A 72,089-nucleotide genomic window follows, 5' to 3' on the forward strand; every position below is an offset into this window, starting at 1 on the left:
GAATACCCTTTAAAGTTATTTTAGTCCCAAGGCATCATATGGTAATTTTTAGACAAAGCATCAGAGTCTCCCTGTGAGAGAGCTGATAGCTCCACCCTGTCTAGCTGCCAAGTCTTTCCACACTAGAGGCAGAGAATCCAGTGGCTTTTTACTGAATATGGACTTTTGATCCCCAATATGAATTAAGCATTTTGCAATTTAAACAAGTCCCTACATAGCTAAAGATGACAATGGCTCTCTTTTTTCTCAAGCCTGATTTAAAAAAGTAACTTTTTACATTTTAATTTCTTTATAATCTTGCCTTTTAACCAAATTCTTCCCCATTATGGCCTTGCTTGAAAAAGACGTTCTCATCCTCTTTGGATCCTGACTTCCAAAGCTAGTTTGAGCTTTATAGACAGTGAATTTCCCCACCGAATTTTCCAATGAACCCTACCTATTTACTGGTGATCCCCACCTTTACTGGTCGTCCTCTTCCTTTGCACAGGTGAATAATCTCCAGATGTCCAGATGTCCCTGTTTGGGCGACATAAATGCCACAGTTTTTTTGCAGCAAGGATTCAGGAATCTGGAGATGGGGTGTGTGCATAAATGGATAGAGACTAGACAAGAAATATAAATTTGAAAGGCATGGGGAACCAGGTGGAAACCAGTTCTCTAGTGAAGTGGCTCCCTGAGTCTCCGGACCCACATTCTTTTTATTTAATGGAAAACACATTGGCCCTTTAGGAATGGAAAAAGGTACAGTTTGATAAACAGGAAAAGATGATTAGATTAGGAGAAATGCCTACAGCTGTTCAGCAGCAGGTAATAATATGCAGATTTTCAACCCGGCTGAAGCCCCAAGGTCCATCAGCCTTCTGATGAACTTCTTGCATAATTATGACCTGTTGAAATTTGCCTCCAGCACATATGCTTATTCAGTTTTTGAAATATCTTAAATTATATTCATTTGGGGTCAGTCTGGTTTTTAGAGTTACTAGAAAGCACAGATCAGCTCCCAGTTTCCTAGTTTGTGTTAAATGCATTACTATTCCCTTAGGGATCTAGACTGGAAAACTTTTTGTCATCTTTGACTTATTCCTGTCCTCCACTTCTCATATTCAGTAAATAATTTGCTTATAAGGCCAGTCATACCCATCATGTACTCTTCATTTTTATTGCAACAAACCAAGTGAATATAATGCTTAGTTATCTGTTTGTCTGTCCATCCATTTATCAATCCATGCACCCATCCATCCATCCACCATCCATCCCTTGTGACTCTGCTTTAAAAAAAAATAATTGAGCTGAAACCGGTTTGGCTCAGTGGATAGAGCATCAGCCTGCGGACTGAAGGGTCCCAGGTTCGATTCCGGTCAAGGGCATGTACCTGGGTTGCGGGCACATCCCCAGTAGGAGATGTGCAGGAGGCAGCTGGTCAATCTTTCTCTCTCATCGATGTTTCTAACTCTATCTCTCTCTCCCTTCCTCTCTGCAAAAAAATCAATAAAATATATTTAAAAAAAATAATTGAAAGACAATAAAGTGAAACACGGTAAATCTGGATTAAAAGGAAACAGAGTAGGCCTAAATCATTTGTTCTCACCTTTAGATGCATTAGAATAAATGGAGAACTTTTGAAAAATATTGATACTCAGAACAACTCACAGAAATTTGGATTCCTATGGTCTAGAGCTCCCTCGGTTATTCTAATGTGCAGCCAGGTTGGGAACTGTGGAATTGAAAATGAGGGAGTAGATATTATCAGCCACTTGATATGAGGTGATTACAACCTTTCAAACATGTGTATGGCTGCAAAGGCAAAAAGGGATATATGCTCTGTTAAAGACACCTCATTGTCTAACAAAATATTTTTCCCCAGAGTTAAAACTAAAAGTAACATAGTTCTGTTCCAGTAATGCAACAATATCTACACTTTGCTGAATGGTTGCCATGAGCTAGCATTATGCCAGTTAAAGGAATTACCTCTTTTAAGTCTCACCAGACACCTATGATGTGAACATATTAATAAACTAATATTTCAGATGAGGAAACTAGGATGTTGATACCTTAAGAATATTTCCAGCTTTTTGATTCAGGCTGTCTAATTGCAGAACCCTGGTTCTTAACCATTTTACTGCACTGCCGCTTATGTGAATATTGGGCAATACCTCTAGTTAAATTTTGCAAGACACAGAACGTGGTGGCCAAATGCAGATTCTTGTAAAATAAAGTCTGAAGGTAAATAATTTAACAAGAGCAATTTTTGTAATGTATTTAGATAATATTTTGCTGATCATCTACCTTACAGGTAGACACTGGGACTCCTGGAAGAGTGTGTTGAGTAACACTCCCTCCACGTTCTGCATGGAGTAGGGTTCGGTATCTGAAAGAGGAGCCGCACACAAGTGAAAGAAAAAGACACAAGATAATTTTGCAATATTGGGGCACCAGGCGGGCAAGTCCCGAAGGACTTCCACTGATGCTCAGGCCGCTCCAAGCTTTTATTTGATCTTGGGTAGCCCTAGGGTAAGGAGGTTTGTCTGGGGTAGCCTTAGGGTAAGGAGGTTTGAATGACACATGGATTAGCTCATTGGTAGACAATTTCCAGAAATAGGCAGAATATCTGATCAACAATAATCAACAAGGATCTACACAAGTATCTAAGGAATTAAGGGAACTAAGGTGGGGATGCTTCAGCTATTATTACCTAAATTAACTGGGTGGTTCCTAGATTAACTGGGTGGTGCAGTTCTGACCTTTGCTAGGACTTCAAAGGTTACTAGCTTTTGGGGGTCTCTGTCTAAACTCAGCTAGTGAAGACAATGAATGGACTCCGGCAGAGTGGGTTGTTCTCTGTGTAATGTTTGTTCCCCCTGTGTCCCACGTGGTTCAGGGTTCAGGATCTGGAAGAGGAGCCGCATACAAATGAAAGAGAAGAGACAAGAGATAATTTGGAAATACTGGGGGGCCAGGCGGGCAAGTCCAACTCAAGGGGAAGGACTTCCACTGGTACTCAGGCCTCACCAACCTTTTATTGGTTTGGGATACACCCATAGCCCTTAGGCAGACAATTTCCAGTAACAGGCAGACTAGCCCATCAGCAAGGATTTGCATAAAAATAAATGGGGAAGTTGCTTCAGCTACCATTGCCTGGACTAACAGTGGGTGCACAGCTCTGAACTTTGCCAGGGCTTCAAGGATCACCAGCCTTCTGGGATCCTTGTCTACACCTCTCTGCTAGTGAAGACAATGGATAACTTTCCGCAGTTCTCATATCTACTGGATTCTTTTAAGTGTTCTTTTTTAAAAGATATTTTTATTGATTTCAGAGAGGAAGGGAGAGAGAGATATAGAAGCATTAATGATGAGAGAGAATCATCGATTGGCTGCCTCCTGCATGGGGATCAACCCAGGCATGTGCCCTTGAACGGAATCAAACCAGGGACCCTTCAGTCCACAGGCCAATGCTCTATCCACTGAGCCAAACCAGGCAGTGCTCTTTTAAGTGTTCTTATAGGAGCTTTGGGGTAGTCTGGCTTCTCCCACAGAGCACAGGCAGGGATCTGGCGGGGGGGAGGTGGGGTAAAGCAGGAGTGCAGGACAGATTGGGATGAGGCTTAGCAAGAAATGGAAAAAGGGGTAGAAAACTGGTAAAGGCATCCTGCTTGAGGCATTTGGCCTGAGCAATGTGAGGAAAGTGGGTTGGGCTGAGTAAGAGGAAATTTCTGTCCTGAGGAGAAGTATAAATGGAGGAACTGTGTGGTTTCAGAGCCAAGGTCAGAAACATGGGTGTGCCTTTGGCTTGGGAGTAGAAGGAGGGTACACATATTTTAAGTGTGAAAGGTAGGTTTTGGATCACAGGAAACTCATGATTATTTTACCTAACAAAGGTCTAAAGTAGAAATACCTCATGTTGTTGAGTGAGACCCATAGGTTTTATATACCAGCCCAAGTGGTCATCCTTCTGTGAAAGTACCTGAACTATGCCATGAGTCGAGTCTCATTTCATTCTAATCAATGCCTTCCAGAATCTTCAGAACAAAGTGTTTTATAAACTCTTTCAGCAGGTATGAGCTCAAGAACTGTCAGAGGCTCTCTACTGCCTACTTCAAATCCAAAACACCAGTTGGGCTTAATTTTATCTTTCCACGTCTTCCATATCTTCCTATCCCATCCATCAGGTCTGCTTACTGCTCCACAAATGATGATGGCATGGGTTAAATGTCTGTTCCACATGCTTTAGTCCTAACTTCTCAATATGATTGTAAATTCTTTCAGGAGTTATGTCTTTTAACACTTGTTTCTCTTCTTTTCAGTACCTAGTGCTAAACAAACAGTAAGTAGCTAATGCCAGTGCTTGACTCCATCATAGTTTACCCTGAACAGTACTCAGAACAGCATCAGACACAATAAGATATTCAATAACGGTTTTTGTATTGAGATGATGAACATCTCAGTTTCGAAAATGTTTTTTTGGGAGAAACCAAGATGGCGGCATAGGTAAACACGAGAGTTTGCTGCCTCGAACAACCACTTCAAAAATACAACTAAAAGACGGAACGGACATCATCCAGAACCACAGGAAAGCTGGCTGAGTGGATGTTCTACAACTAGGAGGAAAGAGAAAAGCATACCGAGGCTCAGAGGAGGCGCAGTGCTGAAGTAAAATACTAAGGTTCGGAGTGCATGTGGAGCGGGCTGGAGGCTGAGGGCGCGGTTGTTTTCAATCGGGAGGGAGTCTCAGGCTCTGAGCTCCAGTTCCGGGCGAGTCTCTAAGGACCCAGACTCATACGGGAGAAGCGGGACTGTCTGGCATCGCTCAAAACCCTAGGGCAGCTTTCTCTCCGTGGGGCTTGCAGCGACTACTGGGACACTGAGAAGCAGAGCCTCTGAGGGCAAGACTGAGAGCAGCCATAATTGCTAACCCCACCCTGTTGATCCCGTGGGACCCGCCCCGCCCAAGCCCTGCAGGGAGGCTTTTGCTGGATAGCCTCAGGCAAAGGCTAGATTAGCACCTCCCTAGAGATCCAGGAGCCAGGAAGCCCAGAGGTCAGAGTGGGACCATCCAGCTTTAAGCTCCGTGGAACCATAAAAGACACACTCAGGAGGCAGACTCAGTGAGCACCAAAGCCCCATCGAAGCAAGTCTAGCCCCAGAGGGGTGTCTCCAGCACAGAAGTGCTCCCACCGCAGACACAGCTGATTCTCACAGCCAATTGACCTGGAGGTCAATTCCTCACAGTGATAACTACAACAATCAAGGCTTAACCACAACAAGACTGTGCACAAAGCCCACAAGGGGGTGCACCAAGAGTGTCTACCTTAGGTAATTGGGACACTTAGCACAGAAAGGCACTCTATCGACACAGCGAAGCATAAAAAAATGCCGAGACAAAGAAACAGGACACAAACGACAGAATTGGAGGAAAGCAAACTGTTGGATATAGAGTTCAAAACCACACTTTTAAGGTCTTTAAAGAACTGTTTAGAAGCCCTCGAAAAGACTGGTAAGACCGCCGATAAATGTAGTGAGATCCTCAAGAAATCTAATGAGACCCTCGATGTTGTGATAAAGGACCAACTAGAAATTAAGCATACACTGACTGAAATAAAGAATATTATACAGACTCCCAACAGCAGACCAGAGGGTCGCAAGGATCAAGTCAAAGATTTGAAATACGAAGAAGTAAAAAACACCCAACCGGAAAAGCAAAATGAAAAAAGAATCCGAAAATATGAAGATAGTGTAAGGAGCCTCTGGGACAGCTTCAAGCGTACCAACATCCGAATTATAGGGGTGCCAGAAGATGAGAGAGAGCAAGATATTGAAAACCTATTTGAAGAAATAATGACAGAAAACTTCCCCTACCTGGTGAAAGGAATAGACTTCCAAGTCCAGGAAGCGCAGAGAACCCCAAACAAAAGGAATCCAAAGAGGACCACACCAAGACACATCATAATTAAAATGCCAAGAGCAAAAGACAAAGAGAGAATCCTAAAAGCAGCAAGAGAAAGAAAATCAGTTACCTACAAGGGAGTACCCATACGACTGTCAGCTGATTTCTCAACAGAAACTTTGCAGGCCAGAAGGGAATGGCAAGAAATATTCAAAGTGATGAATACCAAGAACCTACAACCAAGACTACTTTATCCAGCAAAGCTATCATTCAGAAGTGAAGGCCAGATAAAGAGCTTCACAGATAAGAAAAAGCTAAAGGAGTTCATCATCACCAAACCAGTATTATATGAAATGCTGAAAGGTATCCTGTAAGAAGAGGAAGAAGAAGAAAAAGGTAAAGACACAAATTATGAACAACAAATACACATCTATCAACAAGTGAATCTAAAAATCAAGTGAATAAATAATCTGATGAACTGGTGATTGTAATAGAATCAGGGACATAGAAAGGGAATGGACTGACTATTCTTGGGGGGGGGGGGGAGAAAGGAGTGTGGGGGTGAGTGAAGAGATTAGACAATAATCGTGCACCTATGGATGAGGACAGTGGGTGGGGAGTGAGGGCAGAGGGTGGGGTTGGAACTGGGTGGAGGGGAGTTATGGTGGGAAAAAAGAGTAACTAATGTAATAATCTGAACAATAAAGATTTAATTAAAAAAAATAAATTAATAAAAAAAAAATTAAAAAAAAAAAAAAGAAAATGTTTTTTTTTTTTTTTATTTCTGGCATTGGTAATAATACCTCATGGTAACTTGGTGTAATGAAGTTTAAAAGGTCTGAGTATGAATGCCAGCCCTGTCGTGTAGTAATTGTGTGACCCTGAGCAGGGCACTGGGAGCTAGTTTCCTCATTGTAAATGCAAGGTGGTCCTAGGGACCTCAGAGTTGTTGTGAGGACAGAGTCACACACCAAACAGAAAGTGCCTAGCATGGTATATGGCTCCAATAGGCACTCAGTAAATAACTATCATAGAAGATTAAATATCTCTTATCACTTTTGATTCTATTAGATTTCTACTTTTTACCATTATTTGAACCAGAAAGATAATTTTAAATTTTCTTTAAACTTTTTTGAGGTTTGATATTCTTTGTTAGTGAAAAGTTGGTAAGCATCCTCTTAACAAAGAATATTTTTTGTTTTCTTTTTTGGTAATTATCCAGATCTTAAAAAAAGGAAAAAGCAAAACAAATCACTCTTAACTTTGAGCTGGAAATCAGGAGAGAGAGAGGAAACAAAAAAAAGAAGAGAGAGGAAGGTAGAGAGATTCCTTAGATTTCTGATGGAAACATCACCCACAAACCCTTGATTTAGGGCCATGATGAGGTCCTGGTGGTAGGGAAGGCCCACTTAAGGGATCCTCACCTTTTCCAGAGTTGCACTATGAGACTCCATGGTAGAGTGTGCTCTCTGATCAACTGGACATTGCTGCAGGATGGGTGTGGCTGAAAGCAGACTACTGTGAATGAACCAGGAGTGAGAACATTAAGATTAAACTTTATTTCACCCAGAAACAGAATGATAAAATGGCATTCTTCTCCATTGACATTCTATCCCATCTTCTTGTCCTTCCATTCAGGGCTGCTGACAGGTTGCTGGGGCTATTGTGCCAGGCATGGAGATTTTGCCCACTGGTCAAGAGGCCACACTCTCAGATGTTGGCTGTGCCCCTGCCTCCCGAGGTGGGCCCTTGTACACACAGGGCCTTAGTTGCTTCTGTAAGTATAGTACAATTTTGTTAATATGGTGTTATCATTCAACAAGAGAAGAGTGAAGCAACCAGTTGTCAAGAGGAGACTTTTTCCTGACATCATTGGTTCTTTATTGAAAAGTACAGATAATATTTGAAATGGAATAAAAACTCAGAGGCACAAATGCATCTGATAACTTGGAGTAGCAGTGGCACATGCCTCCACAAGCAACTGTAGGTGTTTAAAGCCCTATCTTGTTTACTTAGGCAGAACACAGCAAGGATTATGAAGTGGGTGCTTCCTTCATATTAGAAGCAATTAAAGACAATCATATTGTCTTTTTTTTTGGGTAAAAATCAGTGCTCTTTAATGTCATAGCCAGGTATTAAATGCTATGTTAATATTGAAGAAAGGATGAGAATGAATATCTTTTTCTCTTTTGATTGATTTTATAATGTGTGGCTATTTTTTAATAATACTCCTCTAAACTAGAGAGGTTTTCCTTCATCTGGAAAAATTGGGAGGTTGAACTTCATAATAAAGTGGCACATTATTTATTAATTGATACTAATTCTATTAGCACAATTGCAGTTTTCATACCAAAAGACCAGAAATGGCTTTTTGGGCTGAATATATATGCAGCATATGCCCACAATTACTTTGTTGGGCTGAAACATATTAGGTCATGTTCACAAGCTTGAAACACAGCCTTTATATAATGTCTGTGTTAGACCACATATATACCTATACAGGGCACCTGCCTCAGAGAGTTGTCAAGAGAAAAGTATGTGTGAAGCCCTCAGTACAGGGCCTGGGACAGAGGAAGCACGTGATCATCTTATTATCCATTCCAGGATCTCAGCATCTTTGCAATTTTTAGTGTCTCATCCTTGGCAATGGGAAAAGTCTTACTTACCTCCAAAGGTTCTCTTAAGAATTGGAAAAGATGATAGAAACTAATGCTTCTCACACTTGAATGTGGCTATGAAACCCTGGGGACCATGTTAAAATGCAGATTTGGATTCAGTCGATGTGGAGTGGGGTCTGAGATCTGTATTTCTCCCAAGTCCCTTGGATGGAGGCAGATGCCAGTGAAGCATCTTAGGCACATTTAAAGCTGGAGAGCTAGTATTGGCTCTGCAAGGCAGGGGCTGCCCTTCATTAAGAGAGAGCCTCCTGAAGGATGGGACACTGACAAAGGGTGAGAAGTGATTAGGGAACTGACTGTTGTCTTCCTTTCTAGACATAAAAAAGAGAGGTCAGCACAGAAATGTGAGAGTTCTCTCCATTCTAAAAAGATAGTCCCCCAATTCATTTAAATAGTGGTTCATTTCAAATCCCAAATAGTACTTTGCAGAATGAGTAAATCATACCTTTCCTGGTGATAGACATTTCGTAGTAGATTCAATTATATTCTCCCAAGGTCTCTCATAAACATCAGCAGTGCATCTTAGAATTTCCTATCCGTGTAAACAAAAGCCAAAAGAGAGAACCGTGTTATTCATGAAAAACTTAAACAAGTATAAAATATCAAGTAGATATACAGAGAATAAGTAGAGAGTTGCATGACTACTCACTCCAAGTTTATTGATCTCACAATTTTCAGTCAACTCTTTATTACTTTCCTTGGAACATGTGGTTTCCCTGGCCGTGAAGTCAATAAAATATCTTGATCCAGCCACCACCTGGAAAATTAATTAGCACAAAGTAGAACCTTCATTAATATTATAAAATAAATGATATATTTTGACCTAAGGGATCTTAGGGGAGAATATTAAAGTTCTAATTATACACTGATCAAATGAGAGGTATACAAATAAAAGTACAAATGTTTGACAACTAAACCTTTAGTTTGTATGCATGTGTAAAATATTTGGCTGCGGTTTGGTTTACAATTTTTATATTTATACTTTTCTGAGTTTCATTATTCAACAACATTCAAGTGCTCAAGTTGTAATAGAATCTAAGAAGAGTAGGAAGAAAAACTTAAACATTTTCTTTAAGTATGGTTTATTGTCTTTCCAAGTGTTGAATGAGAGAAATACCAAGTTAGTGTCACTACAGAAATTGTGGGTTAAATTTTATGTGATTAGGAAAATTCTTTGGATTTTGTAGTTTGCCTCTCTTAATTGTTTTATATTAAGAAACCATTTTAATCTCTATCAATAGTTTTTTATATGAATTTTTAAAGAGAGAGGAAGGAAGAGGGAGAGAGAGAAACACCCATCATTTGCCTCCTGCATGCCCCATACTTGGGATCAAGCCCACAACCTGGGCATGTGCCCTTACTAGGAATTGAATCCACAAACTTTTGGCGCTCAGTAGGATGTTCAACCATCTGAGCCACACTGGCCAGTGATCTAAGCAACAGTTTTAATCTTTATACAATACTGTGTCCACAATGAATATTTTGTGGCCCAATTAATTTATTTTTTATATAAAAGAGGCACTCATTATTTATTTAAAAAATTAAACTCATGCTTTTTAAAATATACTGCCTTCAATAAAATTGCACATATGGCTTTTAAAAGTCATTTCAAAATGCCATATCTTACATCTCTTACACTTAAAAAATATACTTGGTAAAAATGACTTTAAATTGTATGTTAAAAAGTTAGTTGATATGGCCCAATTTCTAGTTCAAGTTATTCAGCACTTAATTCTAGGATCTAAGTGTGTGTGTGTGTGTGTGTGTGTGTTTGTAAAAGAACACATGAATATATCAGTTGACCTGGAGAGATGACTATTATTTTTAAAAATGAAGTTCCAGCCCTGGTTGGTATGGCTCAGTTCATTGAGTGTCATCCCATGCACCAAAGGGTCCTGAATTTGATTCTCAGTCAGGGCACATTCCAGAGTTGCAGGTTAAATCCCCAGGTTGGGGGGGGAGGGTCCTTGAGGGGGGTGGGGGGCGGGGGGGGGAGGCATGCAGGAGACAGCGGATTCATGGTTCTCTCTCCTTCTCCCTTCTTCTCTCTCTAAAGTCAATAAAAGCATATTAAAAAATAAAATAAATGAAATTACAGGGTAATAGTAGAATGTCGTTTGAAAAAGCAAACCACAGCTGTCTTCCCTATCTCTGTGTTTTTTAAAAGCATGGAAAACATGTGGTGGGAGGAAGAGAACAGAAGAACAGAGTCATAGGAGGAGCTAAGCTCCCCTCTACTTTTTCTGGCATTGATCTGCTGGGTAAACATGGTTACATTTTTTTAAAAAAAATATACTTTATTGATTTTTTACAGAGAGGAAAGGAGAGAGATAGAGAGTTTGAAACATCGATGAGAGAGAAACATCGATCAGCTGCCTCCTGCACACCCCCTTACTGGGGATGTGCCCGCAACCCAGGTACATGCCCTTGATCAGAATCGAACCCGGGACCTTTCAGTCTGCAGGCCAACGCTCTATCCACTGAGCCAAACCGGTTTCGGCAACATGGTTACATTTTTAAGAAAAATTTGATACCTAACTTTTAAGACTCCAGGTGTAGGTGTAAATGGGGAGCAAGGTTCTAAGAGGGTTATAGGGTCTATATTTTGGTGATCATAAGTTTTCTTGCTCATTTTAGAATATATCTTAATCCAATTTTCTGTAACAATAATGTTGATCAAAGTAATGTTGCCTAAGAAACTGGACAATATGTGACACAACCACAACTGATGGCTCAACTCTATTCAGGGTCAAGAAGAAGGAATTAAATAGATGTAAATCCTCCATTTGAAGACCTCAGGATGGCATCTATGTTGCTGTTATTATCAGGTGTCATTCTTATCAAAAGTCTTCCCTGCTCAAACCCATCCTGCTCAACCTTTGTTATTAAAGTAGAGATAACCATATAGCAAAATAAATTCCAAATGTATTAAAAATGTAAATTAAAGAAATAAACTCAAAATATATAAATATGTATCCATCAGTCTCAAGACATAGAAGGCCTTTTTTAGGTGAAAAGTAGAGGAAGAAAACCTAAATGAAGAAAAAAATGTCTAAATTAGTTCAGACAGAAAGGACAACTGATTCTCAAAATTCACAGCAAGCAAAATAAAAAAATAAAAGCTTGGATAAACATGGTATAAGATTAATATTCTTATGCATGGAAAGCCCAACATGAAAAAATGAACAAAAGACTTGAACAAGTATTTAAGAAAAGAAGTGATGACTATCTTCATTAATAAACAAAAATAAAAAACAACAATGCAACAGCATTGTTAATCTTCCATATGTTGGCAAAGATAAAAAACAGAGGTGATACCTGGTATTGGCTACATGTGGGAAGCATGCAGCCTCAGTCACTGTTGGTAGGAATAGAACTCAAAGCAAGATGATCAAGGTCCTAGAGCCAGGTGGTATGAATGTAAATCGGCATAATTGCAAATAGTTTGGCAATTTGGCAATTTGCATCAGAAGTCTTAGACATACTATACATACGCTTTGACATCTCTAGTACTTTGTTAAAGGAAAACTTCCTGAATGTGCACACACAGATCCTTGAAGTATATTCATCTGAGCAAAGACAGGGAGGAACATGGACAACAGTGGGGACAGTGGCGGCAGAGGCAGGGAAAAATAAACAGTCTGTGACAGAAATCACATCATTCACATGAGCAAATGGGGAATTTAAGAAACATTTGGCACCTGAAACCAGCTTGAAATGGACATGCATCCAAATAGGACTAAATATGCAGAGCCAAGGCAAGACCAAATCTGTAAATTAAATCTTTGGCAAAAATTGCTCATTTGGCAAATTCATCACATGGTAAATGGATTTTGAGTAACTCGGCTGCTTCCAGCAGGGCTTCCTTGAATAATCATGTCAGACCAGCCAAATTGTTCTCTTTAAATGTAAAAACCAGTAAAGATTCATCTTTCATAAGTAAGTTTGAGATTCTCACCATATTTCAAATTGACTTGGTAAGTGAAGGAATGTCAGTTCCCTTCAATTAACAGCATTACCTACTGTTGTTCCCCTAGCATTCTCAGCATAAACAAAACATACCACGCTAGAATATTGATTCATTAATTTACAGAGAACTATAAGTACTATGAAGACTAGATAGTCATGTATAAAATGAGTGGTTCTCTCCTGACAGCAAACCTCTGATATGCAATATATGGTGAAGTAGAGGGTATTCCTGCATCAAGAATAAGGGAGATTCACAAGAAAGCAGAAATATGAATTGAGAAGAAAAGCTGACAAACACAAGAATAGCACTGGGGGGTATGGGTGGGTAAGAGGTCAACCAAAGGACTTGTATGCATGCCTATATGCATAACCCATGGACACAGATACTAGAGAGGTGAGGGCATGTGCTAGGGGTGGGAAGGGCAGGGGAGAGATCAATGGAGAAAAAAGGAGACATATGAAATACTTTAAAAATAAATAATTAAAAAAGGATATATGCACCCCTATGTTCAAAGTAGCACAATTTATAAAAGCTAAGATTTAGAAACAGCCTATGTGCCCATCAGCAGATGAGTGACTTAAAAAATAGTGGTACATCTACACAATGGAATACTATGCTGCTGTAAAAAAGAAGGAACTCTTAACATTTGCAACAGTATGGATGGACCCAGAGAGCATTATGCTAAGCAAAAGAAGCCAGTTGGAGAAAGATAAATATCACATGATCTCACTCATTTGTGGAATATAATGAACAACATAAACTAATGAACAAAAATAGATTCAGAGACACAGATGCATCGAACAGATCATTTAACCTCAGAGGGAAAGCTGGGGACTGGAGGGTAAGAGATCAATCAAAGGACCTGTATGAATGCATATAAGCATAACCAATGGACAAAGATTATAGGGGGGTGAGGGAACGGCCTGGGAGAGGTTAATGGGGGAAAAGGAGTCACATGTAATACTTTAGACAATAAAGAATTTAAATTAAAAAAAAGAATACAATGATTGGTGAACCATGTGAGTATACCACTAACATGGGTCAATTGCCTGTGAAATGAGGGAGAAAGGTTGTGGTGTCAGGGGCAGGAATAAGTGTCTGAGTAGGAAAGAGAGCAAAGTGTCAGTTTTGACTTACTTTAATACCATTTGGTTAGGTTTCCCCTGCAGTAGAGAAACTAATACAGGAAATTAGAAGATGAAAGTAAACAGCCCAATGTGCCATCACCTAAAGCCACCACTGTGAATAGTTGGAGGCATTTGTTTCCTTTCAGTATTGTTTTCTGTACTTTTTATAACACACCTGGCAACAGCATGTATAGTCAATTTTATGGCCTCTTTTTTTCCCACTGCATATTTTAACACAAGGCATTTGCTACATCAAAAACTCCTCACAAAGGTGCTTTAAAATTGCTCCATGATACTCTATTTTAAGGATATGCCAGACATTATTTGATCATTTCTATATTATTGATCAGTTTTGACAGTTTACCATTTTGTCTTTTATAGTTAAATCTGCAATGAGTATCATTGTCTATAAGACTCTATTTTAAATTTCTAGAAATTCAATTACTGAGCCAAAAGTATGAATTGTTATAATTGAAGTACCCTTCCCCCCATCAGATTATGTTGGTTTGCTGAAACAGTTTGGTTCTATTTTGTTCACATTTAGGGAGGCCAGTTTTGAGGTTTATAATAGGAATCTGTCCATGAGTAGATTACTCAGATGCTGTTAGAGTTGGAAGAAATTTGGGCTCTTCTCACCCAGCTCCTCATTTTACAGATGGGGCACAAGACTGAGTGAGTGTGAATGACGGCCCGGGGTTACCCAGGACATGAGGCTGAGGCTCTGGTAGAACTGGGTCTTCTGACCCCCAGACTACGATGTTTCTTATCTATTGACAGGGCATGGAAGGAAAGATGAAGCCATAGCAGTGGTTCTCAACCTTCCTAATGCCACGACCCTTTAATACAGTTCCTCATGTTGTGGTGACTACCAACCATAAAATTATTTTTGTTGCTACTTCATAACTGTAATTTTGCTACTGTTATGAATTGTAATGTAAATATCTGATATGCAGGATGTATTTTCATTGTTACAAATTGAACATAATTAAAGCATAGTGATTAATCACAAAAACAATATGTAATTATATGTGTGTTTTCCGATGGTCTTAGGCAACCCCTGTGAAAGGGTCTTTTGACCCCCAAAGGGGTGGCGACCCACAGCTTGGCGACCCACAGGTTGAGAACCACTGTCCTAGAGGGTGCATTTGTGGGCTGGAAGGACATGTAGGCAAGGGGGAAGTGACATGGAGGTGAGAATGTGAAGAGAGTCTGGGTGATGATAGACTGACATGTGGCTGATCCCAAGGCACTAAGTGATGCTACAACAAGGAACAACTCTAGAAAGGCAGAGAATAAGAGTAGCTTTTCCTTGCCCTACATTTTATTAATTATATAATAGTTGCTAGACTTTATATAACACTAAAGTTTGAGAAGATAAAGTATTTACATATATCTCTTTTTGTGTTCCATTTATTTGTGCATTCACTGGTTGCTTCTTGCATGTGCCCTGACCAGGGATCGAACCTGCAACCTTGGCATATAGGGATAATGTTCTAAACAACTGAGAACCTGGCCAAGGCTTATTTGAGTCTCACCCAGTCCTTTGCAGACAGAAAATGGAATATTCTAAATGACTTGTCCAAGATCACACAGAAAGCATGTAGTGAGGTTGAGACTTGACATTCAATTCCTTTTACCAGGTATACTATTTCCCAACCAAGATCAGTGGCAATATTAGTAAGCAGTTTGCACATACACTATATCACTATCTTTGTAGCTTAATTTACATACCTGTGATGTTGCTCTGTGCACAATTTCAATCTTGAAATAGAAAGTTGCATTATTCTCTGCATTAAGCTTTGTAATGGAATGATTCAGAGCCTTCTTCATATCTGTACTGTCGACAGGTATCTCTGAGGGGCAGCCACGGCAACCTCTGCGAGATGGTGATAGAAAATCCTCCTCTGAAAAAGGAAGCAGGTTTTAAGTCAGTGTGTGTACTGAAAGAGCAGTCTAGCCTAGGACCTCTCCTGCAACAATGGCCAGCACTCATTTATATGGGCCCATGTGCAGCCTAAAGGCCAGTAGTGAATGGGTAGAAGTTGACTGTATGACCTTCACCTTACTGCCTGCCCTCTTTTCCTCTCCTCAGAGTCAAGGGCATTTAGGGAAACCTTCCATCAGAAGGTGTTAGTTAGTTCACCTTCAATATCAATGTGCTGCACTGTTCCTAACTTTTTTGCATTTTTGAAAGAAAGTGTAAAATAGCAACGCTCAATTTAAAGGAATGATTCTCTAGTGGGAAAATTTTAAGTTCTCTGATTCTGGTGAACAGGGAGCTTCAATGATGCTTCTCACCGTGGAATATGCAAATATCTTCCAAGTATGTGAAAAGCCAACTCTTGGTATAAGAAACACTGGCTTGACCATAAACTTGCACTATCTCACTCCTCCCCACCCCATTATAACGTGCAGGAGAAAAAAGTATTTAATTGAAAGAACTTATTCTGAGTGATTAAATGGGAGATACAGCTTTCCCAATTTATAACACCTGAGGTAGTGACATCTTATAGACAAGGAAGACCAGCTGACATTGCATGTGGAGATCAGCTTTGCCCAAAGAGCATAATCCTTTCCTACTGTCACCATATTTCCTCTGGCCACTTGCAGAGCAGTCCCAGCTGCATCATCTATAGCACAGCACAGCAGAAATGGGGTACAGCTGTAAGTGTTGTTGATTGTATCATGGGACCTAAAGCACAATTCCTATAAAAAGACCAAGCCAGTTGTCTGGGATCAACATGTACTACTAGAGCACAAACATGTATTATCGCATACCTGGTAAAATCTGACACTTCTGTGAGAAGGAAGCAATTCTTAGCTGAGGATCCATGTATGCGTGATCGGTACATTCACTGGTATTCTAGTTTTTCAAAAGTAAATAAGTTAAAAAGGTTTTTAAGAACTTTTAAAGTAAACAATTAGTAGCATTAAATATAGGATGTTGATTTTACATAGAAAACAAAAGAAACCTAACCTCATTGCAAAAGAGAGAATAAGAAACAATTAGGTATTAACATCAACAACAATAAATGTATTTACACAAACACATCAAATAAGATGACAAGAATACTTAGCATAGAAATAATAATCATATAGCCAGCCAGCATGGCTCAGTGGTTGAGCATCAACCTATGGACCAGGAGGTTATGGTTTGATTCCTGGTCAGGGCATATGGCCAGATTGCAGGCTTGATCCGTAGTGTGGGGTGTGCAGGAGGCAGCTGATCAATGGTTCTTTCACTCATCAATGTTTCTATCTCTCTTGCTTTTTTCCTTCCTCCTTGAAGTCAATAAAAATATATTTAAGAAATAATATATTTGAATGGGTAACATTTCTTTTAGAAAAACAAAGAATTCAGGACCAGCCCATGTAGTTCAGTGGTTGAGTGTCCACCCAGGAACCAAGAGGTCATGTTTAGATCCCTGGTCAGGGCACATGCCTGGGTTGTGGGCTGAATCCCCAGAGTGGGATGTGCAGAATGCAGCTGATCAATGATATTCCTCTCTCATTGATATTTCTCTCTCTCTCTCACTCTCCCATCCTTTCTTTCTAAAAATCAATAAAAACATTTTTAAAAAGACAAAGGCAAAGACTTCTGTATTAAGTTAAAAACAAAATTAATGTATTACATTTTTCAAGAATAATATCTTGTAATATAAAAGATAAAGGTAGATTAAACATAATGAATGATCAAAACTATATGAAGCAAATATAAACAGAAAAAGGATCTAGAGTATTATTAATATTGGACAAAGTAAACTTCAAGGTAACAAAAAACTCAAGATGGTAGTAAAGAAGATAATTTTATTTTTATAAAGATATAGTCTAGAAGCATGGAGTTAAAATACATAAAGCAGGAATTAGATATATATGTGTAGAAATAGATTAAAATAATGGTGGTGGAGAAATTTTATGTAGTTATAGTTATAAATTTAAGATAGAACAAATGGATAATAAATAAATAAAATAATAAAAATATATTTAGGTGGTATTTTCATTTGATCCATATGACTTAAATGATATTTTTATAAGTATGATATAGATATTTTTAATTGCTTTCACATTACATTACAAGAAAGGGTCAATAAACTTCCAAATTGAATCAATACAGGTCATGTGCTTTGACTTCAGCACCAAAAGAAAAAAATTCCTAAAAATATATTTAAACAAATAAACAAGAAACTAACTACTTCCTTTTCTCACCTCCAAACAACATAGATGTTTTATAGATGAATAATTTTTAAAATTAAAGAAACATTTGGTCCTTGCTATGTAAACTGTTTCTGAACATAGAATATAGTGGCAAACTACCCAAGTCAAAAAAATAGTGGCTAACCACGTAACTAAAAAATAGAAGGCAGCAGGGAAAGTAGAGGAGCAAATATGACATGGACTGACTCTATAAAAGAAGCCAAAGAAATGAGTCTACAGGTGCTCAGCAGAGCTGTTGAGGTCAAGACAGTGTGGCCAACACTCTTTCATAGGGTCACCAGGAGTCAGAGCTGACTCAACTGCATGTAACACATACCCAATTCATTCCAGAAAACTTCTAGAGGCCCAGTGCATGAAAATTTGTGCACTCAGAGGGTTCCCTCAGCCCGGCTTGCATCCTCTAGCAGTTTGGTACCCCTCAGTGGATGTCCACCTGCTGGCTTAGGCCCACTCTCTAAGGGAATGGGCCTAAGCTGGCAGTCAGACATCCTCTGGCAGCCCAGGAACCCTTGGGGCAGCGGTTCTCAACTTGTGGGTCTCGATTCCTGTGGGGGTTGAACGACCCTTTCAAAGGGGTCACCTAAGACCATTCTGCATATCAGGTATTTACATTATGATTCATAACAGTAGCAACATTACAGTTATGAAGTAGAAACGAAAATAATTTTATGGTTGGGTCACAACATGAGGAACTGTATTTAAAGGGCCAGAAGGTTGAGAACCACTGCCTTGAGGGATGTCTGACTAATGGCTTAGGCCTGCTATCCAGTGAGAGCAGGCCTTAGCCATTAGTTGAGCATCCTTAGCACTGCTGCAGAAGTGGGAGAGGCTCCCACCACTGCAGCTACCCTATAGCTGGCTTCTGGATGAGCGGAGCTCCTTCTGTGGAAATGCACTGACCACAAGGGGGCAGCTCCTGTGTTGAGCGTCTGCCCCTTGGTGGACAGTGTGCATCATAGCAACTGGTCGTATTGCTGTTAGTGTCAATTTGCATATTGCCTTTTTATTATGTAGGATAATCTGGATACCAAAACCTGAAAAAATAGAGTGCACACACAACCACACCCAGAAAACTGTCAAACCTCTTTCACTTATAAAGAGGTACACTTCTTGAACTAAAAATAAAATCTAAATGCATATTTAAAGAATGACTAACTCTAGAGTTTATGAATCTAGAGGTTACTATTAGAAAACTTGTCAAAACAAAATAACAGATTAAATTAGAAATACATAACATGATATTTCAAAACATATTTAAAGCATTTGCTAAATTCTAACACAAATTTCTTTTTTTTCTTAAATTAAAAAAAATTGTTGGGGTGACATTGGTTAATTATATAGGTTTCAAGTGTACAATTCTGTAATACATCACCTGTATATTGTATTGAGTGTTTACTACCCAAAGTCAAGTCTCCTTCTGTCATCACTTGTCCCCCATTTATCTTCTTCTACTTTCCCCATCCCCTTTCTCTCTGGTAATCTGTGTCTGTGAGTTTTTGGTGTTTTTTTTTGTTTTTTGTTTAATTCTTTCATCTTTCTCACCTAACCCCACTCTAGTCTCTAGTTTCCCCTCTGACAGCTGTCAGTGTGTTCTCTGTGTCCATGAGTCTGTTAATGCCAATATCTTATTTAAAAACAAAACAAACTTCTTTAAAATCAGGAATGTAAGGATGCTTCTTTAATATGACAAGAATGCCTACCTGGAACCCATAGCAAATATTATAAATAACAAAATTGTAGAGGCTTTCCTAATAAAATCAGGAATGAAACATAAAGATGTGTGGAATATCTCTGGAAGTTTGGTCAATTCATTGAGACATAGAACAAAACATAAGCATCGGAAAATAGGTGATAAAACAATATCTTATTTTAAACCTAGAATAATCAAAAGAATGAGTACAAAGCTGTTAGAGTTAATCAGAGCTCACTCTCTGAATATAAGGTAAATATGTCTAAATTGATCCATTTATATAAAAATAACATTAAAAAGAATAAAGTAAAATGAAAAACAAAATGTAATTTTTCAGAGCAATAACTAAAAGGAAACAAACAAACAAAAAAACACCCCGACAACACCTAGAAATAACTTTAGTGAGCAAAGTTCTGGATATATAAATAAAATCACACAACTTTTAGAAGTTTAAAATAAAACTTGACTAAGTATAGATGTATGCCAAAAAAAATATATATATACATCAATTCTTCTTAAGTTAATTTAAATACATTTTTATTGATTTCAGGGAGGAAGGGAGAGGGAGAGAGATAGAAACACCAATGATGAGAGAGACTCATTGAATTGGCTGCCTCCTGCACACCCCCTACTGGGGATCGAGGCCACAACCTGAGCATGTGCCCTTGACCTGAATCGAATCCCAAACCTGTCAGTCCACAGTCCAATGCTGTATCCACTGAGGCAAACTGGCCAGGGTTCCTTTAATTGATTTAGAAATGTTATGTAATTCCAATCTATATGACAACGTAAGTTTTTCTTACAAACTTATTTTAAGGTTGGTTTTAAAGTTATAAATACTAGAATAATAAATCACAAATTTAAACCTACTGTTAAAACATGGCAATGCAAATATAGAGAACAGGTTTTTCATAAGAAACTATTATGGAATTAAGGTTGTCACAAATTTATGTATAAAGAAAAAATGTTGAGATATCTGGTTATCTTCTTGAAAAAAAGCCTCAATTTAGAAACTTCAAAAGATACATTAAAATTAATTCCAGGTGGGTTCAAATGCTCTATTTACTGACAAACTAGGGAAAAAAGATGACTACTGAGCGAATGGTGGAAGAATTCAAAATGAACATGTTAGTAGATTTGGTCACCAATAAGCAAAATCTATTGGTAAGTCAGAATACCATAATGAAACTAAAAAATGAGCAACTAAGAAAATATGACAAAATCCTGATACCTTTAATATACAAATACTCTTTCAAATCATTAAGGTTTACCCCAAAGAGAAATGGACAAAGGATATGGAAAACAATTCATAAGTTCAATCCATAAATTTCTAACAAATTTCTATTTATGAAAATAAGAATATATACCAAATACAGAAATAGTCTTATTCTCAAGAATTTTTGGTGAGTTATTAATGATAATAAAAATGGAAATAATTCAAATGTCTAACTATAGGAAAGTAATTAAAACAACAAGCTATCATATCTTTAATAGGATATTATACAGCTATTTAAAAGAAAGTTTATCAAGAATTTTAGAATTGTAGGAAAATTCTTAGGTGAAAAAAATGCAGCATGAAAGCCTGGCTGGCATGTCTCAGTGGTTGAGCATTGACCTATGAAACAGGAGGTCACTGTTTGATTCCTGGTCAGGGCACATGCCTGGGTTATGGGCTTGATCTTCAGTGTAGGGTGTGCAATGTTTCTCTCTCTCTCTCCCTCTTCCTTCCTCTCTGAAATCAATAAAAATATTTTTTAAATGCAGCATGTAAAATAATGACAATTATTAACAGAAAAAAAAAAATCAGCAAATTGTCTATATCTCCTTAACCTCCCCAACCCCAAAAAAGATAAGAGGGAAATACACTAAGATATCTTTGGGTATTTGGGTATGTGGTTTAATATTATTATTGTTTTCTATGTTTTTTTATTGCCTTCTGCATGGGACATGTTTATTTCCAATACGGAGATTATATATATATATATATATATATATATATATATATATCCTATCTAATAAAAGAGAAATATGGTAATTAGCCGTACAACCGCTACCCTTCCCATTGGCTAATCACTGAGATATGCAAATTAACTGCCAACCAAGTTGGCGGCCGGCAGCCAGGCAGCTGACGCGAACAGGGAGGCTTGCTTGCTCCAGTGACGGAGGAAGCCAGGTTCCCCGCCTGCCTTGCCGGCCTATCAGCTGCTCCCTAAGAAACATTGTAACAAATATAGAAGCTAAACAAACCCCCAGAAACCTGCTTTCAGTCAGCCAGGATCTCAGAGCTGGAGTCGCAACAAAGTTTCAAATACAGAAGGTAAACAAAGGCCAGAAACCTGCTTTTAGCAGCCAAGGCCTCATAGCTGGAGCCGAGCCTCAGAGCTATAGCTGGCCCAGAATTAAAAAAAAAAAAAGGAAAAAAGGACAGATTGGGAGCTTCAGTCACCCGCCAGCCTGAAAACGGCCCTCAGCCCCTCATCCAGACTGGCCAGGCACCCCAGTGGGTACCCTCACCCTGAAGGGGGTGTGACCAGATGCAAACAGTCATCATCCTCTCATCCAGGCTGGCCAGGCACCCCAGTGGGGACCCCCACCCTGAACCAGGACACCCTTCAGGGCAAACCAGCCGGCCCCCACCCATGCACCAGGCCTCTATCCTATATAGTAAAAGGGTAATATGCCTCCCGGCACCGGGATCAGCGTGACAGGGGGCAGTGCCCAACCCCCTGATCACCCTGTGGCTCTGTGTGTGACAGGGTGTGGCGCCCCAACTCTCCCCCCCTCCACGGGCCCTGTTCTGTGTGTGACGGCATAGACCCATAACCTCCCCATTGGCCCTGCCCTGAGTGTGACAGTGGTGGTGCCCCAACCCCCTGATCTGCCCTGCTCTGTGTGTGACAGGGGGCGGTGCCCCAACTCCCCTATTGGCCCTACTCTGTGAGTGACAGGGGGCAGCACCCCAACCCCCTGATCGGCCCCACTCTGTGGGTGACAGCGGGTGGTGCCACAACCTCCCTATTGACCCTGCGTGACTAGGGGTGGCATTGCAACCTCCCGATCCACCCTGCTCTGTGCATGACAGGGGGTGGTGCCCCATCTCCCCAATTGGCCCTGCTCTGAGCCCAACCAGGGGCTGTACCTAGGGATTGGGCCTGCCCTCTGCCACCCGGGAGCAGGCCTAAGCCAGCAGGTCATTATCTCCCGAGGGGTCCCAGAATGTGAGAGGGCACAGGCCAGGCTGAGGGACCCCCTCTCCTCCCACCCCCCGTGTGCACAAATTTTTGTGCACCGGGCCTCTAGTATATATATAATAAAAAATGTCATAGCTGTTAAAGATACAAGGAATACCACACTTATAATACCTTAATTTTGGATGAGGAGATGGATACTGGAAGTAGCTCTGAGGTTCTCAATTCTATTAGCATATTTGATTCACCGAGAAGCTTTTAGGTCATTCTGACTCTAGAGACCCACCCCAGACCTAATCAGAATGCCTGGGGAATGGCCTAGGAGAGGTTATTTTTAAAGCTGGCAATGTGATTCTAATATGCAGTATGGCCCAAGAACTATTTATGAAACTCTTTAATCAGTGCTTTTCCAACCTTAAAGTGCAAATGACTCACCTGAGAATCTTGTTAACATGCAGATTCAGTAGGTGTGGGTGGAACTCAAGATTTGGCTTTTCTAACAAGCTCCCTGGTGATGCTGATGCTGCTGGTTCAGGGACCAACTTGGAATGGCAAGGCCTTCAGTCTTACCAGTTGTAGGCAAGAGAATTCATGTATATTTTGTGTCCTTTAATTATTGTAACAACGCTGTGAGACAGGTGCTGTTATTCCTCACCATTTTACAGATGAGGAAGTGGAAGCTCAGGAAGTTATACCAGAAATCTGATTGGATTTGTGACTCCAATCAGCCCTGCATCTGTGTGTGTTGCAAAGAGGGAACTAAATTAAGGCCTTACAAACAGATGCAGGGAGATTAAAGCCAGATAACATTGAAGCCTATATAACCTCAAATGGCTAACTAAAGAACATAAGAAACAGAAGGTGTTAATAGATGCTTTAAAGGCCAGATGACTAAAAATAACAAAGTTAAATAGGAGCTAGAGCATACATTTTTGTTGTCTCACTCTCTCTCTCTCTCTCTCTCTCTCTCCCTTTTAACTATTTTTTTAATTATGGTAAAATATATGTAACATAAAGTTTGCCATTTCCACCATTTTTAAGTATATAACTCAGTGATATTAATTTTATTATTTAACTATCACCGCTATTTCCAGTAGTTTTCATCACCCTAAACCCGTGGTTGGCAAACTGCGGCCCCTTGAGTGTGGGCGTGCACGTACAGTGGGATTGAAACTTCGTGGCCACACTCAAGGGGCCAAAGAGCTGCATTTGGCTCAGGAGCCGCAGTTTGCCGACCACTGCCCTTAAACACAAATTCTGTACCCATTAAGCAATCAATACCCACTTTCCCTCCCTCTAGCCCTTAGAAAACTCAAATGTACTTTTGTTTCTATGCATGTGTTAGATATTTCATACAAGTGGAATCATACAATACTTGTCTTTTTATGTCTGGCTTCTTTCACTTAGCATAATGTTTTCAAGGTTCATCTAAGTTGTAGATTGTGGCAGATTTCATTTCTCTCCATGGCTAAAGAACATTCCATTGTTTTATATATACATCACATTTTGTTTTTCCACGCATCTGTTGATGGACACTTGTGTTGTTTACACTTTTTGGCTATTGTGAATAATGTTGCACCGAATCCTGGCATGTAAGTATCTGTTTGACTCCCTGTTTTTTAATTCTTTTGGGTACATACCTAGGAGTGCAATTGCTGTGTCATATGGTAAGTCTATGTGTAACTTCTTGAGGAACTACCAAAGTGTTTTCCACAGTGGCTGCACCATTTTACATTCTCATCAGCAATGGACAAAGGTTTCAATTTTTCCACGTCCTCCCCAATACTAGTTATTTTCTAATTTTTAAAAAATTATAGCCATCTTTTAGGTGTGAAATGGCATCTCATTGTGGCTTGTTTTACACTCCCCCTCCCTCGGTAGCTAATTATATTGAGCATCTTTTCATGTGTCTAATGACTGTTTGCATATCTTCTTTAGAGAAATGTTTATTTTAAAGTCCGTTGCCTATTTGAAAATTAGGTTGATTGTCTTTTTGTTGTTGCATTATAGGAGCTATTTACATATTGCATATTTAATTCTTATCAGATATATGATGCAAATAATTTCTCCCATTTTCTGGGTTGTCTTTTCACTCTCTTAGTAGTATCCTTTTAACTTTTCTCCCAATTATGAAATAAATACATGCTTGATTAGAAACATTGGTAAGTACTAAAGAGTTCCAAAAAGTATAAGGAATCAAAACTGAAAGTTCCAACTGAAAGTTAACTATGTTTTATATTTTTGCATATTTTTTTTCATCACTTAATATTTTTTTATGAGTTTGCTTGAGGCAAACTGACAACATATGACAGGGAGCAAGACCTCAAATGCTCCCCTCCATCACTTTTTTGTTGTTGTTAATCCTCACCTGAAGATATTTTTCCATTGACTTTAGAGAGAGTGGCAGAGAAAGGGAAAGACAGAGAGAAACATCGATATGAGAGGAACACATCATGGATAGAGTATTGGGCTGTGGACTGAAAGGTCGCAGGTTCAATTCTGGTCAAGGGCATGTACCTTGGTTGCAGGTACATCCCCAGTAGGAGGTGTGCAGGAAGCAGCTGATCGATGTTTCTCTCTAATCAATGTTTCTAACTCTCTATCCGTCTCCCTTCCTCTCTATAAAAATCAATAAAATATATTTTAAAAAAAGAATAAAAGCACATCAATAGGTTGCCTCCTGCATGTACTGTGAACCAGGGCCTGGTCTGTGCTGGGAGAAGCTTGCAAAAGAGTAATATGCCCTTGACCATAATAGAACCTGGGTCCCTTTGGTCCTCAGTCCAACGCTCTGTCTGCTGAACCAAACTAGCCAGGGCCCCTCCATCACATTTGATATTTTACATTTACTTTATATATTTAAATGAATATGTATCTATAATTTTATATATATTTTAACTTCCCATATTATAACCATTTTACTAAATCACTAAAAATCTGTAAACATACTTTTAATGGCTGCATATATTCTACTGTGTGGACATACTGTAACTTATTTAAACATTCCCTAATGTTGAAAACATTTCCAACATATTAATAATAATGCTGAAATTAATATCTTACTCTCTGGGTTCCTCATTTTCTTCCCACATAATAGAATTGTAGAAGTAGAATAACAGACTAAAGGGCTTGAAGCAATCCCTTGCTTAAAATAGTTTTCTGCTAAAATGCAAATATCCCTGGGATGGTCATTGTGCCTTAGGCATCTGCACATGCACTAACTACTGCCACCTTGTGATCCTCTCTTGTAACATAATTTTGGTTCTGATAAAGTGATGGAGGCTCAGGATATCTTATTAAAAATAAAGAAAGGGGAGGGGATGGGAGAAAATAAGCAAAGGCAAGTTTGAAGTTAAGGAGTGTCCTGCGCAGGGCTCAGGAGCACCGGGAAGGACCTTAAGCAGGTGGGAAGAAAGGGAGACAGGAAAGTGTGAAGACATGAACAGACAAACTTGACATGGCATCCTTTTATCTCAAGCCCCAGTTATACCTGTGAATGTTTATTGCCAGATGTACAGATCTTTGACCAGGTAGGTAAGGCAGCTTGACTAGTGACATGGAGAATGTGGCTGTGAGTTCATGCATGTCATCTAAAATATAAGTGGCCAAGTCTTCCTATGTGGCTGAGTATTCCCACACCTGTAAATACAGGACACCAAATGCTAATAACAATATAATTCGAGTTTTGCCTACTTACACCATTGGAAAGGGGCTTGCAGTCTTCGGTTAAGAATGTAAAATTCTCCTTGGAACAATTAGTTTGCTGAATTAAGTAAGTAACTTCATAGTTCCATCCAGACACCACCTGAAACAATGTTGAATTGAAGAGTTAAAGGGCAGTTTAAACATTATTCACTGTGTTATGAGGAACTTAGAATACTGCCTGGCTCATTGCAAGTACTCAAAAATATAAACTCTTAGTACTAGGCAAAAGTCATGACTGAATAAACATTGAGCACTTTATGATTCTCACACTCCTCAACACACACACACACACACACACACACACACACATTCACATCTGAAAATAAAAAGCAATATATACATGAGAGTTACTGTATTTTCTTAAGAAAAAACTAGCAACATTTCCTCTGCCAGGCAACAGAAAAATAACGTCCCTTTGAATTTTGTGAAATATTAATAATACTCTTCTAGGTGGTTAAAAACACTTTGGAGCTAGAATGGCCTTTGCTGATAAGTTCTCAGGTTCTGAGACAGACAGGCAGTAAGCTTTGTGCTGCTTTATCTTGGGCTGGTCCCACCCCGATTGCTGGCTATGAACATAATTGAGTAGAACATGCATCTTGTATGAAAGGAAGTTGGATGATCTATTAAAAGCAGGGAATGTTACTGACTAGAGTAAGTCCCTCATAATTAGACACTGAAATACAAGGAACCCAGTCAACTGTCAGTAAAGACTTAGTGAACTGGATCAATGAAAAGGCCAGATTTCCAAGTATTTACTTTCTTTTAATGATATGAAAACTATAATTTAGAGAGTGCTCAGAAAGCTGTGCCAACTGTTTGGGTTCCATTTCATATTTTGGAGCCATGTTTGACTTATGCTGGCTAAGTGATAATGTACTTTTCTTAAAACCTTAAGGCTAGAATGATCTTTTCATCTCACCATCTCTAAGAAAAACATGTATTTCTGCCTACCCATCATTAAAACCAACCTCAGAGCCAGGGGTCTTATTAGGCACACTTTTGCCCTTTATATATTGTAGTATCCCAATCACTTTGACTCAAGAAAAAACGCTTTACCTCCTTTGCCAGTCAGATGAGGACATAAAAGAGCTCCCTCACCACCAGTCATGGAATCATAGGTTTCCTATTGACCAATGGTTTACTTTAGGTTATGAAACCCTAAACATAAAGATCCAACAAAGTTTAACAATACTGTGAGAAATGGAAACTAAAGCACAAACCTGTCTCTGTGCCCTTTCTACATCTTCAAGAGCAAAGAGGTGGGAATGACCAGTGTGGTTGTTAAAATGTTCAATGGCATGTCTCAGAACAGGGTCGAAGTCAGCGGGTACAGTCCCTATGGTGTACATGCAGCCATGGCAGTCATACTGGGAGGTCACCACAGGGCCCTTGGCTTGACAAAGAGAGAGTAGACAAAAGGGCAGTGTTAATTAGCAAAACCCACATTCAGATACTTTGTCTTAAATAAGTAAGATAATTTTGAAGACCCCGGTAAACAAACTTTCTAGTACATTCTGGTATGTATTAGAAAAAGAGAACACAGGACTGCTTTTTGTCAGGAGAAAAAAACCTACCATTGACTTAGGAACATCTTATGTGCATACTATTGTGCATAATTATTTTAAATTTATTTAGAAATCATTGTAAATTACAGAAATAATACATTAATTTATCATCTTATAAAAAAGTAAAACAGTACAGATATAGAATTATTTATTTTTCAGTGTTAGTTAAAGCTCCTTGAAGCCTCATTCAGGATATAATATGTTTTGTATGAATTCATTTCAACAAACATGTAGATATTTTGCTCCTTCCGTAATATGTCAGGTGCTGAGCGAGACTGTGTGGTTACGTTAACTTGTTAGTAGTGGTCATTGTGGTGTGTTGGGGAGCACAAGAGACTTGGTTGGAAGGAAGACATTCTGATAAAAGGGAAGTGTGTGGAAGGCCGCCTGCCCTGTTTATCTGAATTCCGACTTAAGGGAGACATAGGGGAGTGTCAAAATCGGCGCCCCTAATTATTTTCTGACCTTTTCAAACAAGTCTGATTACATACAGACCCTAGGTGTTTACTGGAATCCTTATGCTTAATCCCTGGATGCCCTTGAATAGATGACAATGTAAACACCTGTGTCCTCCCAAGATTACTCACCCTACTGATTCTATCTAAAGATAAAAACTGCAATAAAAGGCTAACAAGGCAGACAATTGAGGCTGCTCTGGCTGCTAAAGCCAGGAGCCCCTTAGCCTTCTCTTTCATAGTCATACTGTGTCTGAGTAATCTGTTCATCCATCATTCAGGGGCTGCTGGGCAGACTGGGCAGTAGTGAAGGTATTGAGCAAAGTGGAGTGGGAGAGACAGAACTGCAGGTGGATATTTCAAAATAATTCGGCAAGAGCTCGGGAAGGAAGGAATTTAGAGTGAGCTCAAGAAAGACTTTCATGAGGAGAAGAGGCCTGAGTTAAGAAGGGTGTAAAGTGGTCAAGGTCAACTGGACAACATAAAGTGTGAGCCTGAGAAGAAGGAACAGAGGGAGGAATGGCTCTCAAGAAAGCAGGATGAATCAGGGGCAGCGTGTGGGATGCGGTGTATACTTTTTATTGTGGCTAAAATCAGGAGACAGGCACTGGCTATTGTGGTCTGGACAATTAATAGAGAGTCCTCTGGATGGAGAAACCAAGATGGCGGCGTAGGTAAACACCTGAAATTGCTGCCTCGCACAGCCACTTCAAAAATACAACTAAAAGACAAAACGGACATCATCAAGAACCACATGAGGCTGGATGAGTGGAAATTCTACAACTAGAAAAATAGAGAAAAGCACACTGAGACTCAGAGGAGGTGCGGAAGTAAAGTGCAGAGGTACCGAGGCATGAGCGGAAAGGGCTGGCAACTGAGGACACGGCTATCTTTTTCAATCGAGAGGGAGGCACAATCTCCTGACTGCTCTGAATGCCAGTTCCTGGCGAGTCTCTGGGGACCCAGACTCATATGGGGAGAAACTGGACTGTCTGGCATTGGGTAGAACTCGAGGGCGGTTTTCTCTCAGAGGTGCTTGCAGCAATTACCCTGGAAGAGTGAGAACCATGGCCCCTTAGGGCAGGGCTGAAGATCAGCAATAGCTGTTTGGTCTGCCCTGTTGATTCCCTGAGACCCCGTCCCACCCAAGTTGTGCACAGAGGCTTTTGCATATGAATGACCTGGCCCTTTGCAATCTAAAATTACCTAACTAACTTCAGCTGGGTCAGAGAGACCCAGAACATCCAAAAAAAGGCCCAAGGCCCCACAGCAGCTTGCATTGCTTCACAACTGGGCCTCATCTGGGCACCTCCAAACTCCAAACAAAGAAGAGGAATCTGCAGATCTCTCTTTAGCTCCTGCTGGGTAACCTCAGGCAGAGGCTAAATTAGCACCTCCTTAGAGATCCAAGAGCCAGTGTACCCAGTGGTCAGAGTAGACCATCCATATTACAACTCCTCAGATCCATAAGGGACACACTCAGGGGGCAGACTCAGTGAGCACCAAGCCCCACTGAAGCAAGCCTTGCCCCAGAAGGGTGTCTCCAGCACAGAAGTTCTCCCACTGTAGACACAGCTGAGTCTCACAGCCAATTGACCTGGAGGTCAATTCCTCCCAGTGATCCCTACAACAAGAATGTGCACAAAGGCTTAACTACAACAAGAATGTGCACAAAGCCCACAAAGGGGTGCACCAAGAGTGTCCACCTCAGGTAATTGGGGAGGCTGAGCCACTGGACCCTATAGGACACCTAGCACACAGAGTCCCTCTACCAACACAGGGAAGCAGCCAAAATGCAGAGACAAAGAAACAGGTCACAAATGACAGAAATGGAGGAAAGCAAACTACTGGATATAGAGTTCAAAACCACGGTTATAAGGTTTTTCAACAATTTTCTAGAAAACACTGATAAATTTAGTGAGATCTTCCATAAATCTAGTTAGACCCTCAAGGATATGATAAAGGACCAGCTAGAAATTAAGCATACACTGACTGAAATAAAAAATATTATGCAGAGATCCAACAGCAGACTAGAAGATCCCAAGAATCAAGTCAAAGATTTGAAACACGAAGAAACAAAAAACGCCTGAGCGGAAAAACAAAAAGAAAAATGAATCCAAAAATATGAATATAGTGTAAGAAGCCTCTCAGACAACTTCAAGTGTACCAACATTTGAATTATAGTGGTGCCAGAAGAAGAGAGAGAGCAAGATATTGAAAACCTATTTGAAGAAATAATGACAGAAAATTTCCCTACCTGGTGAAAGAAATAGACTTCCAAGTTCAGGAAGCGCAGAGAACCCCAAACAAAAGAAATCCAAAGAGGACCACACCAAGACACATCATCATTAAAATGCCAAGAGCAAAAGACAAAGAGAGAATCTTAAAAGCAGCAAGAGAAAAACAGTTAGTTACCTATAAGGGAGTACCCATATGACTGTCAGCTGATTTCTCAATAGAAACTATGCAGGCCAGAGGGAGTGGCAAGAAATATTCAAAGTAATGAATAGCAAGAACCTACAACCAAGATTACTTTTTCCAGCAAAGCTATCATTCAGGATTGAAGGTCAGATAAAGAGCTTCACAGATAAGAAAAAGCTAAAGCAATTCATCATCACCAAACCAGTATTATATGAAATGCTGAAAGGTATCCTTTAAGAAGAAGAGGAAGAAGAAGAAAAAGGTAAAGATAAAAATTATGAACAACAAATACATATATATCAACAAGTGAATCTAAAAATCAAGTGAATAAATAATTTGATGAACAGAATGAACTGGTGAATATAATAGAATCAGGGGCATAGAAAGGGAGTGGACTGACAATTCTCAGGGGGGTAGGGGTGTGGGGGTGTGGGAAGAGACTGGACAAAAATCATACACCTATGGATGAGGACACTGGGGTGGGGGTAAGGGCAGAGGGTGGGGTGGGAACTGAGTGGAGGGGAGCTATGGGGGAAAAAAGAGGAACAACTGTAATAATCTGAACAATAAAGATTTAATTTTTTTTAAAAAGAGAGTTCCCTGCTGTGGAGTCCTCTGCTGTGGACTCTCTGGAGTCCCGGGGCTATGAACTATATTCCAACGGTCATGGGCTCCTTGGTAAACCTGATAAGAACTATGGCGCCCTCTCCAGGAAAACGCCGATACTCACAACGTTCTCCATAGAATTTCAGGGTGTGCATAGACCCACTGAATGGAATTAAAAAGTGGTTGGCAGTAAAGATGGGGTGCGACTGACTGGGTTTTAGTAAAATATTAAAATAGCAGCGAGCTTGTATTAGGTTACCAAGTAATGTTTATAACAGATAGCCTTAACCTGCTGGTCAGTAGAGGCAGACACTGTAGAGAGGAAGTCATAAAAGCATCCTGGGGCCCTTTGCCTTGGGCTCTCACCATGTGAGTGTGTAGGACGCAAATAGAATCAGGAGGCCAACAGTGTTCTACAACAGTGTCCCTCAGTTGTGAGTATGTCAGCACAACTCCCCCTGAAGCTGTTTCCTGTCACTCACTCCATAAGCATATGTGTCATAAAAAAGATTTACTGGGTGAATATTCATAGCTTTCCTCACTGCTCTTCCCTTGCAGAAGATATGTTGCATCAGGGCAGTGGACAAAGTTAACAAACTGGAGGGGACTTACATGGGACAGGAGAGAATTACTGACGGCAGGACAAAAGATTGATGAACACAGAAAGGAGAGGTGGAAGGGAATAGAGACCAGAGGATGGTTTGCTGACGTCAAGGGCAGCTCTGACTGAGGTAAGAGGAGAGATGGCCAGACTTTTGAGGGTGAATGATGCAAATTAATTTTTTCCAGGCAATGGAATGATTTTTCATCCTGCTCCAACATTTCTAGGGAGCTTCTTAAAAAATTTAAAAGGTTTCAGATAAGGGACTGTGGATCTTGAAGTAATTGTGGATCTACACGGTGTGGCAAAGAACTTTTTTGCTCATAGTATATAAGTGCTGTGTTCTGGATCATGTGAAAATTTGCTTATGAGTTAAAGTACTTAAACTAAATAATTAAAACGTACACCATTTTTTTTAAAAAAATTGTAATTTCTGTTTTGGACTGTTTTTCTTTGAATGCCACTTGTTGCAAGAGCTGAAACTCAAGAAATATAGTTTTTGTGGGTTCCTTATGGATGATTAAGGCCAATATAGAACAATTGCTCCTCCACTGATGTTCACGAGTGTGGCTGAAGATGCTGTTCTGGAGCCTCCTAAACTAAAACTCTATCTTGCAAAAGGCCAGTTCTGGGTTGGCTTTTGTGACTGACATCCCCTAGATGTGCCCATTCTTCTGCACCCAGCTACTCTGCCACCAGAGGGAAGGAGCTAACAGTGGTTATATCTCTGCATAAGTTGCTCCATTCTTATAGGTTCTACTATACCAACTCTGCTAAATACTTAACTGTGGTGGGCCTGGGTTTCCTCATTTATAAAATGAGAATATTAACACTTGCCTCATAGAATTGTTGTGAGGATGAAATAAATCAACATATGTAAAATGATTAGCACTGTGGCTAACAATAAGTGCTCAATAAATATCAGCTATGATTACTTTTATTCTGATGATCACCAATTAATTATTATGCTTTAACTTCAAGTCGACCATCTTGTTTCAGTCTACAATAATCCTCTGAAGTGAAAATTACTCTGATTCCCTTTTAAGAAAAAAAGAAACCAGCCCTAACTGGTTTGGCTCAGTGGATAGAACGTCGGCCTGCGGACTGAAAGGTCCCAGGTTCGATTCTGGTCAAGGGCATGTACCTTGGTTGTGGGCACATCCCCAGTAGGAGGTGTGTAGGAGGCAGCTGATCAATGTTTCTCTGTCATTGATGTTTCTAACTCTCTATCCCTCCCTTTTCCTCTCTGTAAAAAATCAATAAAATATATTTAAATAAAAAAGAAAAAGGGAAACCAAAAAGGTGAAGAGCTTTTGAAGGATTGCAGGCCAGATCTGACCTCAAAGCCTGTGCTTTTCTGGCTGTAGGACACCCCCACAATTGAAGCATGTGGCATGTTTTCTAGTCCTTTCCAGGGCCTTTGCACACATCTAATTCAGTGCTGCTGTCCAGGGAGAGGCCAGGGGATGATTGGCAGGAGCCTGGCCCCACCCTCAGGACTCTGCCACCAAAGACCCCCCAACCCCCAAGTCAGCAAATGGCATTGCATAGCCACCCACTGCCCTCTGGGAAAGGGCTTTGTCCAGGTTATGCTCCTGGCCCCACAGGAAATGGTTTGTTTTCCCCCAGGGCATCGCCACACTATATATCAGCTACCTGGAGTAATGTGGCAGGTCTGGGTTGTCACGGAGAATTCCATATTCCATCTCTTCCCTATGGTCGCCATGCATTCTCCTGTGGCCTAGAAAGAAGAAAGAAAGAAAGAAAGAAAGAAAGAAAGAAAGAAAGAAAGAAAGAAAGGAAGGAAGGAAGGAAGGAAGGAAGAAAGGAAGGAAGGAAGGGAGAAAGGAAGGAAGGAAGGGAGAAAGGAAGAAAGAGAAAAAGGAGACCATTTATCTTCATCTTTCAGATGGAGCAGGGCACCTAGGGCTGTTGCTACTAGTAAGTATGGCTTTTCTCTTATTTAAAACTTAAGATTCTTTTCTAACAGACTTTTGAGACACCAGAATGAATGTTTTTGTAGCCTAATCATTATTATTTACAAATCATTGATATTCATGAGGTGTCCAGAGGAGAGGCAGTATAGATAGTGAGGTTTTAAAATAATGTTATGTTTGTAGAACTAGAGATATTTCTTTTTTACCAAGGTGAACACAGTGCCCTAAAACTAACCTGCTCAACTCTCCTCTTACAGTTCAACTTCAGGGTTCAACTGCACAGAGGATGTGGTGCTTTTGATACTATTGTAATAACCAGGTATTAACTGAAAATGAGCAAAGGGAAGGCCAAATAGACACAGGCCCAGTAACGTCTGGGTGACCTAAGGAAGGTACTTGTCTGTCAGTCACCCTGGGAACATAGTCGGTGTGGCCACTGCAAGCAAAGGAATATTTCAGATATTAAACTCCTAAACAAAGGCGTTCTCTCTCCTGCCTCTCTTGCACTCTGGGGCTCCTGGCTCTCTTTTACAGTGGACACACTCCCCTGCAGGCACTCCCATAGCCCACAGCCATATGTCTCCCCCCACCACAAACACACACACATACAATGGACTACTGGACGGGGAACTACTCCTGATGCTGTGCCAGACCCAGCTCCACCATGGAATGAAAACTTTGGACATTGCTTTCACTTTTGGCTCTGCTGAATCCCTGGCTGCACCTCTTTTAGGACTGGTTTAAGGGAAATGGGACTTTAGAAATGCAGATATGGAATTCCACACAAATAAAGTGTGAGTCTTAGAAATTTCTTTTTCTCAAGATGTCGTGAGGACCAGACCCTCAACATCCAGTGGGGAAAGGGATCTCCCACTTCCCACCAGTGGACACCCCATTTCCACCAATAACATTTTGACACATTAATGAGGTGAGTCCATGGACTGTGGAAAGAGTGGCTTCCTTCCTGGCAGATACTGGCTGTTAGCTCCCTCAGGTAAGGCCAAACAACCAGCTGTGGTGTGGCATACAGATGGTAGGCATTTGGTTAAAATATCCTGTTATTAAAACAAGGTCTTTTCATATGTATCTCCTTTCACCTTTCAATTTAGGTCAATTTTACCTCCCTTTTACAAGGGAGCCCATGGGTTAAAAGTGGTCAGCTAATTAGAGGGAGAGTAGAATTCCAACTCAGGTCTGCGCAAATAAAGCACCCGATTGGTCATAGGAGTCCCCTCTTCATGGAAGGGCTTTCTCCAATCTCATGGCTGGCCTCTCATGGCCTTTCTGTCTGTGCAAGAACATAGACATCAACCATTTGACTTTTGTACACATTTGAGCGTATGTGCACCCCTCACAAACAGGCTCCACAGTACTCATCACCCCCAGCACTAATAGAATAATTTGGTCTCGATTGAGAAAACTGGAGGCTCTGGACCATCACACTTACAGCTTGCTCAGCTTCTTTGTAGTCACAGTCCTGCCAGGTTTTGCCACTTTGAACAGGACAGTCGCCCTCCTTGATTTCGTACTTGACAGAATAAAATATGTCCTGGTCTCCCTGGAAAAAAAGCAATCAAACATACATAGGGCTCATTCAACTGACAACAGCAGACCATTGGAGAAGGATCTGGTGCAGTTATGTATATTTGATATTGATTTAATTCAACAAGAGCAAAACATTTACTAAGAATACTGAAAGTTATAAATACTTGGAAGAATGTACATAATATATTTATAAACATGTATTTTCAAATAACAAAGTAGTATACATAGTATTAGCCTAATTTTGTAGAAAGCAATTTACATGCACATATATGATTTTTAAAGCCTGAAAAATTATTCAGCAAAGCTGTTAACATGTTTCATCTCAGTGGTGAGTGTATGGTTATCTTTTACTTTCTTCTTTAAACAAACATTCCTAAATTGTCTGAGTACTTTTTGAAAAAATATATATTACTTTTACAATTAGAAAACAAACAAGAGTACTTTCTATTGTCATTTTTTGAAAAAAATGTTAACATGTATCTCTGGGTGATGAGGTTAGTTATGGGTAATTTTAGTATTTTTATTTGGTTTGTTTGGTGTTCTATTTTTTCTAACATGTCGTAAAATAATAAATAAAAATTAAAAAATCCAAAGGTTTTCAGTTAGATGAGCTTTTAGAGGCAAAATCCTGGCATGGTGGAGCAGCTAGAGACCTGAGAGGTGCTGTTGCCCAGCCCCTCACTTTGCAGGTGAGAGAAAGGAGGCCCAAGTAGAGAGGGCAGAGCTTAGGCAGCCTCCCACCTTGGAAAGGCAAAGCTAACCCAGACCCTGGTTCTCCTGAGTCCAGAGGCAGTGCTCTCTCAGAGCCTGCACTCGTCAGAGTATTTGCATCTGGGAGATGATGGAGTCAAACATAATAGTTCCGAGGGTTCGTTTCAGGTCTCAGATTTAGATAAAGCAGTAGGTGATAGTGATTCTGTGGACATTTTAGAAAAAATAAATACCCAATAACAACACATTTGCCACAGATGTCAGCCAATGGCAAGACCAATAAAATATTGCCGAGGGCACCAGGACTCCCATGACTACACTAGTTTGTAATACAGAATGGCTCAATGTTACTTTCAGAAATAAATAAAAAGTCCACTGTGCTGTTTTCTTTAATCTCATCATGTCAAATGGATGGATATTTTCTTCTACCAAAGTAAATTATCACAGAGACATAGTGAAATTCATTTGAAGAAACTATTGAAAGCTTGCATTTTCATAACTGTGTTTTTTCCCTTTGAAAATAATTTGCTTTCTTTTGCATCACACAAGACTTCTAATTTCTAAACAGGGTACATCAAAAACAAAAATATTCTCCCTGTGTCTCATCTTTGTTTTCACCCATGCAAGAAATCCTTCTAGACTATCAGCACGTGATTAAATAGGTATCGAACCACTGAACCTACAAGTTAATACATATTCTGTTATGGCAGAATAACCAAGAATTTCCCCCAAAGAAAGATGTTCATTTTCCAAATATAAAAGGGTCTAAGACGGTCATATGCGAACAAACAAAATCTCTTATGCCAGGTTTTTTAGGCTAAAGATGGATAACACACTGGCAGGTGAAGAAAGCTGAAACTATAAATAGTTCCAAATTAAGAATTTCTACATTTCTTTAGAAAACAGAACCAGAGTTCCTTTTTAAAAATGACTCTGTGGAATGGCTTTGCTTCCATATTTGCCTAATATTGTAACAGTAAAACAGACACAAGAACGTTGATAACAGCTCAACAATGCTGGATGCAGGACTATTACACCTGCACTTTTGTTTAAAAGTCCCACAGGTTTATTGGCTAAGGTTAGAGAGCAAGTCATATTATCCTATTTGATGCTTTTTCTACAGTGTCCAAGATCATTATACGGATACAGACAAAGTTGGGCCCCAACTATCAGGAAAAACCCCAGAGAAGAAAATCAGGGTAGTTATTTAGTCCACCTAGTTAATTGTTTGAACTGGAACAACAAAAGGTGGAAAACATGGACTGCAATGAATTAAAGAAGTTGGAAAAAGTTGGTGGAGAGAGGCATGGTATATGAATAACGTCATTGGGCTTGGGATGTCAAGGACAGTGCAAAAAGAGTATCCATGGGACCAAGTACTTATAATGTCCTGTGGTGTCACTCCCTCAGCAACGTTAGGATATCTGTATGTGAGAATAAATAGATCAGTTATGCAATAAGGCAGTGTGTCAAATATGCATTCGTCCTGTGGAATGAACCACCACAGAGATACATGATACCATACACATTCTTTAAGTGCTCTTGTGTTGTATATGATTTGCTTGTTTTCAAAGCCATACTGGCAAGCTTATCCCTGGGATGTATTTGGAGAGAAGAGTCGTCCTCTGAGCCAGGTTTGCTTAATCTTTCCTTTATCGAGAGATGATGATTGACTTTAAAGAGATATAAAGCTAACAGTTGTTTGATTTTGATTTTTTTCTGTCATTTGCATCATCCTGACTGTTTTCATTTAAACAACAACAAAATAAAAAATCACAACTAAACCCTCCACCCCCGCCCCCAACCTAATAGTTTTGATGCATCCAGTTTTATTTCTTGGAATCACACATCCTGTCAGGATTCATCTTCAACCTGAGTGTATCCATCAGTGACAAAGAATATTCTAAGCCAACTAGAACATTGCTGTTACCCCTGATGCATTCAGCCATCAGGACTTCATGATAGATATTTTATCTAATATAGTAGAACTATATTAACTTCTTTTCTGACTCCTCTTGACATACCCCACTGTCCTTCATTTACCCTAGTTTTATTAAAATATAATTTATTGAGATATATTTATTGAGGTATAAATAAATTACATGTATTAAAGATATACAAAAAGATGATTTGCTATATGTTTACATTGTGAAATGATTACCACAAATAAACTAACACATTGTCACCTCACATAATTTTCTGTTTTGTGTGTGTGGTGAGAACTCTTAAAATCTAGCCCTTTAGCAGATTTCAAGTATACAATACAGTATTATTAATCCTATTCACCATGATGTACATTAGACCTCCAGGACCTACTTATCTTATTTTTTTAAAAACATATTTTATTGATTTTTACAGAGAGGAAGGGAGAGGGATAGAGAGTTAGAAACATTGATGAGAGAGAAACAATCAGCTGCCTCCTGCACACTCCCCACTGGGGATGTGCCCGCAACCAAGGTACATGCCCTTGACCGGAATCGAACCTGGGACCCTTGAGTCTGCAGGTCGACGCTCTATCCACTGAGCCAAACAATCTTATTTGGTCAGGCAATCTTATTTTTTAAAATATATTTTTATTGAGTTCAAAGAGGAAGGGGAAAAAAAGAGAGATAGAAATATCAATGATAAGGGAGAATCACTGATTGGCTGCCTCCTGCACACCCCACACTTGGGATCAAGCCTGCAGCCCGGGCATGACTGGAAAATGAACTGCAAACTCCTGGTTCATAGGTTGATGCTCAACCACTGAGCTAAGCAACCAGGCTCATCTTATAACTGAAGGTTTGTACCCTTGACAATCGCCCCCACATTTCTCCCACCCCACAGTCCCTAGCAACCACCATTTTACTTTATGCTTCTGTTAAGTTTGACTTTCTTAGATTCCATTTATGTGTAAGATTATACAAAATGTGTTAGACATACCCCCTTAAAGACCTCCTCCCCTTTGAGGTCTTTATATTTCAGTTTAAGGACGGTCACCCAGTTAATCCTCTTGCTGTGGCCTGACTGAGTTCCTGGATTTTCCCACTCTACATAGTCCCTTTCAAATGACTCCATCTACCTTTCTTTAATTTCAGCCTAGGATATCTGTCGTCTGATAACCCAGGAGGCCAATCTTGGAGGCTTGAGGACTAGTCATACCCTGCCCTACTCCGAGCCCAGAGAGTGGGGTTGGTCTTTTCTAAGAGCTGTAAGCCTCTACCTTTAATTATAAGAGTTTTTTGTGTGAGATATGTGGTGTGCATGCGTGTGTGCGTGCGGGTGTGTGTGTGTGTGTGTGTGTGTCCTGGGTTCAAGTGATAGCACAAATCCCAAATGACCTCAAGTTTAACTCACTCACCGTGCTGATGACTTGGTTTATGCGGTACAATACAAATTGGTTGCCACTGTTGCTTCCATTATTGTATTTCTTCAGAGCTGTATCCACAGCCTTAAATACATCCTCATTATTGCAGTCAACTTCTTGCGGTTGGTCCTCTTGGGCAAAACTTGTTAACAGCCTGGAACAAAGGAAAAGGATGGCAAGTAACTTCATGACTTATCAGTCTCCCTCTGGGAGGTTCACCAAGAATTGGAAGCTAAGTTGGAGGCTGATGTTAACCCTCTTCAGCCTCTTATCTCTTCTGTCTCTCCTCTCTCTGCCTTAGCACTTTAGGGTTCTGCTTGGCTTCCTGCTGTCCTCCACTATTTGCCCTATTACAAAAGAACAAATGGCTCTGCTGGATTATCCAAGCAGATTTCAGGCTGGTCCATTACAACACTGGGTCTTTGACCTGCTTGTTTGTATTTGGGGGCATGTGTGAGCACATTTCCAGGAACTTGTACAGCTTTGTATAGCAAATCAGAGTACAATCCAATAAAGGATGAGAGAAAAAAAACATCAACCAGCTGTTATTCCCTTTCCCAAATGACTTTCCCAAAGTTATTTATGAAGGACACTGCATGTGACAATGCAACCATGAGCAGACACCTTTCAATAAAATTTCTTTGCACTCCTGCAGAGCACATGCACAGGAACATAGTGAGTGCAGGGAGTCTCACACAGGACATTGGAATGACTGAAAATAAAAATGAGCATCCTATCTGGTCTCTGGCTAAGCCAGCCTCCCTCCATTCCACTGGATCTGCTGTAGAAAGGAAAATGTTCCCCAGGGTGGAGGAGACAGGGGAGAAACTTAAGGAGAGATGGTTTGAATGAAGCCCTCTGACCCTGTCCTTCCTTCTTGTTTCTGGTTTGGTGGACTTTATAGGGGTCTTTCATTCACTAAGCCTAAGTGACCTTTCAGATAAAGTTAGACTATTCAGGGAGAGGAGGTCTAAAGGTAGTTTAAAGATATGGGCTAGTAGATGTTTGCCTTCAAGTCTTACCCTCTTCCCCCACAAAAGATGTTTGGCTTCTTTGTTGTTGGTAATCGGTATCTAGCTTGGCAAGCCAATCTCCCTGAGAGCCCCTGGAAAAGACGGATCCATGGGAGCTGAATGATGGCCTTGTAGCAGAGTGGCAGAAATGTGAGCCTGGCAGTAAGCCCAACCTTGATTCCCATCCAGCTCTGCTATTTAATTGTTATGTGATCCCGAGCAAATCAGAGTCATATAGCCTCTCTGAGGCTCCATTTCTCATCTGGCAAAGTGAAATATCATAATATCTTATGAGGTTTTCTGAGGAGTAATGAGATAATATATGTGCAGAGCCTAGTAATTAGTTCATATAAATTACTAGTAGCCCGGTGCACAAAATTCGTGCACTGGGGTAGGGGTGTTGGAGAAGGGGCCCCTCAGTCTGGCCTTCACCCTCTCCAATCTGAGACCCCTCAGGGAATGTCCAACTACCTGTTTGTGCCCACACTTTTAACAGATAACAGCTCCATTGTTGTTCCTTTCTTATGCTTAAAACCATTGGAATTAGTAGGTATTCAAAGTGTGTATACATTTTGGGGGGACACCCTGTATATCTCTAGTCAGTGGTGAAAGAAACCAACAGCAGATTTGGAACCCCCAGACAGGGAACCTTGCTCATTCCCCACATGTCTCCCCACTTCACTTTCCACCTTCGTGGGCAGCAGGAGAATCAACGTTTTCTCTCATTAATTCGGAAAAGCACGTCCTGTCACCCGTTGCCCGGCAAGAGTGCTCTAGGCCCCAAGCAAGCGAGGCTCAGTCAGGGCAGCCTTCACTCATGGGTGCTGGCACCCAAAGTGCACATTCCTCCTCTACAGTTGCCCCGACTATCCCACTGTTTCACTGAGAGGACGGAATTCCTCTCTGCCTCTGGGCTCTTCATCTTGAATGCTGACCGAAGGCACCTCAGAGAGGGCCACCCGTGCCCACCAGGTGTGTCTGTCTGCACCTGCTCCTGCCTCAGCACCTGCATTAACTCCCCAGAGGTGATCTCGTAGCTGCACTGGCCTCTGTGGGAACAGGGCATCACCACTCCGCCCTCTCACTGTCATCTCACAGGCACCCACTCTCAGCACCCAGAACACCCAGACACTCTCCAAAGGACGTGAGCACATCAGAGGGGATGTGTGCACATCCTGTGGGGTTGTTAGGCATGCTGGGTTGATGGAAGTGCGGTGGAGAGGCGGGGGAACTTGTGCACGCCTTGGTTTGCAACTGTTGCAGGTGTGGGAGGGTGACAGTGTGCTGGGGGATATTTGCATGCCAGGGGGGTATGTGCACACCGGAGGCCTCTGGCTTTGCAGATCCGCAAACCCCCGTGGTACGGCCAGGAGGACATCAGTCTGGCCTGCCACGGTGGCTGTCCCTGCGATCCTGCACCGTCTGGGCCAGGAGGCGGATCTTGCGCAGTCACTCCTGGGCGCTAATGGCTGCCTCCCCACTGTGAAGGGTCACGGATCTGAGTCCCGGGACAGTGCACAGCCTCAAATGCTGCCCCCCTGCCCACCAGGTCACAGATCCGGGTCCCAGGACCACGGACAGCCTCAAGCACTGCCCCCCACCCAGCAGGGTCACTGATCCGGGTCCCGGACTGCGGACAGCCTCCCTCGGTGCCCCCCGCCAGGCAGGGTCACAGATCCAGGTCCTGGGACCGCAGACAGCCTCAAGCACTGCTGCCCCATCTGGCAGGGTCACGGATCTGGGTCCCGGGACAGCGGACAGCCTCAAGCACTGTCGCCCCACCCGGCAGGGCCACAGATCCGAGTCCTGAACTGTGGACAGCCTCCCATGGTGCCGCCCATTTGCAGGGTCACAGATCCGGGTCCCAGATCACAGACACAGCCTTGCCTGCTGCCGCCTGCCTTCAGTATGCAAATTAGCCGGCCATCTTGTTGCTTCAGGGTGGGGGTCCCCACTGAGGTGCCTGGCCAGTCTGGGTGAGGGGCTGAGGGCTGTTTTCAGGCTGGAAGGCGATTGAAGCTCCAAACCGCTCCTTTTTTTCTTTTTTATTCTGGCATTTATTTACATTCTATGCCTGTCACATACCTGGAGCTGAGAGCCGGCTTTCTCTCTGAGGCTCGGCTGCTGAAAGCAGGTTTCTGGCCTTTGTTTACCTTCTGTATTCAAAACAATGTTGTGGTCTTGCTGGCTGAAGCCTGGCTGACTGAAAGGAGGTTTCTGGGGTTTTGTTTAGCTTCTATATTTATTACAATGTTTCAAATTGCAAGCTCAGAGGCCGGCAAGGCAGGTGGGTAAGCTTGGCTTCCTTCGTCACTGAAGCAAGCAAGCCTCCCTGTTTGCTTCTAGCTGCCTGGCTGCAGGCCGCCATCTTGGCTGGCAGTTAATTTGCATACCTCAGTGATTAGCCAATGGGAAGGGTAGCGGCTGTATGGCTAATTACCATATTTCTCTTTTATTAGATAGGACTAGAGGCCTGGTGCACAAAAATTTGTGCACTCGGGGGGGAGAGGGGGTCCCTCAGCCCATCATGTGCCCTTTCGAAGTCTGGGACCCCTCAGGAGATAATGACCTTCTGGCTTAGGCCCGCTCCCAGGTGGCAGAGGGCAGGCCCAATCCCTAGGTACAGCCCCTGGTTGGGCTCAGAGCAGGGCCGATTGGGGAGTTGGGGCGCTGCCCCCTGTCATACACAGAGCAGGGCGGATCGGGAGGTTGCGATGCCACCCCTAGTCACGCTCAGGTTACAGCCGATTGGGGGGTTGGGGCACCGCACCGTCACACTCAAGGCAGGGTCGATAGGGAAGTTGCAGTGACACCCCCTGTCACACACAGAGCAGGGCCGATCAGGAGGTTGAGGAGCTACCCGCTGTCACTCACAGAGCAGGGCCGATCAGGAGGTTGAGGAGCTCCCCCCTGTCACGCACAGAGCAGGGCCAATCAGGAGGTTGAGGAACTCCCCCCTGTCATGCACAGAGCAGGGTTGATCACGGGGTTCAGGAGCTCCCCCCTGTCACACACAGAGTAGGGCCAATAAGGGAGTTAGGGCACTGCCCCCTGTCACACACAGATGGGGCACAGAGCAGGGCCATCAGGGGGGTTGGGGCTCTGAACCCTGTCACGCACAGAGCAGGGTCGATCAGGGGGTTGGGGAGCTCCCCCCGTCACACACAGAGCAGGGCTGATCAGGGGGTTGGGGCGCTCCCCTCTGTCACTCACAGAGTAGGGCCAATAGGGGAGTTGGGACACCACCCTCTATCACCCACAGAGCAGGGCCGATCAGGGGGTTGGGGAGCTCCCCCCTATCAGGCACAGAGCAGGGCTGATCAGGGGGTTGGGGCGCCTTCCCCTGTCATGAACAGAGCAGGGAGGATAGGGAGGTTGTGGCCCTGCCCCCTGTCACACACAGAGCCGCAGGGCGATCAGGGGGTTTGGGTGCTGCCCCCTGTCACACTGATCCCGGTGCTGGGAGGCTTCGTGGCTCCGCTGATCCCAGTGCTGGGAGGCATATTACCCTTTTACTATATAGAATAGAGGCCTGGTGCATGGGTGGGGGCTGGCTGGTTTGCCCTGAAGGGTGTCCTGGATCAGGGTGGGGGTCCCCACTGGGGTGTCTGGCCAGTCTGGCTGAGGGGCTGAGGGCCGTTTTCAGACTGGTGGGTGACTGAAGCTCCGAATCGCTCCTTTTTTTCTTTTTTTATTCTGGGCCAGCTTTAGCTCTGAGGCATTGGCTGCTGAAAGCAGGTTTCTGGCCTTTGTTTACCTTCTGTATTTGATACAGTGTTGCGGTTCAGCTGGCTGAAGCCTGGCTGACTAAAGCAGGTTTCTGGGGTTTTCTTTAGCTTCTATATTTGCAACATAGTTGCTTAGAGTTGCAGCTGAGAGGCCGGCAAGTCACTGAAACGTACTCCGGGGAGAAAAGGGAAATGGGCTGCCACCATCATTATTTTTTTAAAAAGGAAAATGGGGCCCAAAGAGGTTTAATAACTTTCTTAGAATCTTATAATCAATAAATTGTAGGACTGGAATTAGAACCCAGATGCGCCTTCTTCAAAGTCACATGCTTTTCTATTTATTATACTGCCTGAATCCATTGCCATGTTCCAGTTTTATTAATGAACTAGTGGCCTGGTGCATGAATTCATGCACATTGAAAGGGATTTAATTAGAAGAAATATTTTAATATTAATACTTGCCCTTTCTCTATAATAGAAGTGTCAGAGATTAAAGAAAATTAGAATTTTCTTTAATAAATAAAAAAATGTATATGAAAAATTAGAAAATATATATGTAAATTGATATATAAATTTATTAATAAATAAACAATTACAACATGATATAACAACAACAAACATATGATATAAAAACAACAAAAGGATGAGAAGTAAGATGGCGGAGATATAGGCAGACGTGTCCCAGGTCTTGTCCTGGAGCAAATGGAGTAAGCAGCTGAAACTAATAACACCCACCCTGAATTGGCGAAATCACTCAGCTGGTGAGACAGTTTGCAACCGGGAAGAGCAGAGCTCCCCTGGAAAGGTAAAAAACCAGGGATCTGGGCAGGAAACTTTGCCAGACCTCTGAGCCCAGAGGGTCGGAGGGAGACTGTGTGGCAGACAGCCGCGTCTCTTGGGACAGACACAGCCCCTGACTGGGGAAAGGAGTGCCACGGGATTCCTGGCGCCGGGGTATTTGAGATTTGGATTCTGTGATTACGGAGGACTGAGCCTAAAGGGGGCAGCCTGAGGAGCTGACCAGATCATGCAGTGCCTGTAAGAGAGGAGCGTTTCCGCGGCTGGCCGGTGTTTGTTTGTTTCTTTGTTTTCCCTGAATCCTGCTCATAGGACAGTTCGGATACAGACACTCACTTGTGCTGAAGAAAGGGAGAAGGTTCGGACGAGTGGAATCTGGGGAGAGGCTGAGGAGAGAGGGGGGGCCGGGAGAGGTGACAACGAATTGAGTGCTGAGACACCCCTGGGCCCAGGACTGGGGCAGCCAAGGAGCACAGCCACACCCAGATTCCACCCTGTACGAAATAAAGGATTAAAATAATCTGATTAGTCCCTGGGAGTTACCAGGGTCTGGCCTATAGAGGGACTTTCAGTCCCACCAACAACACAGAGCAGGGTAACAATTATTTAAGAACCAGCTCTGGGCAGGTGACCTCCCCAAACCAGTTTTAAGTGCAATAGAAAAAATAAACCCTTGCTGGTGGGTAGAGAAGCTGTATAGCCTCAGAGGCCAAACCCAAAACACTGCCACCCAGAGGCTGAGCCACAGACTGACTCTTAGGTGAACACAAATTAAGGCAATCTGGGTCACAAATATGGCCTGCTTTAAAATCAGGTCTGTGATTTACAACACGGAGGAACAGTGTATCGCAGGGAAATTCAACACTCTCCTGAATACCTGGCAGGACTAAGGCGAGCTAGGCTGAAGAGTAGAAGAACCGAAAGACCTTCACTACTGCAAATTTTTTTTTCCTCTTTTTTTGCCTTTTAACTAAGAAATCAATTTTTTTTCTTTTTCTTCTTTTTCCATCACCTGATTTTACCCTTTTAATTACTACATTTTTATTTTCAAGCAGTATTATTACTGCTACCATTTTACCATTTTTTAAAGTGCCATTTTATTTTCTCTTTTTTTTATTTTGGGAGTAGTGTTCTCCATTCTATTTTCATTGTTCCTTTAGCATCAATTTTCCCTACCTCAATTTTACCTCTATGCTAAAGCCCTCTTCCTCACTTTTCCCCATTTGGTGTCCTGTTTCTCTTACCCTATTCCTGCTTTAGATTTTCCCTATTCCATCTTCTTACCCCCTGTCTAATTTCACCCTACTTATATATCCTATTTCCAATCCACTGTTCTAAATCATTATACGCCTATCCCTTATCCATCTTCACTATCCAAACATTTTTTTCTCTTATCTTTCTATTGTTTTCTTGCTGTTTGCTTGATTGTTGAATATATTGTGTTTTTTTTGTTTGTCTGTGTGTTTGTTTTGTTTGTTTGTTTTTTTTTGCTCGTTTTGTTTTGTGTTTTTTTTTTTTTCTTTTTTAGGACTGGTTGTGAGGTTGTTTTGATTTTTCTTTTTATTTTTTTCTGCTGGTTTTTCCCCTCCATCCCCTCCCCCACCCCCTGGCTATTTTTGTGCTCCTGTTTTCCCTTGCCTCTCTTGATATCATTGGTTGTTTGTAGTTTGCATTCATCTCCAGGGATCTGTTGCTGGAATTAGTTGGGATTAGTGGCAGTTCTATCGGAGTTTTCTCCTCATACAAATAGTCTCTTCCCCTCTTCAACTTCATTCTCTCTTTTCGGTCTTTTTCCCCCTCTTTTTTTCCCAATTTTATTTTTGCACTTCTTTTTTGTTTTTGTTTTCTTATTTTTCTTTTCTTTCCTTTTTCTCTTTTATCTTTTTCTCTTCTTTCCTCCTTATCCCCTAATTCTCTTAATTCGGGTGGTCACCTTTATTTGGGGTTATTAATATCCTGAATATATTTGTGTTCAGTGCCTGGTATGTGGTGCCTTGTTGTGTTGTATTTTGTGCCTTTAAATCAACGCAGCAGATCCAAGCAACAGCAGCCTCCTGATCACCACACCCTCTGTCTGAGGAACAGCAACTGTACGCGAAGCCTCCCCCCACCAGCCAGAAGAGCCACCACAGCTGTGAACAGCACCCACCAGAGGAGCTGCTGCCAACTGAGGCGCAGCTGCTACCGCAACCACCCAAGGAGCAACCACAGCCCAAGGAGCCACTGCCACCCAGGGAGCAGCCACTAAACGACTCAACATCTAGATATGTCAGTGAGATCAAACATTGGTAGGCAAAGAAATCCCCAAAGGAAAGAAAAGGAGGGCTCACCAGAAAAGCAGCTAAGTGAGACAGAGGCATGCAACATGACAGAAAAAGAATTCAGAATAAGGGTCCTAGCGTGCATAAACTGGATGGAGAAAAAAATCAACAACATATGCAAGAAGCAAGAAGAAACAGATGAAAAAATCAATAACTTTTGCAAGACCCAAGAAGAAATGAAGAGTGATATAGGTGCAATAAAAAACACCATTGAAAGCATCAACAGTAGACTAAGAGAAGCGGAGGACCGAATTAGTGAATTAGAAGACAAGGAAGCAAAACACACCCAAACTGTACTGCAATTGGAGAAAAAAATTAAAAGACAGGAGGAGAGCCTAAGGGAGCTTTGGGACAACATGAAATGAAACAACATATGAATAATAGGGGTCCCAGAACAACAGAAAGAGGAACAAGGGTTAGAAAACCTACTCGAAGAAATAATATCAGAAAACTTCCCTGAGGTGGGGAAGAAAAAAGTCACACAAGCCCAGAGAGTCCCAAACAAGGTGAACCCAAAAAGACCCACACCAAGACACATCATAATTACCATGGTAAATGTTCAGGACAAAGCGAGAATCTTACAGGCTGCAAGAGAGAGACGGAAAGTTACATACAAGGGATCTCCCATTAGATTATCAAATGATTTCTCAACAGAAACACATCAGGCCAGAAAAAAATGGACGGAAATCTACAAAGTGATGCAAAGCAAAGGACTGAATCCAAGAATACTCTACCCAGCAAGGCTATCATTCAAAATTGAAGGGGAAATAAGAAGCTTCACAGACAAATAAAGGTTAAAGGAGTTTATCACCACCAAGCCAGCCATGCAAGAAATGCTAAAGGGACTGGTATAAAAAGAAATAAAAAGCTCAGAAAGAAAACAGCCACACAAAAAAAGAAATGGCTACAAACAAGTACCTTTCAATAATAACTTTAAACATAAACGGACTAAATGCTCCAACCAAAAGACATCGAGTGGCTGAATGGATAAAAAAACACGACCCTAGCTGAAACCGGTTTGGCTCATTGGATAGAGTGTCGGCCTGCGGACTGAAAGGTCCCAGGTTCGATTCCGGTCAAGGGCATGTACCTGGGTTGCGGGCACATCTCCAGTGGGAGATGTGCAGGAGGCAGCTGATTGATGTTTCTCTCCCATCGATGTTTCTAACTATCTATCTCTCTCCCTTCCTCTCTGTAAAAAATCAATAAAATATATTTAAAAAAAACCAAAAAAACAAAACATGACCCATACATCTGCTGTCTACAAGAGACCCACCTCATTAGAAGGGACTCACACAGACTGAAAGTGAAGGGATGGAAGATTATCTTTCAGGCAAATGGAAAGGAAAAGAAAGCTGGGGTAGCAATACTTATATCTGACAAAATAGACCTCAAAGTGAAGGCCATAACAAGAGATAAGGAAGGCCACTTCATAATACTAAAGGGATCAATACAACAAGAAGATATAACCCTGGTAAACATATATGCACCCAATGCAGGAGCACCCAAATACATAAAAAAAACTCCTGGAAGATATCAAAGGAGAGATCGACAACAATACAATCATAGTAGGGGACTTTAATACACCACTGTCATCACTGGATAAGTCCTCTAGACAAACAATCAGCAAAGAAATAGCAATCCTAAATGACTCACTAGATCAGATGGACTTAATAGACATCTTCAGAACACTTCATCCCAAAGCCACGGAATATACATTCTACTCAAGTGCTCATGGGACAGATTCAAAAATAGACCACATATTGGGTCACAAGCAAAGTCTCCACAAATTCAAGAAGATTGAAATCATAAAAAGCATCTTCTCAGACCACGATGGCATAATATTAGAAATAAACTACAATAAAAACAACTCAAAATACTCAAACACTTGGAAGCTGAATAGCATGTTATTAAATATTGATTGGGTTACCAATGAGATCAAAGAAGAAATGAAAAACATCCTGGAAACTAATGACAATGAAAACACAACAATCCAAAACCTATGGGACACAATGAAAGCAGTCCTGAGAGGGAAGTTTATAGCTCTACAGGCCTATCTCAAAAAACAAGAAAAAATGGTAGTCAATCATCTAACTCTACAACTCAAAGAATTAGAAAGAGAGCAAGAAGAAAACCCCAGAGTGAGCAGAAGGAAGGAGATAATAAAGATTAGAGCAGAAATAAATGACATAGAGACCAAAAAACCAATACATAAAATCAATAAAACCAAGAGCTGGTTCTTTGAAAGGATAAACAAGATTGACAAACCTCTAGCCAGGCTCACCAAGAAGCAAAGAGAGAGGACCCAAATAAACAAAATCAGAAATGATAGAGACGAAATAACAACAGACCCCACAGAAATACAAATGATTGTTAAAAAATACTATAGACAGCTCTACTCCAACAAACTAGACAACCTGGAGGAAATGGACAAATTCCTAGAAAAATACAACATTCCAAAACTCAATCAGGAAGAATCTAAAAATCTCAATAGGCCAATAACTATGGAAGAAATTGAAGCAGTCATAAAAAGCTTCCAGCAAACAAAAGCCCAGGACCAGAAGGCTTCACAGGGGAGTTTTACCAAACATTAAAGGAAGAACTAAAACCTATCCTCCTCAGACTACTACAAAAAATTCAAAAGGAAGAAACACTTCCAAGCTCATTCTATGAAGCCAGCATCACCCTAATACCAAAACCAGACAAAGACAACACAATGAAAGAGAATTACAGGCCAATATCCCTCATGAACATAGATGCCAAAATCCTCAACAAAATCTTAGCAAATTGGATCCAGCAGTACATCAGAAAGATCATACACCATGACCAAGTAGGATTTATTCCAGGGATGCAAGGATGGTACAATATCCACAAATCAATAAATGTGATACATCACATAAACAAATTGAAAGAAAAAAACCACATGGTCATATCAATTGATGCAGAAAAAGCATTTGACAAAATCCAACACCCATTTTTGATAAACACTCTCAGCAAGGTGGGAGTAGAAGGATCATACCTAAACATAATAAAAGCCATATATGACAGGCCCACAGCCAACATCATACTCAATGGACAAAAACTAACACCATTTCCCCTAAGAACAGGAACAAGACAGGGATGCCCACTCTCACCACTCCTGTTCAACATAGTCCTGGAAGTATTAGCCATTGCAATTAGGCATGAAGAAGAAATAAAAGGCATCCAAATTGGAAAAGAGGAAGTAAAACTGTCCTTATTTGCAGACAACATGATATTATACATACAAAACCCTAGAGACTCCATCAAACAGCTACTAGACTTAATACATGAATTTGGAAATGTAGCAGGATACAAAATTAACCCCAAGAAATCTGAGGCATTTCTATACACCAACAGTGAACTTTCAGAAAGAGAGATTAGAAAAACAATCCCATTTACCATCGCACAAAAAAAATTAAGATACCTAGGAATAAACTTAACTAAAGAGGTAAAAGACCTCTACTCAGAAAACTACAGGACGTTAAAAAAAGAGATAGAGGAAGACATAAACAGATGGAAGAACATACTGTGTTCATGGATTGGTAGAATTAACATCATTAAAATGTCCATACTACCCAAAGCAATCTATAAATTCAACGCACTTCCCATTAAAATACCAACGGCCTACTTCACAGATCTAGAACGAACTCTCCAAAAATTCATCTGGAATAAAAAAAGACCCCCAATAGCTGCAGCAATCCTGAGAAAGAAGAAAGTAGGTGGGATCTCAATACCAGATATCAAGCTGTATTACAAAGCCACTGTTCTCAAAACTGCCTGGTACTGGCACAAGAACAGGCATATGGATCAATGGAATAGAAGAGAGAACCCAGAAATCGGCCTGAACCAATATGCTCAATTAATATTTGACAAAGGAGGCAAGAACATTCAATGGAGCCAAGATAGTTTCTTCTATAATTGGTGTTGGGAAAATTGGACAGATATATGCAAGAAAATGAAACTAGCCCACCAACTTACACCATACACAAAAATAAACTCAAAATGGATAAAGGACTTAAATGTACGATAGGAAACCATAAAAATTCTAGAACAATCCAAAGGCAACAAAATCTCAGACATATGCCAAAGCAATTTTTTCACTGATACAGCTCCTAGGGCACTTGAAACTAAAGAGAAAATGAACAAATGGGACTACATCAAAATAAAAAGCTTCTGCACAGCAAAAGAAACCATCAACAAAACAACGAGAAAACCCACGGCGTGGGAAAACATATTTGCCAATGTTATATCTGATAAGGGCCTAATCTCCAAAATTTATAAGGAACTCATACAACTTAACAAAAAGAAGATAAACAATCCAATCAAAAAATGGGCAAAGGATCTAAATAGACACCTTTCAAAAGAGGACATTCAGAAAGCCAAGAGACATATGAAAACATGCTCAAAGTCACTAATCATCTGAGAGATGCAAATCAAAACAACAATGAGGTACCATCTCACACCTGTCAGAATGGCTATCATCAACAAATCAACAAACCACAAGTGCTGGAGAGGATGTGGAGAAAAAGGAACACTTGTGCACTGCTGGTGGAAATGCAGACTGGTGCAACCACTATGGAAGACAGTATGGAGTTTCCTCAAAAAACTGGAAATGGAACTCCCATTTGACCCTGTGATCCCACTTCTAGGAATATATCCCAAGAAACCAGAAACACCAATCAGAAAAGATATATGCACCCATATGTACATAGCAGCACAATTCACCATAGCTAAGATCTGGAAACAGCCTAAGTACCCATCAGTAGATGAATGGATTAGAAAACTGTGGTACATCTACACGATGGAATACTATGCTGCTGTAAAAAAGAAGGAACTCTTACCATTTGCAACAGCATGGATGGAACTGGAGAGCATTATGCTAAGTGAAATAAGCCAGTCAATGAAGGAAAAATACCACATGATCTCACACATTCATGGATAATAGAGACCATTATAAACTTTTGAACAATAATATATACAGAGGCAGAACTACCTCAAACAGATTGTCAAACTGCAGCGGTAAGGCCAGGGATGCTTGGGGAGCAGGAGGGAGGGGGGTAAGAGATCAATCGAAGGACTTGTATGCATGCATATAAGCATAACCAATGGACATAAGACACTGGGGGGTAGGGGAGGCCAGGGTATTGTCAAGGGTGGGGGAAAAAAAGGACACATATGTAATACCCTTTGTAATACTTTAAGCAATAAAAAAAAAAAAGGAACGCTCCTGAGAGTGGGCATCCATTTTACAGGATCACTAAGAGATTTAGTTATTAATGGGCTGGGGCCTTTTTTAGTTACCTTTACTTTGTCTAGGTAATTTTTCTAGAGTCTGTGCTATAGGCCATGTGTACCGCTGATATTGTTTCTCCCCATTCTCACATTCTGTTTGCTCTGGGGATATTTAGTAATGGCTTGGACATCTGTTGTTTCTTTTCTATTAAATTAAATTGAAGGCATGCTTGATAGACTAATAATAAGCACATTAAATCCAACAAAAAAGACAGATAAAACAACAATCAACAGACAGGCGTGCACAACATATAGATAAGACTTAATAAATCAGAGTTCTTTTCATGGATCTTTCAAATGTTTTACATTGCCTGGGACTTACAGCCAGAATGCGGCCTAGGTCTCAGCCTGTTGTTCACAGATCTTATCCTATTTGGCTCTCCATAGCACTGACTGGCCTCTAAAGTCATTTCAGCTAAAATCTCCTAGTCTCACGGCATCATATGGTAATTTTCAGACAAAGCATTAAGGAGTCCTTTTGTACAAGGACTGTTAGCCCCTTTTTCTCTAGTGGATGAGAATTCCCACACGAGAGTCAGAGGTTCCGGGGCCTTAGGTTTTACAGACTTTTGATCCCCCAAATGAAGTGGGCATAATGCAGTTCAAACAAGAGCCCACAGAGTTAAAGATGACAAGGGCATTAGTTTTCTTGAGCCTGATTTAAGAGAGTAACTTGTGACACCTTAATTCCTTTATCCTTGAGCATGCAAGCTAAAAATTTAGTGTTGTTTCTGCCTTTTACTCGAATTCTTCCCCATTATAACCTGGCTGAATCAAAATGTTCCTCTTCCACTTACATTTGCGACTCTGAAGCTGGCAAGGGCTTTGTGCGTGGTGAACTTCCCACCTTTCCAGTGAATTTCCACTTTTCCTTTATCACTTAGTTTTTTGGCTCAGGCTAATCTTCTCCAGATTCCTGTTTGTGGAACCAGAATGCTGCAACCTTTTGTGGCAGGGGTTCAGTTTCTGAAGAAGGGCCAATGCATAAATGAAAATACTATACAAGAAATATGAATTTTGAAGGCATGGGGGACGTGATGGAGACCTCTCTCTTGGAGAGACACACTGAAACCTGGTCTTATCCACTTTTTATTCAATTTTAGATACACATCTTGCTCTCAGTAAAGCACAGCAAACAGGTAGCAGACAGACTGTCTCTAAGGTCAATAAAGATCAGTAAAGATCAGTAAGGTCCAGTAAACATTTACTTTGAGGCTAATAGGTCAGGAAATTGCTTTGAGCCACCACTTTCTCCATATAGCCCTGCTAATACCCAAAGTTCATCAGTCTTCCGTGTTCCTTGGTGTACTCTTATGACAGTATTGGGAAAGTGGTGACTTCCCGCAGTACACCTTGATCCCCTGGTTAAAATCTCTGTCAACATGCTGTAAATGATCAATGGGTCCTAGGGACAGAAAGTTGAGACATGCCTCTGATGAGTGGGTGAAACTGTGAGCTGCACAAAACTGGATATTTCTAGTAGGTACCAGGTCCAAAGTGTTTTTGATCATAAGCACTGCCTCATTCATCGGTGTGCTAGGTAGGGTTAGGAGTAAAGTAATTTTCCTCCATCATGGAATTGCCACCATCCATCAGTCTCCTTGTTGAATCATAGCACTTGAAGTCTTTTGCAGAAAACAGCTATATTATTGAAGAGAGGACCTGAGTTCAGATAGAATAAAATGAGTAAGAGGCTGTTGCTTTGGAGTCAGATCTGAATTTCAACTCTGTGCTGTAATCCTCTTCCTGTTTGATGCTGGGTAAGCTATGAAATATCTCTGAGTCTGTTTCCTCATGTATAAAATGGGAAATAATGCCTCCTGGCAGGATTGTATGATAATTAAATAAGAAAACATATAAAGTAAATAATACAATTCTTGGCACAGATTCAGGTGCTGAATAAATGAAGCTATTGATGATTATTTTTGTTATTATAATTATTATTGTGCCTGAGGAAGTTGAGGACACCAGCTATCATTCCAGTTCTCCATGGCTCTTAAAACATGCCAAAAATATTGGTTCCTGTGGAAGAGAACTGTGGTGAGGGTAGAAGTCAAGCCATTTGATGCCCACCCATCGCAGAGAAGGCATTAGAGGGAATACACCATTGGGAGAGGAGCACGGCATTGGGGCACAGAGCTGGGATTAAATTGATCCCTCAGCCCTATTCCTCTAAAGAAACCAATATACCTATATGGATCCTTCATACCAGGAGAACCCAGGAACATCAGACCAGAGGGAATCAGCCCAGATTCCCTTCCCACTTAGCATCTCCCTCCCTGCTCTCTTCTCTGTAGTGAGTGTCTACAAGTGTCCACAGCAATGGTGCTCAGCCTTAGCTAGAATCTCCTGAGGAGTTTTGAAAAGTCCTTATGTCCAGGCCTCCCCTGAGAGCAATTCAACCAGGATCTCTAAGTATTTAACCCAGGCATTGGTAGATTTGAATCTCCAAGATGATTCAAATTGCAGTCAAAGTTGAGAACTATAGGGGCTCCAGACAGAACCTGGAAGGAGTTCAAAGAGAAAGGCAAAGGGCAGGGCATACCACACCAAAAGCAGACCACATTTCCCCAGAGTCACAGATTGGCTTAGGGAGTGCTAAGAGTGGAAGAGACACATTTTGACTTTTGTTTGATACTGAGCTTTTAATATTAACAACACTAGCTTTTAAATACCCAAACAGTACCACACCAGTGCAACTTAGAATGACTGGAAGAGTATAAAACCTGGCCAAGGTGTTATTAAGGGGTTCTCACAAAGGTGGGTTGGGGAATGCTATTGATTACAACAAAACTGTTTTATGCTTCAATGAGCTGAGTTCCTTAATTAAGTCTTTCCATTACTGTTGTATTTGTCAGGTCCAATATGGAGAACTTTGGGCAAACCAAATGCTGTGAAAGGAAAGGGATGGGACAAGGAGAAGCCACCAAGGATGAGAATAAGCTTTTCCTACAATATTGTTTTGCTAAGACTTAGGGGTACTCATGAGAGCCATGCCTTCTCTCCCTCTAGCTTTATTGAACCTTAAATACAGACACAATGCTAGTGATGCCATCCAGTTACTGGGGTAGCTTCAGATGAGACAGACATCTCAGGGATCTGGTGAGAGTGCTAAGGTGGCAATGGTCAGGAGGATACAGAACAATGGTGAGCTGGAGAGATAGTCTGTCCTACGGAACTGTCTGATCTAGTGTTGTGGCAGACTGCACAGGAGAATGATCAGCTGGCACTCTGAGGGAGGAAAGTTTAGCCTTTATTTCACAGATCTGCTAGTCCAGGGTTATTCAGGATCCAAAGCCTGAACTGAACTCATGGGGAGGCTCTGACCTATATATATCTCCTCCTGTGGTGGGATCCTGAGGATCCCACAGCTCTGCCCAAGTCAGCTGTGGTGGGGCCCTGCCAGGGGTGGGCAAACTTTTTGACTCGAGGGCCACAATGGGTTCTTAAACTGGACCGGAGGGCCGGAACAAAAGCATGGATGGAGTGTTTATGTGAGCTAATATAAATTCAAAGTAAACATGATTACATAAAAGGGTACGGTCTTTTTTTTTTTTAGTTTTATTCATTTCAAACCGGCTGGATCCCGTCCGCAGGCCGTAGTTTGCCCACAGCTGGTAGGCTCTGCAGCTCCACCCGAGTCAGTCAGAGCGGGGAAGTAAGACTACAGTTTTAACCAGATGCTGAACTAGGTTGCAAGTCCCCCCCTCCCACCGTCCCCATATCCCTATTCACTAGGAAGTGACGTTTAACATTGTTGAAGCATCTTATTGGTGTTGGAAAAGCTTCCTAGCAGTCCTGAGCCAGAGAATGGCCAATGATGTGGAATGGAGAGGGGACTAGTGACTTTTCACAAGATGGTTATCTGGGCTGCCAGGGGTAGATAAATCTTCACCTCCATGTATTCTTTCTGGCATGCAGATTTTTTCTAGGTGTCCTGCAATAGGACCAGAAAAGTCAGGAACAAAATTTTTATTCTTTGTTGTTGTTGTTGTTAATCCTCATCCAAGATATTTTTCTATTGATTTTTAAAGAGAGTGGAAAAGATGGGGAGTGAGAGCAACATTAATGTCAGAGAGACACATAGATTCGTTGCTTCCCACATTCCCATATGAACCCAGGATTGAGCCTGACACCAAGGTACATGCCCTTAACCGGAATCGAACGAGGGACCCTTCAGTCTGTGGGCCAATGCTCTATCCACTGAGGAAAACCAGCCAGGGCCAGAATTTATATTCTTTAAAGCAGGGGTCCTCAAACTACGGCCCGCGGGCCACATGCAAATACAAATATTGTATTTGTTCCCGTTTCGTTTTTTTACTTCAAAATAAGATATGTGCAGTGTGCATAGGAATTTGTTCATAGTTTTTTTAAAATCTATAGTCCGGCCCTCCAACAGTCTGAGGGACAGTAAACTGGCCCCCTGTTTAAAAAGTTTGAGGATCCTTGCTTTAAAGTTTGTTTCCCCCCACTATGGTTGAGTGTTTACTTACAACCTCTATTTTTGAAGGGTATTACTAGAAGCCACTTAAGGTTTATAAATGTGGAAAATACAAAAGTATAAAGAAAAAAATCACCTCTAATTCTAAGATGAAAAAAATCATGAACAATTATATATTGCTTTATGGACTTTTTCTATTTAAATATCTATAATATAAGTGCTTTTACATTATTGGGATTATTCTGTACATACAGGTATTCTTTTCCTCCACTGGACTGAATGTTTACTTACAACCTCTATTTTTGAGGTGTATTACTAGAAGCCATATAAGCTTTATAAATGTTGGGGTTTGTTTGGATTTTTTAATAAGATTTTATTTTCAAATTTGAGTTATTTTAATGAAACAATTTTTAGTTATAAATATAATCTCTATACAAAGTAAAAAGAAAACCAGATATTATTGAATGTATAAAATAAAATCTTTGTTATCCTTATTCTTTTTTAAAAATATTTTTATTTATTCATTTGACAGAGAGAGAGAGAGAAACATTGATTTGTTGTTCCATTTAACTATGTATCCATCAGTTGCTTCTTGTCTTTGCCCTGACCTGGGATTGGACACACAACCTTGGTGTATTGGGACAATGCTCTAACCAACAGAGCTACCTGGCCAGGGCTTATCCTACCTCTCATTCTTCAATCCTTTTCCCAAAGGAAACACTTTCTTTTTAAACTTAAGAAACATTTTTTTATATATATTTTATTGATTTTTTTTTCAGAGAGGAAGGGAGAGAGATAGAGAGCTAGAAACATCGATGAGAGAGAAACATCGATCAGCCGCCTCCTGCACATCTCCCACTGGGGATGTGCCCGCAACCCAGGTACATGTCCTTGACCGGAATCGAACCTGGGACCCTTCAGTCCGCAGGCCGACGCTCCATCCACTGAGCCAAACCGGTTTCGGCAAGAAACATTTTTTTTAAGTATGTTTTTATTGATTTAGAGAGAGAGGAAGGGAGAGAGAGATAGAAACATCAACTTTAAACAATAAAGAAGTAAAAAAAAAGAAAAGAAAAGAAACATCAACATTGATTTATTGCCTCTGCTAGGGATTGAGCCTGTAAAATGGGCATGTGCCCTCACCAGAATCTCACCAGCGACCTCTTGATGCATTGGTTAATGTTCAACCACTGAGCCACGAGTGAGCCCAAGGGAACTGCTTTTAATAAATTTTTGTTATATACAGTTCAAACAGTATATTTTTCCTTATGGTTATACCATGAAGACTTTACCAAATCATTAAATTTATTTAGAAATATTATTTTTACTGATCACATGGTATTATATGGTATATATGCTTATAATATATCAATATACCCTCATATTTGGACACGTATATTGCTTTCAATTATTTGTTTTTATAAATAACTAGAGGCCCGGTGCATGAAAATTCATGCACTTGGAGGGGAGGGGACCTCAGCCCAGGCTGCACCCTCTTGCAGTTTAGAACCCCACAGGAGATGTCCACCCGCTGGTCTGTGGTCGGCAAACTGCGGGTCACGAGCCACATGTGGCTCTTTGGCCCCTTGAGTGTGACTCTTCCACAAAATATCACAAAATACCACTTGCAGGTGCGCACGTACAGTGCAATTGAAACTTCGTGGCCCATGGGGAAGACCTACATTCATACTCAAAGATCTGCTCACTACTCCATAAACATTTTGCCATGCCATAGATTTTACTTTTCTGTTCTATTTGCTGCCATATCACCAGGCCTGGCTAAAGCCTACCACAGGCACTTACTGAGCAATCTATTCTGTTATTATTGGCACCACATGTAGAATTCTGTTTGGATCATATTAAGTTTGACATTCAAGTAGAGCTGTTGAGTAGGCAGTTGAATATAGGAGCCTGCTGTCTTGGGGAGGGGGCAGAAGAAACCAGATAATAAGATCTCAATTTGGTAGTCATTGACATATGTAGACATTTAAAATCATTGAACTGGATAGTATTTCCTAGGGAGTGAGTGTAGAATTATAAGGGTCAAACCCAGGCTGAGAACCTAACATAGAAATGTGCCACAGCGCAGTAACACCTCAAGACTCTTGGCAGAAGTCAAGAGAGAATGGATCTACCAGGAGGACTCTTTTCCACCCAGGGCTAAATGGGTTCTTTCAGGAAAAAGCAGGCCCTGCTGGAGATGAGCTAATAATCAAAACACACATGGAAAAATTTCACCATGCATGAGGGTCAGTACTTACAACAAGTAGCAGGATTCAGTGGCCATGAGCTTGAGATAATAGAAAGACTATCTGAAAGACAACATGAAATAAGAACATGTGAAATGACAAAGACAGAGAAGAATTTAATCCCTAAGGAAAGAACAACACTACAAAGAACAATATGGAGGGGGGATGGATGGGAAGGTGAACGGAGCTCCACCTCTTCTTCTCCAGTCTTTGTTCTTTATCCCCCTCTCTCGCTTCTCCTGTCCTCTTCTCTTTCTCCTCCCCTTCCTTCCTTTTAAACCTGTTAATCTGGGAGAAGAGCCAAAAATCCTTTTCTAGTTTAATAAAGAAAATACACAAATATTATATCTTTCAGAAAAGGAGACAATAATTTAAATATTATTAGCATCCCTAGCCACTTTGGCTCAGTGGATAAAGCATAGGCCTACGAACCAAAGGGTCCCAGGTTCAATTCCGGTCAATCAACCATACCTCAGTTGCAGGCTCCTCTCGGACCTGGGCTCTGGTTGGGTGTGTGCAAGAGGCAACCAATCAATGTGTTTCTCTCACATTGATGTTTCTTCTCTGTCTTTCTCTCTCTCTTCCACTCTCCGAAAAAAAAAAATTAATGGAAAAAATATCCTTGGGTAAGGAGTAACAACAACAAGATAATTACATATTATTACCAGACCAGAAACTTACTAAGCATTACTACCAGCAAGATATTAAACTTTAGAGGATAAAGCTAACTTATGCAAGACACAACTGTATTCTCTGAACTAACATTTTGAACCTACACAATTTTTCAGGTCCTTATTCCCTGAAAGTCTGACTGACCATTCACTCACATAATAGGTCCCAGCTCCCAGGAATACAATTTGATGACATGTTTTTGCTGGCAAGATTTTATCCTTTGTGATTTCATGTTATGAAATATCTCTGAGGGATCCTTTAATGTGAAGGTTATTGCAGGCATCGCTTCACTTGGGACACTTTTTTTTTTTACCTTTTGTGTTACAGCTACTTTCCTCAGTTATGTTGTCAGTTCACCTTCACAAAACTCCTAGGCTGCATACCTAGAGTCTCCAGAATTGCAGCTTTATTAACATTCCATCATACCCAATTTCATTCCTAGCAATATCACTTTACCTTTCTTGGCAATTTCAGCTTTATTGGACAATTCCCTCTTTCAATCATCCATTTTTGTAAAATATGAGTTTATCACTGGGTGACAACAAAGCAACTACTCCAACACCCATTTTTGATAAAAACTCTCAGAAAGGTGGGAATAGAAGGATCATACCTCAACATAATAAAAGCCATATATGACAGGCCCACAGCCAACATCATACTCAATGGACAAAAACTAACACCATTTCCCCTAAGAACAGGAACAAGACAGGGATGCCCACTCTCACCACTCCTGTTCAACATAGTACTGGAAGTATTAGCCATTGCAATTAGGCAAGAAGAAGGAATAAAAGGCATCCAAATTGGAAAAGAGGAAGTAAAACTGTCCTTATTTGCAGATGACATGATATTATACATACAAAACCCTAGAGACTCCATCAAAAAGCTACTAGACTTAATACATGAATTTGGCAATGTAGCAGGATACAAAATTAACCCCAAGAAATCTGAGGCATTTCTATACACCAACAGTGAACTTTCAGAAAGGGAGATCAGAAAAACAATCCCATTTACCATCGCACCAAAAAAATTAAGATACCTAGGAATAAACTTAACTAAAGAGGTTAAAGACCTCTACTCAGAAAACTACAGGACGTTGAAAAAAGAGATAGAGGAAGACATAAACATATGGAAGAACATACCATGTTCTTGGATTGGTAGAATCAACATCATTAAAATGTCCATACTACCCAAAGCAATCTATACATTCAACGCACTTCCCATTAAAATACCAATGGCCTTCTTCAAAGATCTAGAACGAACTCTCCAAAAATTCATCTGGAATAAAAAAAGACCCCGAATAGCTGCAACGATCCTGAGAAAGAACAAAGTAGGTGGGATCTCAATGCCAGATATCAAGCTGTATTACAAAGCCACTGTTCTCAAAACTGCCTGGTACTGGCACAAGAACAGACATATAGATCAGTGGAATAGAATAGAGAGTCCAGAAATTAGCCCGAACCAATATGCTCAATTAATTTTTGACAAAGGAGGCATGAACATACAATGGAGCCAAGATAGTCTCTTCAATAAATGGTGTTGGGAAAATTGGACAGACATATGCAAGAAAATGAAACTAGACCACCAACTTACACCATACACAAGAATAAACTCAAAATGGATAAAGGACTTAAATGTACGACAGGAAACCATAAAAATTCTAGAAGAATACAAAGGCAACAAAATCTCAGACATATGCCAAAACAATTTCTTCACTGATACAGCTCCTAGGGCAGTTGAAACTAAAGAGAAACTGAACAAATGGGACTACATCAAAATAAAAAGCTTCTGCACAGCAAAAGAAACCATCAACAAAACAACAAGAAAACCCACCTCGTGGGAAAACATATTTGCCAACGTCATATCTGATAAGGGCTTAATCTCCAAAATTTATAGGGAACTCATACAACTTAACAAAAAGAAGATAAACAATCCAATCAAAAAATGGGCAAAGGATCTAAATAGACACCTTTCAAAAGAGGACATTCAGAAAGCCAAGAGACATATGAAAACATGCTCAAAGTCACTAATCATCTGAGAGATGCAAATCAAAACAACAATGAGGTACCATCTCACACCTGTCAGAATGGCCATCATCAACAAATCAACAAACGACAAGTGCTGGAGAGGATGTGGAGAAAAAGGAACACTTGTGCACTGCTGGTGGGAATGCAGACTGGTGCAGCCACTATGGAAGGCAGTATGGAGGTTCCTCAAAAAATTGGAAATGGAACTCCCATTTGACCCTGTGATCCCACTACTAGGAATATATCCCAAGAAACCAGAAACACCTATCAGAAAGGATATATGCACCCAGATGTTCATAGCAGCACAATTCACCATAGCTAAGATCTGGAAACAGCCTAAGTGCCCATCAGTAGATGAATGGATTAGAAAACTGTGGTACATCTACACGATGGAATACTATGCTGCTGTTAAAAAGAAGGAACTCCTACCATTTGCAACATCATGGATGGAACTGGAGAGCATTATGCTAAGTGAAACAAGCCAGTCAATGAAGGAAAAATACCACATGATCTCACTCATTCATGGATAATAAAGACCATTACAAACTTTTGAACAATAATAGATACAGAGGCAGAGCTGCCTCAAACTGATTGTCAAACTGCAGTGGGAAGGCCAGAGAGAGTTGGGGGGCAGGAGGGAGGGGAGTAAGAGATCAACCGAAGGACTTGTATGCATGCATATAAGCATAACTAATGGACATAAGACACTGGGGGGTAAGGGAGGGTAGTGGTTTGTCAAGGGCGGGGGGGGGAAAAAGGATACTTATGTAATACCCTTTGTAATACTTTAAGAGGAAAATAAAAAAAAAAACAAAAAAAAAATTAAAAAAAAAAAAAAAAAAAAACAAAAACAAAAAAAAAAAACAAAGCAACTACATACTTTGCTAGACTGTGGAAACTGAATAACAGATGCACAGAGACTCTGAAAGAATTCATGAGATTGGCCACTGATCATGATGCACATCTGTTATTTTTCTAGTGCTTTGAAGACAGTGAAGTTGGTACAATGTAGTTACTCACAGGTAATATCCTATGGTAACTACAATTTGCACCTTGTTGCTGAGAGACTGGTCTTAATTTAACTAGACTGAAATTTAGGCAACTCAGGACTGTGCCAAGCCAGGATCGCCTATACTCATTTCCTGATTGGTTCCTAGCAGAGAGGTTACCAACACAGAAGCTCTACATTACTCATTTTGTAGTCTTTGGAACCAATTCACTCAGGTCAAAGGTGGCCAAAGCCAAATTTTGGTATATGCAAAAGTAAGTCCATTCTTAGGAGAAACAAAGTTACAATCTAATTTCTAAGAAACAAACAAGTAGTCTGAAACAAGACCTTTCCCTTAACAAACGGGCAATTTGAATGTCCCACTGGGAATTTCCCTTTCTCTATTAGTCCCTCACTCCTGAGGCCTCTCCCTTTAGTCATTAATGCAATTCTTTTAATCAGAGATCCTTAAAGTTTAGCCTTCAGACTCAACCAGGGCTCTCTAATGCACAGATTGCTGGAAATTTGCATTTCTAACAATTGCCCAGATAAAGTTGATGCCGCTTGACTGAGGACCTTACTTGAAAACCACTGTTTTGGGAGGTCAGCTCAGAAGTGGATTTAAAATACTTTTATTTAAGTAAAGAATTTGTACATTTTTGACTATCAAAACTTTGTGATTAACTGATGAGACAAAAAGCACCTCCTTCAAGTAGTACCTTCAGCCAGTTCCAAAATTCTACAGCATAGCATTGTTTGCAGTATAAATTCAGTCTGTACATATATAGTGTCCCAAAAACATACACACACACTTTGAATAATTATGTTAGTGCTTATTAAAATACATTTCATCTTCAAAATTGAGCTATCAGCTGTTAAAATGTGTATACATTTTTTGAGACACTCTGTATACACAAATTTTAAAATTTTCAATATAGCTATCTTGAATATTTGCACAATCTGTGACAAAAGTTAAAATTAAGGAGAAAAAATACAATTTTTTGCTGTGTAGCAGAAAGAAATAATGTGTTTCTGTTCTTACTAATGGCTTGCTTTTTGAATCAAGTAGTTTTGAAGATAATTTAAAAGCTCACAATAAATCAGAATAAAGTGTGTAGTATAGTTAATAGTATTGTATCATTGTTAATTTCTTAATTTTGATAATTGTACAATGATTGTATATGATTTTTACATTGCGGGATGCTGTGTAAAAGTAGTAGACAAGGTTTATCTGTATTATTTCTGTAACTCTTCTTTAAGTGTAAAAATTTGTCGCAATAAAAAGTTTAAAAAACTCATAAAAAAGAGCACTCTGGTGTATCTATACTTGTGCATCAAAGAAAGTTTTCACCTACGAAAAGACTACCTGGGTTTCATTGTTTATTTCTACAGGTTTGTTCAGTTGCCATATTGTTTGTACATCACAGTCTCAGGTTATTTTCAGAGATGGTTTAAATGAGTTTAACTGGGATACCACTGAACTTTGGTAGAGGTGTTCAAAATGCATACAGATGAAGTTCTTTGAAATTGGAAACATTTCACTATTATTTTCCTCTTCGGAAAAATTTCATTTTTAAACAGGTAATATATCTACAGGATTAAAGTCAAAAAAGATATAAAAGTACTTACAGTCATCTTCTTACTATTGTTTAACTGACACCTAATTACTGTATTCTCTCCAGATTCTACCAAGGATATAAAATTCTTCTGTATCCTTCTGTATTTGTTAAGGCACAAGCAAGGAAATGGTATCTATTTTACAGAAAATAAGATCATACTTTACTTTTCAACATCACTCAAACCTTTCTTTTTTCTTAATATGTTTTAGAGGCATCATTTCCATATCTGCATAATAAGCTTCCTGATCCTTTCCTAGGGCTGCATTGCATTCCATTGCATGGATGTGCACAGTTCATTTTACTGATCCCCTTCAATGGACATTTAGATACTTTCCATCTTGCTACTACACACATCACTCTATGAACAGCTTTGCAATTTGGGAGAGTGTTGTTTTATTACACTCACTTTTTGATAAATAATAGTACACCCTGTACAAAATGTAACAGCGCATGAGGGTCAATGGTGCAAAAGAAGTCTTCCTCATAGCCCCTTCCTTCCATCCCTCCCCCCAGAGGTAACCACTGCTACTTGCTTCTTTGCTATGAGTACTATTTCCAGCCACTTTTATCCAATTTTTAATAACCCTTGGCTATTGGGTTGGTCCTTCCTTCCTTTTTACCTCCTTCCTCCCCTGCCTTGTTCTTCTACTCCTTTTCTCTTATTCTTTCTCCTTTTTCTTCTTGAAGATTTCTACTTTGACATTTCATTTATCCTGGGCCTTTAAACAAAATTATTTCACTATCTGTCCTGTAAAGTGTATCCCAACATTGTTAACAGACACGGGTATTCCAAACCTGGGGGGCCATTGTCGTTTAGAAGTCTTCTGTGGATAGCCATTGTGCCCACCCATTCTAACAGGGGCTCAGAAGCGTGAGTGTGCTCATATGGGCCACTCTTCACTAGGTTCCCAGGAGGGGAGGAGTGCTCCTCTTAGTCTTAACATTCTTTTCAACATTGAGGGGCTCACAAGAAAGGGCAGCTTTTACAGGACAGGAGAGCAGTCCTGGGAAAATACTACAGCATACAAGTCATGCCTGTTCACTCCTGGTCTCACCTCCTAGTTGGTGAGTGCTGAGCTGAACAAGGTGAGGGAGCCAATGTTTGTTATTCTGGGGAGCAGCAAAGAACGTTGGAATGAAAATAACACCCTGTAAATGTCCAAAGTTACAGGATTTCCAGTCAATTTGTAGAAATGAATAACATAATAAAGTAGGCCTATGAGACTGGACAGTTGATAAACAATATTAGCAAAGGTGGCTGAAAATGAAAAATGGATATTTGATACTGGCTACACAGAGGTAACAGTGGAAATTGTCATTCTTTCAGCACTTGGAAACTGCATTGTTTTTATATTCATGTTCAATCATGAAGTACTCAAAAGCATCACGAGGACTTGTATAAACATGACACACTCGTGAAAAGTGAGAGTACACACACAGATGGGTGACGAAAATTTTGCTACCATGTCAGAATATAGTTCAGGCAAACAACTTTTATCTGCATCATGTTAACAACAGATGACATACCTTGAGACATACTCTCTTTCTTTTCTCAAACTACAAGTCATCTCTCCTCTATTAAATGTAATTTAAAAAATGTTATTAGCCTTAATATAGCTTTGATATGTACATAGGTACTTATATGGTCATGTTAGTTTGAATAACAATACTTAAAACTTCAAAACACTAGCTTTAGCCTGGCTGGCATGGCTCAATGTTTGAATATCGACCTATGAATCAGGAGGTCATGGTTCGATTCCCGGTCAGGGCACTTGCCTGGGTTGTGGGCTCAATCCCCATTGAAGGTCATACAGGAAGCAGGCAATCAATGATGCTCTCTCAACAGTCATGTTTCTCTCTCTGCCTCTCCCTACCTCTTTGAAATCAATAAAAAGAAAATTTAAAAACATAATAAAACGCTAGCTTTAAAACAACTTTATCAAGTCCAGAGTGGAGCAAAAGTAGGTTTACAATTGTGAGTATATGAAATAGAGTTTATTTGTGTATTACTGTTTATTAATTATTGTTTTACTTTCCATACAAACAAGTGTAAATCTACTCCCCCCCCACCCTGTATGTCATAATTATATGTTTATATTTATTTCATCTCAATTTGAGTTTTCTGATGGAAAAAGTGTTCATGCATAGAGATGTATACATAAAAACATGCATAGATGCTCTGTAGGAACTATGCATTTTATTTTTTATTTTTATCTGTATTGGAAATCAATTCTTTAGGAGTTTCTGTATGTGTTAAGAGCAGAGGCAATGTCTAACTTTGTTTGGGACCATCTTTCAAAGCTGTTTGTACAAAGAACAGCCCCAGGAGATAGAGATTGTGACTCCGTCCAGAGCAAAGGGAAATTTTACTTATTTTCCTTTATAATAATGTCACCTTCTAGCACAAGGATCATGCTGTCTTACTGCTCCTTATAATATACTAGAGGCCTGTTGCAGGAAGATTCCTGCAAGAATAGGGCTTACTGTGGCTGGAGGAAAGCAGAGAAGGGAGCAAAACCTGCTGAGGTGGGCTTCGCTCCCGCCCCCAGCCGCTCCAGCTTGGTAGGTTTGCGCAACCCGCCCCCAGCCGCTCCATCTTGGTGGATTTGCCCGACCCGCCCCCAGCAGCTCCATCTTGGTGGGTTTTCCCAACCCGCCCCCAAGCCGCTCCATCTTGGTGGATTTGCCCAACCTGCCCGGAGCCGCTGCTGCCTGGTTTCCCCTCCCACTCTCAGCCGCTGTGGCTGGGTTTCCCCTCCCGCCTCCTGCCTCTGCAGCCTTGGCTCCTTTACTGTGTCGCCGGCCTCTACTTTGCTCCCTTCTATAGCCCTTGGCTTCCATGTTGTCTTCAGTCTTCGCTCAGAGCCGGTATATGCAAATTAACCACAATCTTGGCTGACAGTTAATTTGCATATACTCACTGATTAGCCAATGAAAAGGGTAGCGGTCGTACGCTAATTACCATGTTTCTCTTTTATTAGTGTAGATTTGTGTTCTTTAAACTTGGGGTTCCTCTCCTGTAATGCTATCCCCTGTGTGTACCATTCAGATATCAACTGACTTTCTTTGGGTCACTTGTGGGCATTGGGTACTTACGGACTGTAAAATGCTGGGGTTGCTGGGAGTAATATTGTCTCAAACCCAGGAGTCTTGTGTCTTCTGTCAGCATCCATGAAACTGTGGAAGGCTAACTTGTTAGAAATTAGACTAAAATCTTTGATTTTTCACAGTTCTTGGCACAATTTAAAGATTTTTAAAAGTCCCCAGTTAAATATTGGTTATTAACTAAGTATCTCAGTAATCAATTAGTCCAAAATTCCAAAGAAAATTTGGGATTTTAGAAAAATATACTAAGTGAGCTAAAGTTCAATATAATGCTGTTTTAAAACTTTTACCAAAGAGAGATCACATGTTATAAATTTGCATATAAAGGGTAAGTGGAGGAACTCTATAGTTTCTCATAAATTGTAATACTGTCTGAACTTTTGGAGACCAGTTTCTAATGACACCAGTCATTCAAATAAGAACTCAATCCAGTCGTATGCCCATACTTACTAGTATGTTTCCAGACTTTAAAATATTAGTGCGAGCAATAATAATTTGTAAGGCAAGTGTTTCAAATTTTAGAGCTTTAATTTAGCTTTTTTAAAAAAACATATTTAATTGATTTTTTACAGAGAGAAAGGGAGAGGGATAGAGAGTTAGAAACATGGATGAGAGAGAAACGTCAATCAGCTGCCTCCTGCACGCCCCCTACTGGGGATGTGCCCACAACCAAGGTACATGCCCTTGATTGGAATCGGACCTGGGACTTCATTCCCCAGGCTGACGCTCTATCCACTGAGTCAAACCGGTCAGGGAAAATTTAGCATTTTTTAAAATGCTAAATTTCTCACATGAAACAAAATGTTATGATTGCATTTTTATTTCTCACATGGCAAAACCAGGAGATATATAACTGTATTTCACATCTGGAATATCTTACCTAATAATAGACAAACATGGTAATTGATGGTACCTTTGCTACACCTCCCATAGGCTAATCAGCAAGATATGCAAATTAACTGCCAACAAAGATGGTGGCCGGCAGCCACGGAGCTGGAGTGAGCAGGAGGCTTGCTTGCTCCCATGATGGAGGAAGCCAAGGTTCCCCGCCTGCCACGGCCAGCTCTAAGCTCCTCTCAAGGCTACAAAGTTTCAATTATAGAAGGTAAACTACCCCAGATACCTGCTTTCAGCAGGCTGTGGCCACAGAGCTGGAGCGAGCACGAGGCTTGCTTACTCCAGTGATGAAGGAAGCCAGCCTGTGGCCGGCTCTGAGCTCCACTCAAAAAGCAATAAAGTTTTAATTATAGAAGGTAAATAAACCCCAGATACCTGCTTCCAGCAGGCTGCGGCCATGGAGCTGGAGCAAGCAGGAGGCTTACTTGCCCCTGCGATGGAAGAATATAGAAGGTAAATAAATCCCAGATACCTGCTTCCAGTCGCCATTGCCACGGAGCTGGAGCGAATTAAAAAAAAAAAAAAAGGAAAGGCTGGGAGCTTCAGTCTCCAGGGGGCTTGGTTAGTGTGAAAACAGCCATCAGTCCCTCACCCAGGCTGGCCAGGCACCCCAGTGGGGACCCCCACCCTGAAGGGGGTTTGGGCAGCCTGAAAACAGCGATCAACCCCTCACCAAGGCTGGCCAGGCACCCCTGTGGGGACCCCCACCCTGAAGGGGGTGTGACCAGCCTGAAAACACCCATCAGCCCCTCACCCAGGCTGGCCAGGCACCCCAGCAGGACCCCCACCCTGATCTAGGACACCCTTCAGGGAAAACCAGTCTGCCCCCACCCATGCACCAGGCCTCTATCTACACTAATAAAAGAGAAACATGGTAATTAGCGTACGACCGCTACCCTTTTCATTGGCTAATCAGTGAGTATATGCAAATTAGCTGTCAGCCAAGATGGCGGCCGGCAGCCAGGCACTGAAGTGAGCATGAGGCTTGCTTGCTGTGGACTCCAATGTTCCCCGCCTCACTTTCCGGCCTCTCAGTTGCAACTCTAAGAAACTATTACTATGTTGCAAATAACAAGCTAAACAAAAGCCCAGAAACCGGCTTTCAGTCAGCGGGGCTTTAGCAACATTGTATCGATGTTTTCAGCAGCGAGGCCTCAGAGCTAAAGCTGGCCCAGAATAAAAAAAGAAAAAGAAAACAAGGAGCAGTTGGAAGCTTCAGTCACTCGCTTCCGGAAAACAGCCCTCAGCCCCTCACCCAGACTGGCCAGGCACCCCAGTGGGGACCCCCACCCTGATCCAGGACACCTTTCAGGGCAAACCAGCCAGCCCCTTCCCATGCACCAGGCCTCTATCCTATATAGTAAAAGGGTAATATGCCTCCCGGCACCGGGATCAGCGTGACAGGAGGCAGCGCCCAAACCCCCTGATCGCCCTGCGGCTCTGTGTGTGACAGGGGGCGGGGCCACAACCTTCCTATCCACCCTGCTCTGTTCGTGACAGGGGAAGGCACCCCAACCCCCTGATCAGCCCTGCTCTGTGCCTGATAGGGGGGAGCTCCCCAATCCCCTGATTGCCCTGCGGCTCTGTGTGTGACAGGGTGTGGCGCCCCAACCCCCCCCCCCCCAACAGGCCCTGTTCTGTGTGTAACAGGGTAGAGCCATAACCTCCCCATTGGCCCTGCCCTGAGTGTGACAGGGTACAGCGCCCCAACCCCCTGATCCGCCCTGCTCTGTGTGTGACAGGGGGCGGTGCCCCAACTCCCCTATCGGCCCTACTCTGTGAGTGACAGCGGGGAGCTCCAAAATCCCCTGATGGGCCCTGCTCTGTGCGTGACAGGGTACGGAGCCCCAACACCCCTGATGGGCCCTGCTCTGTGAATGACAGGGGGTGGCGCTGCAACCTCCCCATCGACCCTGCCTTGAGTGTGACAGGGGGTGGTGCCCCAGCCCCCCAATTGGCCCTACCCTGAGATTGACTGAGGGTGGCATTGCAACCTCCCGATCTGCCCTGCTCTGTGCATGACGGGGTGGCGCCCCAACTCCCCAATTGGCCCTGCTCTGAGCCTGACCAGGGGCTGCACCTAGGGTATGGGTCTGCCCTCTGCCACCCAGGAGCAGGCCTAAGCCAGCAGGTCGTTATCTCCCGAGGGGTCCCAGACTGCGAGAGGGCACAGGCTGGGCTGGGGGACCCCCCCCCCCCCCCAGGCCCGAGTGCACAAATTTTTGTGCACCAGGCCTCTAGTTCTATATAATAAAAGCATAATATGCAAATTGACCCTAACAGCAGAATGACTGGGAATGACTGGTCACTATGACACACACTGAACACCAGGGGGCAGATGCTCAATGCAGGAGCTTCCCCTTGGTGGTCAGTGCGCTCCCACAGGGGGAGTTCTGCTCAGCCACAAGCCAGGCTGATGGCTACGAGTACAGTGGTGGTGGTGGGAGCCTCTCCCGCCTCCTTAGCAGCACTAAGGATTTCTGACTGCAGCTTAGGCCTGCTCCCCTCTGGCAAGTGGACATCCCCCGAGGACGTCCGGGCTGCCAGAGGGATGTCTGACTGCCAGCTTGGGCCTGATTCCCCAGGGAGTGGGCCTAAGCCACCAGGTGGACATCCTCCGAGGGGTCCCTGACTGCAAAAGGCCATAGGCCGGGCTGAGGGACCCCCCCAAGTGCACAAATTTTTGTGCAATGGGCCTCTAGTATTAAATAATTTTATCAAGTATTTGAGTAGTATTAAATAAACTGCTTATATTTTACTTCCTTTTTTAAAATATACATTTTTATTGGTTTCAGAGAGGAAGGGAGAGGGAGAGTCAGTAACATCTATAATGAAAGATAATCACTGATTGGCTGCCTTCTACATGCCCTACACAGGGCATCAAACCTGCAACCCAGGCATGTGCCCCAAGCGGGAATTGAACCTGTGACTTCCTGATTCATATATCGCCACTCGACCACTCAGCCATGACAGCAGGGCTGCCTTCCTCTATTTTATTTTTATAATTAATAGGGATACCCGGTCATTAAAACAATAGACATACTGTTTAATTGTTTGTTAATAATTTTGTTACCGTTATGTCATAATGTATATGTTTTCAATTTTGTTTTAGACAGATATAGTTTTAACTGTCATCTAAACTACTTAAATTTTTTTTTTACCTAGAAGTCACCTATTCCTAGAAAAAAAGCCCTTTTATGTTTCAGTCTTCTGAAGACTAACTTTAAGCTACTTGATGCATTTCTATGAACCCAGGGAGTGTAGTTTTGTCACTGGG

General features: G+C 41.3%; 1 protein-coding gene across 1 annotated transcript; it reads right to left on the minus strand.

Moving 5' to 3' along the window:
• Positions 1-7,425: 7,425 nt before the first annotated feature.
• Positions 7,426-39,955, minus strand: LOC139002226 (kininogen-1-like). The gene is made up of 10 exons (XM_070403605.1): positions 39,639-39,955; positions 35,490-35,600; positions 33,762-33,846; positions 27,678-27,850; positions 26,447-26,554; positions 16,435-16,519; positions 15,388-15,560; positions 9,209-9,316; positions 9,005-9,091; positions 7,426-7,656 (listed from the first exon to the last, which is right to left on the minus strand). The coding sequence occupies exons 1-10, from the start codon at positions 39,831-39,833 to the stop codon at positions 7,576-7,578; spliced, it is 1,206 nt and encodes a 401-aa protein (XP_070259706.1). The 5' UTR covers positions 39,834-39,955; the 3' UTR covers positions 7,426-7,575.
• Between the last annotated feature and the right edge of the window lie 32,134 nt (positions 39,956-72,089).

This window comes from Myotis yumanensis, unplaced genomic scaffold (assembly GCF_028538775.1).
Source record: "Myotis yumanensis isolate MYYU_CA2020_CCGP unplaced genomic scaffold, mMyoYum1.0.hap1 SCAF_2, whole genome shotgun sequence".
Taxonomy (NCBI): Eukaryota; Metazoa; Chordata; class Mammalia; order Chiroptera; family Vespertilionidae; genus Myotis; species Myotis yumanensis.

Coding starts and splice junctions, on each gene's coding strand:
- LOC139002226 (XM_070403605.1), bottom strand. CDS start 39,833: ATGAAGTTACTTGCCATCCTTTTCCTTTGTTCCAGGCTGTTAACAAGT. Junction 9,092..9,208: donor GTGAGATCAATAAACTTGGA/GTGAGTAGTCAT, acceptor TTACACGGATAG/GAAATTCTAAGATGCACTGC. Junction 7,657..9,004: donor AATGTCTATCACCAGGAAAG/GTATGATTTACT, acceptor CTATACTTACAG/AAGCAACTAAGGCCCTGTGT.